The sequence below is a fragment of the Salvelinus alpinus genome, chromosome 37 (genome assembly GCF_045679555.1).
Source record: "Salvelinus alpinus chromosome 37, SLU_Salpinus.1, whole genome shotgun sequence".
Taxonomy (NCBI): domain Eukaryota; kingdom Metazoa; phylum Chordata; class Actinopteri; order Salmoniformes; family Salmonidae; genus Salvelinus; species Salvelinus alpinus.
In genome coordinates, this window is record NC_092122.1 from 12600241 (window position 1) to 12661188 (window position 60948).

At 42.1% G+C, this 60948-nt stretch overlaps 4 protein-coding genes across 4 annotated transcripts; all 4 read left to right on the forward strand.

Moving 5' to 3' along the window:
- The first annotated feature begins 32850 nt into the window (after positions 1-32850).
- On the forward strand, positions 32851-36757 carry LOC139565712 (mucin-2-like). The gene is made up of 4 exons (XM_071386216.1): positions 32851-33205; positions 33425-35194; positions 35372-35746; positions 36150-36757. The coding sequence occupies exons 1-4, from the start codon at positions 32851-32853 to the stop codon at positions 36158-36160; spliced, it is 2511 nt and encodes an 836-aa protein (XP_071242317.1). The 3' UTR covers positions 36161-36757.
- Positions 36758-36832: 75 nt separating this feature from the next.
- LOC139566136 (mitogen-activated protein kinase 11-like) lies at positions 36833-49378 on the forward strand. Its single transcript, XM_071387085.1, has 12 exons — positions 36833-37242; positions 42908-43037; positions 43147-43205; positions 43412-43523; positions 44033-44062; positions 44522-44569; positions 44686-44800; positions 45022-45093; positions 45559-45638; positions 45886-45964; positions 46163-46336; positions 46536-49378. Exons 1-12 carry the CDS (start codon positions 37130-37132, stop codon positions 46607-46609), a joined length of 1086 nt encoding a protein of 361 aa, XP_071243186.1. The 5' UTR covers positions 36833-37129; the 3' UTR covers positions 46610-49378.
- A 524-nt stretch (positions 49379-49902) lies between these two features.
- mapk12b (mitogen-activated protein kinase 12b) lies at positions 49903-55713 on the forward strand. Its single transcript, XM_071386295.1, has 12 exons — positions 49903-50280; positions 50989-51118; positions 52495-52553; positions 52652-52763; positions 53002-53031; positions 53204-53251; positions 53588-53702; positions 53982-54053; positions 54272-54351; positions 54477-54555; positions 54730-54903; positions 55504-55713. The coding sequence occupies exons 1-12, from the start codon at positions 50162-50164 to the stop codon at positions 55578-55580; spliced, it is 1095 nt and encodes a 364-aa protein (XP_071242396.1). The 5' UTR covers positions 49903-50161; the 3' UTR covers positions 55581-55713.
- An 803-nt stretch (positions 55714-56516) lies between these two features.
- LOC139565760 (hemagglutinin/amebocyte aggregation factor-like) lies at positions 56517-58173 on the forward strand. The gene is made up of 5 exons (XM_071386297.1): positions 56517-56615; positions 56800-56878; positions 57237-57425; positions 57690-57842; positions 58037-58173. Exons 1-5 carry the CDS (start codon positions 56558-56560, stop codon positions 58080-58082), a joined length of 525 nt encoding a protein of 174 aa, XP_071242398.1. The 5' UTR covers positions 56517-56557; the 3' UTR covers positions 58083-58173.
- The last annotated feature ends 2775 nt before the right edge of the window (positions 58174-60948 follow it).

Sequence of the window (60948 nt, forward strand, 5' to 3'; positions counted from 1 at the left end):
GAGACAAGGGTGTGTTCAAAGAAGGAGGAGAGCAGATCCTCTTTATAAACACTCCGGCTACAGTACAGTTCTCCACCTGTCTGCTCATCAAAACCAAACAAGCCTTGGAGAGAGAGAGACAGAGAGAGGAGGAGCCATAAAGGTACGTTTCATTTTACTTTTACTAATGGGATATTACAAGCACTTCATCACTGTATAACATCTTACATCATGACCGATATTTTGGTGTCAAAAAGCATTATTTTAAAGTTGTTATCTAGTAAATATGCCTAGTTTGGATCACAGTGACTCGCATAATGTAATATTTATCAAGCAGAGAATTAGTCAGAAAATTTGTTTTGTTTTAAAGTGATTATGTAATGGCATGTAATACTGCAACAGCATGCCAGCTATAATTTTTATCATATCACTTAAAACTTGATCAATGACATACGGTACTGTTTGTTTGTAATCTATATAGGTCAAGTTAAAAAAAAAGGGATTCTGTCCGCAAAATGTATTGTTTTCCTTAAATAGTTAACAGAGAATTAATTTATGATCCCTAGCCAGCTTGGGTGGAATTGAACTCATATATCAGCACTTAGTCCTACATACATTTTGGCTCACACAGTCTGCAGCTAAACCCACTACAATGACACACAAGATTGTGTGTCACTTTGTCAAATATTGGCATTAATAGATTGATGCCTCATTACAATTTGAGCAGAATTTGAGCAAAAAACATGTTTTCCTGTTAAAGGTGAAAGACAAAGGTACAGTTACTCCTGATTTCACTCCAAATCGTCCAAAACAGTTTATTTTATGTCATAATAAGAATATTTAAAAGCATCACAACACCACAAACGTTTCATATTTCTTGAGGACAGAAGGGGGAGGAGAAAGGTTGAATCAAGCCGCTTCAGTCACTCTTTCCCTGTCAAATTAGTCAGAGTATCATACTCTATTTGCATAGTTAAATCCACTGGCTATTTTACATACTGTAGTTTTTACATTCATCTCGTTCATCCAGAAACAAATCAGCTGCTCAATGTTAAGGCTGTCACGAGAGACTTCTTTTCCATAACAGTTTGCATTCAATATCTCTTTCCTCAATCATAAAATCCTAATATCATCTTGTTTCTTATACATCTTTATAAAATATTTTCTAAAACAGACAAACACCTTTTTGCCCCTTCTACATCTTTTCAGTGGCTATGTGGCTCCCAACAGTGTTGGCACTGTTTCTGGGTAAGAATTGTATTCCCTTTTCCCCAACATCTTTAAACTAAAAACAGCCCATCAATTAGACCTTGTATACTGACCACACAGTATGCTGATATAGTTACCTTATTTGCTCTACTGTAACACATATCCATGTTTTTAGATCTCACTATCTATGTACAAGTTATACATATGCAACATATACAACATACACATTACGTTTTGTGATCTTTCTTTTTACAGGATGAGAATGTTTAGACTGTTTTCTTTGCCCAGGTACAGCCCCTGACCTCTTCTTTACCCAGCAGTCCTTGGATGAGTCCTTCAGTGATACCAGAGCAGGTGAACCATGTGAGTGTACATGCTAATATGCTATATAAGACGTATCCTTCATGGTTTAGTGTAAATCAATCTAAATTGTAATATTGAGCATGGACAAGGCCATTTCTGTCACTTTTGTGCTAGTCTTTTAAATAATGTACTTGTAATCTAATTGAGAACCACATTTGCCCCTATTCAACAGCTCACTGCTCACAGGGATTCCTGGTTGACAAAGACTTTGCTGGGAACGACATTCTGACGGTGTATGAACGGGACCACCATCATTGCCAGCTTGCCTGCACTCAGAACCCTCAGTGTTCCTACTTCAGCTAGGTGGTTAAAGAGTATAATCTACTTGAGTACTTGGGTTGCCTGTTTGGGTGGTGGTCGCACCACTTCTTTCTGTAAATAGTTGAAGGATGTGGCTAGAGAAATGTCACCTCTCTCATGGACTGACTGTGCATGAGATCAAAATGATAAACAGTATTTGTTTACAATTACATTGATTACAATTTTTTTCATGTAAAATAGAAATGACTGGGAAGTGCATCAGTATTGTCTTGTACTTTCAAAACAGATTCCATTGCTATCAAAAGCATACCTTTGGTCAACCAACTATGACAAACTATCCAGGAATCATATCTGGTTACACTAGGAAGGGCTGCAGTGAAGGTATGGACCAATATAACAAACTGCACACATATTACTTACAATTGTTAAACATGTTTTCAGCGTTCACAGTGTCAAGGAGTTGTAAATGAGCTCTAAATTGAGATGATGGAGTGATCTAGCACAACAACATTAGCATGAAAGGAGGTTTATTGAGCTTCAAATAACTTCAGCTCCTTTTTAATCCAAAGTAGTTTTATATTAACATTGATGTCAGGTCGTGGGTGATTCCTACCAAAACCCAAACTAAAATTTCATCCATAGAGGTGTCCTTTGGAGGAAGGATTGTTGAAATAAACAGTATTTGGCATTTGTACCTTGAAGCATAATTGAGAAATATCTTACTGAAGTTTGAATATTTGTGACATGTTGGCCTTAATCTGGCTTCCTTTAAGACTCCAAGTGGAATCATGTTTATCGAAATTTTTACATATTAATCAAAAATGAAAAGCTGAAATGTATTGAGTCAATAAGTATTCAAACACTTTGTTATGGCAAGCCTGAATAAGTTTAGAAGCAAAAATATCCTTAACAAGTCAGATAATAAGTTACATGGACTCACTCTTTGTGCAATAATATTGTTTAACATGATTTCTGAATCCCATAACGCTAAAAGTAGCAGAGATCCCAGTCTGGAACTTTGATATGGACGTAGAGTATATTATGAGTTGCACCCCCTTTTCCCCTTAGAACAGCCTCAATTCGTTGGGGACTCTACAAGGTGTCGAAAGCTTTCCACAGGGATGCTGGCCCATGTTAACTCCAATGCTTCCCATAGTTGTGTCAGGTTGGCTGGATGTCCTTTGGGTGATAAACATTGTTGATACACATGGAAACTGTTGAGCTTGAAAAACCCAGCAGCTTTGCTGTTCTTGACATACTCAAACAGGTGTGCCTGGCACCTACTACCATACCCCGTTCAAAGGCACTTAAATATTTTGTTTTGCCCATTCACCCTCTAAATGGCACACATAAACAATGTTTCAATTGTCTCAAGGCTTAAACATCCTTCTTTAACTTGTCTCCTCCCCTTCATCTACACTGATTGAAGTGGACTTAACAGGTGATATCAATGAGGGATCATAGCTTCACCTGAATTCACCTGGTCAGTCTATGTCATGGAAAGAGCATGTTTTGTACACTGAGGTTATGTCAACAATCCTTCCTCTAACGGATCATTCTATGGATTATATTTAGTGAAAATCCCCAAAAGTTCTGTATTTATTTGGTTCTAGTTTCATGAGGAATCACCCCGTGCTTTGTCTGTCCACACAGGTCCAGCAGTAGAGATACCAGTGTTTACTCTGTTTAGTGAGGGGAGGAGCATGGCGGAAGCCCAGAAGTTCTGCAGGGAGTACTATAAGGAACTGGCCACCATCTTCAATGCTGAGGACCAGATAGCAGCTCTGAGAACAGTGTCAGCACAAAGCCTCACTGACGCTGTCTGGGTCCACTCCCAATACAATGCTTTTTGTCCCAGAGTGGGCTATTGGAATCCACCAAATGCAAAGTGTGTTGTTCATAGACAAAGAGAAAAAGTATGGGGTTTGAGAGATTGCATAAATCCATGTCAATTTGTGTGCCAGAAAAGTAAGTTGATTTTGCATCCATTCTCTCCTTTGTCTGATATTTGTAAACTATTACTTCAAAGTAATGAAAACACTTTACTTGAAGGGGGTTAATCATTCTTAACACCTTGGACAGTACATAGTACATTTCAAATCATGTCACCTTTATGAAGTACAGTATCCTTTGACAACCGTTTAGGTACATTTATTTAACATCAATGTCTGTCTATCAGGACATTTTTAGGACAATTGTTTATCTTCTGTCCTTAGGCACACAATCAAACAATTCCTCAGAGCTTAAATATTACATGGGTCGAGGTTTATTGACGTGGAAGAGGGCACAGACGGCTTGCCGAGCCAATGGAGATGATTTAGCAAGCATCCTCACCCAAGAGGAATACACAGCATTCCAAAGCATAACAAAGACACAGTGGTATGATATGTGGATCGGACTCTACTGGAACACTTCTACCAGAATGTGGCAGTGGTCCAATGGGGACCTCTTTCCATACTGTGTGTCTGAGCCTCAACTGGGTGCTAGTAACTGCTGCTCCCTGACCCGTAAGGGCCATGGACAGACAGAACACACCTCCCTGGACAAGATAGACTGCTCTCTGAAGAGACCGTTCCTTTGCACTGGAAGTAAGACTGCCATCTTTTATTGAACAGACAGAGAGAGGAAAATATAGGCAGAGGTTGCATCAAAGGCACTAGGCTGGACTAAAACCTTTTCTGACACTATAGACATGTGTTCCAGAGGCTGTGTCATTACCGCTAGACCAGCCAGGCCACAAGACTGCCATCTCATTGGGGATATTGGGGGATGTAATACAGGGACAGGGACTGTCACATGGGACATTGAGATGCTACATGTACCCTATTCCGGCCACCTCTCTCTCCCCAATCTCACTAGGAACAAATGAAAATGTTTGTTCATGTGGTTTCTAATATGATATAATAGTTCCATACTGGTAAACATAGAACACAGAGGCTTGCTGCTACACAGTTACAAAGTAATTTATAGTCTTTAAAGGACATTGGAAGAAAAGTGAATTATTTTTAGACAAATAAGCTGAATATCATTTGAGTGGCTGTCTGATCTTACCATTCCTGTGTCCTTCTAGAAAAGAGAATGAAGCAGACCATTGTAAGGATGTCTCTGAAATCTATCTCAGGAGCTGACCTCAATGACCCAGTGGTAAAGGAACAGATGTTGGAGCAGGTACAGTAGTCCTACATCTCCCACATCAGAAATCAACGTCATGCTCACTCATTTCACTCTTCTCATGATTATGAATAAAACTTGACATCACAAAGAATTACATTTAGGATACTCAATTAAAATGAGGGCTGCTGACATTATCTAGTTTGATCATATCTCATAGATCAGAAAGGAGTTTGCTAAGAACGGGAACTTCATCAAAGACCTGCGCTGGAGAGAAGGGGAGTGTGGCGAAGCCGGGTTGGATACCTGAGCCAACTCCCCGGGCTTACCGTGGAGTGAGAGGGCGTCGTACTGGTCAGACACCGTGTTATGCGGTGTCCCCAGTACGCGTGCTTAGCCCAGTGCGGGCTATTCCACTTTGCCGCACTGGTAGGGCTAGGTTGGGCATCGAGCCGGGTGCCATGAAGCCGGCCCAACATATCTGGCCTCCAGTACGTCTCCTCGGGCCGGCGTACATGGCACCAGCCTTACAGGTGGTGTCCCCGGTTCGCCTGCATAGCCCAGTGCGGGCTATTCCACCTCGCCGCACTGGCAGGGCTACGGGGACCATTCAACCTGGTAAGGTTGGAGAGGCTCGGTGCTCAAGAGCGCGTGTCCTCCTTCACGGTCCGGTATATCCGGCGCCACCTTCCCGCCCCAGCCCAGTACCACCAGTGCCTACACCACGCACCAGGCTTCCAGTGCATCTCCAGAGCCCTGTTCCTCCTCCACGCACTCTCCCTATGGTGCGTGTCTCCAGCCCAGTGCCTCCAGTTCCGGCACCACGCACCAAGCCTCCTGTGCGTCTCCAGAGCCCTGTACGCACTGTTCCTTCTCCCCGCACTCGCCCTGAGGTGCGTGCCCTCAGCCCGGTACCTCCAGTTCCGGCACCACGCATCAGGCCTATAGTGCGTCTCAGCCGGCCAGAGTCTGCCGTCTGCCCAACGCCGTCTGAACTGCCCGTCTGCCCAACGCCGTCTGAACTGCCCGTCTGCCCAACGCCGTCTGAACTGTCCGTCTGCCCAACGCCGTCTGAGCTGGCCGTCTGCCAAGCGCCATCGGAGCCATCCGTCTCCCCAGCGCCATCTGAGCCATCCGTCTCCCCAGCGCCGTCTGAGCCATCCGTCTGTCCCGAGCCGTTAGAGCCGCCCATCTGTCCCGAGCCGTCAGAGCCGTTCGTCAGTCAGGAGCCGCTAGAGCCATTCGTCAGTCAGGATCTGCCAGGGCCGCCAACCAGACAGGATCTGCCAGGGCCGCCAACCAGACAGGATCTGCCAGAGCCGCCAACCAGACAGGATCTGCCAGAGCCGCCAACCAGACAGGATCTGCCAGAGCCGCCAACCAGACAGGATCTGCCAGAGCCGCCAACCAGACAGGATCTGCCGGAGCCGTCAGCAAGCCATGAGCGTCCAGAGCCGCCAGCCAGTCATGAGCCGCCAGCCAGTCATGAGCTGCCCTACAGTCATGAGCTGCCCTACAGTCATGAGCTGCCCTACAGTCATGAGCTGCCCGTTAGTCATGAGCTGCCCGTTAGTCATGAGCTGCCCGTTAGTCATGAGCTGCCCGTCAGTCATGAGCTGCCCGTCAGTCATGAGCTGCCCGTCAGTCATGAGCTGCCCGTCAGTCATGAGCTGCCCGCCCGTCAGTCATGAGCTGCCAGTCAGTCATGAGCTGCCAGTCAGTCCGGAGCTGCCAGTCAGTCCGGAGCTGCCAGTCAGTCCGGAGCTGCCAGTCAGTCCGGAGCTACCTCTCTGTCCTGAGCTACCTCTCTGTCCTGAGCTACCTCTCTGTCCTGAGCTACCTCCAAAATCATGTGGGGGCCTTGGGGAGGATTCTTAGGCCAAGGTCGTGGGCGAGGGTCGCCACTCAAAGGACGCTAAGGAGGGGGACAAAGACAGTGGTGGAGTGGTGTCCTCGTCCACCGCCGGAGCCGCCACCGCGGACAGATGCCCACCCAGACCCTCCTCTTGAGTTGTAGGGGTGCGTTCGGAGTCCGCACCTCAGGAGGGGGGTACTGTAACGTCCTGACCAGAGTTATTATGTGTTTTGCTTGTTTAGTGTTGGTCAGGACGTGAGCTGGGTGGGAATTCTATGTTGTGTGTCTAGTTTGTCTGTTTCTATGTCCAGCCTAATATGGTTCTCAATCAGAGGCAGATGGTAATCGTTGTCCCTGATTGAGAATCATATATAGGAGGCTTGTTTTGTGTTGGGATTTTGTGGGTGTTTGTTTCCTGTCTCTGTGATTGTCTCCACCAGATAGGTCTGTCTCGGTTTTTGCACATTTGTTATTTTGTATTGTTTGTAGTGTTCTTTATTAAACATGTTTAACACTAGCCGCGCTGCACTTTGGTCCTCTCCTTCACCCCTGGAAGAAAACCGTTACACATAGTAACATGTTTTAGTGAGGGATCTGCATTGTATAATTCTTCATAATGATGTTACACACTCAATTATTGTTGACATTCTTACATAAAATATGTTTGATTAGTGCCTACAGTATTACCATTATTTTCACCCTACGGCAAGAATGGTGAGATGGGGGCACAAATCACAACAATGTAGAATTATGTGCCCACTTCCAGGTGGCATGGTTCAGAGAACTAAAGATGGAGACAGACAGATTGTTGTGGGTGTGACAGAATGACACTATCCATGTTATCAAGTTAATCAACGTTTGTATATCATTAGAGTTTTCCCTGGTGTCATGGTTTGTTGACTGTCAGTTATTACAGTCATAAACACAGACTCATGGATAGCAGGGGAGAGGTGTGGGGTTCTTGCACTTATTCATGTAGTTGATGGCTGTTATACATGAATCACCTTGATAAACCAAGTCATCACAGATCAGTTAGTGAAGGTTCAAAGATTTGACAGACTCATTTTATTTATGTTATTTAGCATTTATCTAAATTGACATAAAGACAGGGAAGTAAAAGCACATCCTAACTACTTATGACACTAAACTCCAACTAAATAAGATATCAGGAACTATAGTCTTTTGTATGTCCAGAATGACATTTCACTTTGTTAACACAATTGGGTATTAGGCTGCCATAGCCCTGCAGGTACCATATATAAGACAGGACTTAATATACAATCACTGGAAGGTCTATGATACTCATATATTCAAACAGCATGTTTCTAGCCAAATGCATAGACATGGGTAATTGTAATTATACTGCAGTATGCTGTGCAGCATGCTCTTATTGTACTATGTACAGGCTACTGCTGTCTAATTTTGAAATATCTTGATTAACTGACCTCTGATCTTGAACTCCCTCTAGTTTATATTCAAAATAATGGTAAATATTTTTCAGACCGAAAATAACTACTCTGATTGATTGCTCTGGCTGGGGCCGCTATGCTTCACCTCACCTAGCTTCTCTGAGCACTGAGGTTTGAGTTATAATTGTAATGCAATATGTGGATTGTTCAATATGAGTGTCCATGGTCTTAAAAGGCAAATGACAATGGTTATGCATGCTTGCTAAGTTATTCAATAGAGTCACCAAAGGAAAATTAGCCAAGAGGGCCCACAAACAGTATACCTCTCCCAGAAATACAGATTTAGGGTTAATTCCATTACAAGGGGAGAACTGGCATGAAAATTGTCAATTGAGATTTACCTATCATTTCCCTGAGCCAAAGCCTTGATTTACCAATCAAATGAGGAGCAGGACATATCAGGTTGTCTACACTGAGTGCACATAACACTAGAAACAACTTTCTAATATTCAGTTCCAATCCCCCTTTTCCCCTCAGAACAGCCTCAATTCGTTGTGCCATGGACTCTACAAGGTGCTGAAAGCAGGGGATGCTGGCCCATGTTGACTCCAATGCTTCCCACAGTTGTGCCAGGTTGGCTGGATGTCCTCTGGGTGGTGGACCATTCTTGATACACACAGAAAACTGTTGAGCATGAAAAACCCAGCAGCGTGACAATTAATGACACAAAACGGCACGCCTCGCACCTACTGTTCAAAGATCCTTAAATGTTTTGTGCTGCATATTTACCCTCTGAATGCACACACATACAATCCATGTCTCAATTGTCTCAAGGCTTAAAAATCCTTCTGTAACCTGTCTTCTCTCCTTTATTTACACTGAAGTGGATTTAACAAGTGAGATCGATAAGGGCACATAGAATTCACCTGGATTCACCGCGTCAGTCTACTGTATGTCATGGAAAGAGCAGGTGTTCCTAATGTTTTGTACACTCAGTGTATATCACCACAGTGATTTGAACTCTAGTCTTGGTCAGATTCCAACCAAAGAATAGCAAATTGTAATTTGATGATTCCAAGCATAAGTTGTTATGTTTATGTACAGTATTTGGGAAATGTTGATCTTAGGTTATGTTGATCCTACATGATCTTAACAATTATTTTATAAGATATTAAACCACCTAGAGCACTGGTGCATGAAGTTAAGCAACATAATAAAAAAATCACCATCAAAATATGTCAGTTTAATTTAGAGATGTCTGTTTATTTGTGTCACACACGCCTATGTCACACTTCCATATCTGTGGTGGAAAGTGGCAGAGCTACAGCACTATTTGTCAGTCCAGGAGACATCCTGAAAATCGGTCTTCTCATGAAAAATTTCTGTAGTATCTGAACGGTTAGGCCTACAACTAATATGACCGCAGATACGGAAGTGTGACACAGGCGGATGAGGTGGATTGAGATGCAGTACGTGTAAATAAACAGATATCTCTAGCTGAAACGGACATATTTGATGGGGATTTTTTTTATTATGTAGCTTAACTTGACGCACCTGTGCTCTAGGGGTATAATATATTATAAAATAATTGTTAAGATCATATAGGATCAAAACGTCCTAAGATCAACATTTCCCAAATACTGTACATAAACATAACAACTTATGCTTGGAATCATCAAATTACAATTTGCTACATCCTCTATTTTCCTAGTTATATCCACCGGCTATTTAAAAAAAAAGAAGGTTTTATGTATTTATTGCATATTCGAAACATACAAAATACTTGCAGTGAAGCCGCTCAACAACTACATCATACCAGTCATCCAACAGACTCCCATTCAGAGCGACACACAGAAGCATCCAGGGTCAATGCCCTGCTCAAGGGCATGTTAACCGATCTACCACCAGGCCAAAAAACGTGAACCCGAACCCTCCAAGATCCCCCCCCCCACAGTTCCCCAATAGATGTCCCTCAACCATTCGAGACCCCTCCCACAAAATAAGAAATAAAAAATAAAATTTATTCCATTCTCCACCCCCAAGAACCCCCCCAATGCACCAACAACCAAGAGAATCAACTAAAGAGAAAAAAGGAAAAGACAGAAGAAAACAACAAACAACAACGCAATTTTTTTAATATATATATTTAAAATACCGGCTATTTTACATACTGTAGCTTTTACATGAATCTCGGCACCCAGAACTAAATCAGCTACTCAATGTTAAGGGTGTCACGAGAGACTTCTTTTACATACCAGTTTGCATTCAGTATCTCTTTTCTCTATCACAAATTCCTAATATCATCTTATTACTTATACATCTTCATAAAATATTTTTAAGTTCTAAGTCTTTAGAAATTGTAGAAAACATTTTGAAAATGAAATCAGAAATATTTCATTTACATAGGAATTCACACCCTTGAGTCAATACTTTGTAGTAGCACCTATGGCAGCGATTACAACTGTGAGTCTTTCTGGGTAAGTCTCTAAGAGCTTTCCACACCTGGATTGTGCAACTCTTGCCCATTAATATTTTCAAAATTCTTCAAGCTCTGTCACATTTCTTGTTGATCATTGTTAGAAAAACCAAGCAAACTGAACCAGGTTTTCCTATAGGATTTTGCCCATGCTTAGCTCTATTCCGTTTATTTTTTATTTGTAAAAACTCCTTAGTCTTTAATGATTACAAGCACACTCATAACATGAGGAAGCCACCACTATGCTTGAAAATATGCATAGTGCTTCTCAGGAATGTGTTGTATTGGATTTGCCCCAAACATAACACTTTGTATTCAGGACCAAAAGTTAATTGCTTGCCACATTTCTTGCAGTTAACGCCTTGTTGCAAACTGGATGCTTGTTTTGGAATATGTTTTATTCTGTGCAGGCATTCTTCTTTCACTCTGCCAATTAGGTTAGTATTGTGGAGTAACTAGAATGTTGTTGAGCCATCCTCAGTTTTCTCCGATCACAGCCATTAAACTCTGTAACTGCTTTAAAGTCACCATTGGCTTAATGGTGAAATCCCTGAGCGGTTTACTCTCCAAGAATATGCATGTCCTTGCTTCAGATCCTGAGCAACAGGCAGTACGATTTGGGTATGTCATTTTAGGCAAACATTTTTAAAAACTGGCGGATCTTCAAGAGCCATTGATGTCAGTCCATGGGTGATTGATCACAAAACTAAAGCAAGACATTTCCTCCATGGAAGGGTCCTTTGGAGGAAGGATTGTTGACATCTATTTGACATTTGTACCTTAAAGCATACTTGAGAAACTGAAGTTGGAATATTTGTGACATTTTGGCTTTACCCAGGGCTCCTTTAGGACTCCATACTTTCATCTGTAGGTACTACAAAGTCAAAGTTTGTGTCATATGAAGCTTTAACGCTATGAGTAGTATTTTGATTTCAATTGCACATTTCTTACATACATTAATGCATATTGAAAAATATGACCATGTTTAAAAATATATATATTTTTAGATTTGGCACATTTTTCTGCATGATCCCTTCATCCATCCCATAAAGCTAATAGTAGCAGAGATCCCACTCTGGAAATGTGATACGGACGTGGAATACAGTGGCTTCAGAAACTATTCACACCACTTGACTTTTTCCAAATGTTGTTTTACAGCCTGAATTTTAAAAAATACGTCACTGGGCTACACAGAATAACCTATAATGTCAAAGTGGAATTATGTTTCTAGAAATGTTTTTGTCTTGAGTCACTTTGTTATGGCAAACCTAAATAAGTTCAGCAGTAAAAATGTCCTTAACAAGTCACATAATTGTCAGGATTTGGCCAGGATTGTTCAGGTTTTGGTCACTAGATGCCCCCATTGCCCCTTTTTTGAACCTTTTGTTTTTCCCTTGTTCTAATTATTATTTGCACCTGTGTGTCATTTCCTTGTTGGTATTTAAACCCTGTGTGTTCCTCAGTTCTTTGCTCAGTGTTTGTAAGTTAGCACCCAGCCCCAGCCATGCTGTGAACTTATATTTCTCTTTTTGGATTTTCCAGAGGTACTCTGGTTTTGTTCTTGTTTATTTTTGATTAGTCTTTTGAAATTAGTTTTTTCCCTGCTGTTCTTACCACTTTGTGGATTTTCTTTGTATTTTGGAGGATATCCATTTTTTCTCTTGGCTTTACTTTTGACGTTGTGGATTTATATTTTTTGCCTGAAGATCTTTTACCTTGATTAAACCACCGTCTCTAGTACTGCTGTGTCTGCCTCATCTTCTGGGTTCTGCCGACTATTAGTGACTGTTTCTCACACCGGGTCCTGACAATAATAAGTTGCATGGACTCTTTGGGAAAAAATATTGTTTAACATGATTTTTGAATCCTATAATGCTAAAAGTAGCAGAGATCCCAGTCTGGAACTTTGGTATGGGTGTAGGGTATATTATGAGTTGCACCCCTTTTTGCCCTTAGAACAGCCTCAATTTGTTTGGGCATGGACTATACAAGGTATCGAAAGCGTTCCATAGAATGCTGGCCCATGTTGACTCCAATGCTTCCCACAATTGTGTCAAATGGTCTGGATGTCCTTTGGGTGGTGGACCATTCTTGAAACACACAGGAAACTGTTGAGCTTGAAAAACCGAGCAGTGGTGTAGTTCTTGACACAATCAAACAGATGTACCTGGCCCCTACTACCATACCCTGTTCAAAGGCACTTAAATATTTTATCTTGACCATTCACCCTCTAAACGGCACACATACACAATCCATGTCTCAATTGTCTCAAGGCTTAAAAATCCTTCTTTAACCTGTCTCCTCCCCTTCATCTACACTGATTGAAGTGGATTTAACAGGTGACATCAATAAGGGATCTTATTTTTCACCTGGATTCACCTGGTCTGTCATGGAAAAGGTAACTAATGTTTTGTATATTCAGTGCATTTCAACAATCCTTCCTCCAAACGACCATTCTATGGATTATATTTTGTGAAAATCCGAGTTCTGAACCTTTTTGGTTCTAGTTTGATAAGGAATCACCCTTGTGCTTGGTCTGTCCACACAAGCCCAGCAGTAGAGATACCAGTGTTTACTCTGGGTAGTGAGGGGAGGAGCCACCATCTTCAATGCTGAGGACCAGATAGCAGCTCTGAAAACAGTGTCAGCACAGAGTCTCACTGACGCTGTCTGGGTCCACTGCCAATGCCATGCCTTTTGGCCCAAACTGGGCTATTTGAATACACCAAATGCAAAGTATGTTGTTATAGACAAAGTGCAAAAGTATGGGTTTTGAGAGATTGCACAAGTTCATGGCACTTTGTGTGCAAGAAAAGTAAGTTGATTTTGCATCCCTTCTCTCCCTTGTCTGATATTTGTAAACTATTACTTCAAAGTAATGAAAACACTTTACTTGAAGAGGATTAGTCATTCTTAACACCTTGGTACAGTACATAGTACATTTCAAATAATGTCACCTTTATCAGTTACAGTATCCTTTGACAACCGTACATGTATTTAACATCAATGTCCGTGTCTTTCAGGACATTTTTAAGACAATTGTGTATTTTCTGTCCTTAGGCACCAATCAAGCTCAGAGCTTAAATATTACATGGGTTGGGGTTCATTGACATGGGATGGGGCACTGGGAGCTTGCTGAGCCAATGGCGATGACTTAAAGAGCATCCTCACCCAAGAGGATTACACAGCATTCCAAAGCATAACAAAGACACAGTGGTATGATATGTGGATCGGACACTACTGGAACACTTCTACCAGAATGCGGCAGTGGTCCAATGGGGACCCCTTTCCATACTGTGTGTCTGAGCCTCAACTGGGTGCTAGTAACTGCTGCTCCCTGAACCGTAAGGGCCATGGACAGACAGAACACGCCTCCCTGGACAAGATAGACTGCTCTCTGACCCGTAAGGGCCATGGACAGACAGAACACTCCTCCCTGGACAAGATAGACTGCTCTCTGAAGAGTTTCTTTCCACTGGAAGTAAGAATGCCAGCTTTTATAACAGATAGAGAGAGGAGAAGACAGGCAGAGGTCGTGTCAAAGGGCACTAGACTGGATTCAAACCTATTCTGACACTATAGACATCTGTTCCAGAAGCTGTGGCATTACCACTAGACCAGACAGGCCACAAGATTGACATGTTATTGGGGTTATTGTGGGTAAGACAGGGACAGAGATGGCATTTTAGCCCCAATAGGGTCCCATTGCAGCAAGAACTGTCACGTCGGACACAGAGATGCTACAGTTAGCCTACTCCAGCCACATTTCTCTCCCCACCTTCCAAATAAATAGTTCCCTCGGAAATGATTCAGATACGTTTACTTTATCCACATTTTGTTAGGTTACAGCCTTATTCTAAAATTGATTATTTTGTTTTTTCCCCTCATCAATCGCCACACAGTACCCCATAATGACAAAGGAAAACAGGATTATATAAATGTTAGCAAATGTATAAAAAAAACTGAAATATCACATTTACATAAGTATTCGGACCTTTACTCAATACTTTGTTGAAGAACATTTGGCAGCGATTACAGCCTCGAGGCTTCTTGGGTTTGACGCTGCAAGCTTGGCACACCTGTATTTGGGGAGATTCTCCCATTCTTCTCTGCAGATCCTCTCAAGGTCTGTCAGATTGGATGGGGAGTGATGCTGCACAGCTATTATCAGGTCTCTCCAGAGATGTTCGATCAGGTTCAAGTCCGGGCTCTGGCTGGGCCACTCAAGAACATTCAGAGACTTGTCCAGAAGCCACTCCTGTATTGTCTTGGCTGTGTGCTTAGGGTCGTTGTCCTGTTGGAAGGTAAACCTTTGCCCCATGTCCGAGGTCCTGAGCGCTCTGGAACAGGTTTTCATCAGGGATCTCACTGTACTTTGCTCCGTTCATCTTTGCCTCAATCCTGACTAGTCTCCCAGTCCCTGCCGCTGAAAAACATCCCCACTACCAATTACTTTCAGTTAGTGTTCAGTGTGTCAAATCGGAGGGCCTTTTGTCCGGACCTCTGGCAGTCTTTATGGGGGTGCCACAGGGTTCAATTCTCGGGCCGACTCTTTTCTCTGTATATATCAATGATGTCGCTCTTGCTGCTGGTGATTCTCTGATCCACCTCTACGCAGACGACACCATTCTGTATACATCTGGCTCTTCTTTGGAAACTGTGCCAACAAACCTCCAAACGAGCTTCAACGCCATACAACACTCCTTCAATGGCCTCCAACTGCTTTTAAATGATAGTAAAACTAAGTGCATGCTCTTTAACCGATTGCTGCCCGCACCCTCCCGCCCGACTAGCATCACTTCTCTGGACGGTTTTGACCTAGAATATGTGGACAACTACAAATACCTAGGTGTCTGGTTAGACTGTAACCTCTCCTTCCAGACTCACATTAAGCATCTCCAATCCAAAATTAAATATAGAATTGGCTTCCTATTTCGCAACATAGCCTCCTTCAACTCATGCCGCCAACCATACCCTCGTAAAACTGACCATCCTACCGATCCTTGACTTCAGCGATATCATTTACAAAATAGCCCCCAACACTCTACTCAGCAAACTGGATGTAGTCTATCACAGTGCCAACTGTTTTATCACCAAAGCCCCATATACTACCCACCACTGCGACCTGTATGCTCTCGTTGGCTGGCCCTCACTACATATCCATCGCCAAACCCACTGGCTCCAGGTCATCTATAAGTCTTTGCTTGGCAAAGCCCCGCCTTATCTCAGCTCACTGGTCACCATAGCAACACCCACCTGAAGCACACGCTCCAGCAGGTATATTGCACTGGTCATCCCCAAAGCCAACACTTCCTTTGGCTGCCTTTCCTTCCAGTTCTCTGCTGCCAATGATGAATGATTTGCAAAAATCTCTGAAGCTGGAGTTTTATATCTCCCTCTCTAACTTTAAGCATCAGCTGTCAGAGCAGCTTACCGATCACTGTACCTGTACACCGCCAATCTGTAAATAGCACACCCGACTACCTCATCCCCATATTATTACTTACCCTCTTGCTCTTTTGCACATCAGTATTTCTACTTGCACATCATCATCTGCACATCTATCACTCCAGTATTAATGCTAAATTGTAATTATTTTCGCCTCTATGGCCTATTTATTGCCTTACCTCCCTATAAGGCCTATTTATTAGGGCCTCCCTACTCTTCTACATTTGCACACACTGTACATGATTTTTTTCTATATTTCTTTTCTTTTGTGTTATTGACTGTACGTTTGTTTATGTGTAACTCTGTGTTGTTTTTGTCGCACTGCTTTGCTTTATCTTTATCTTATCTTTATCAGATCATGTTTCCATACTGGTAAATAAAGAAAACGGAGGCTTGCTACTACACAGTTCCAAAGAAATGTTGAGCCTTTAAAGTACATTGGAAGAAAGGGGATATATATTTATTGTAAATACGCTGAATATCATTTGAGTGGCTGTCTCATCTTATCATTCCTGTGTCCCTCTAGAAAAGAGAATGAAGCAGACCATTGTAAGGATGTCTCTGAAATCTATCTCAGGAGCTGACCTCAATGACCCAGTGGTAAAGGAACAGATGTTGGAGCAGGTACAGTAGTCCTACATCTCCCACCTCAGAAATCAACGTCATGCTCACTCATTTCACTCTTCTCATGATTAGGAATAGGAACTTGACATCACATAGTATTACATTTAGGATGCTCAATTAAAATGGGTGTTGCTGTCTTTATATAGTGTGATCATATCTCATAGATCAGAAATGAGCTGGCCAAGAACGGGAACTTCATCCTAGACCTATGCTGGAGAGAACTGCCTAATGGAGACGTTTTTTGCAAAACAGTTGAACTTGAAAGCCCTGACGAATGTACACACTTTGTGTCACAGTTATGAAAATGACCCTCCTTATGTTTAGTCTGTTTTTCAGAATCCTTTGTATAGTGTGTTAGGTTTTGCATCCCATTGACAGTATGGAAATGAAGTAAGGTGTTCATGAACTAATTCCAGTGAGAGTCTTTGTACTGTTGTGTTTGTTTTCTTTGGTCAGTGTGAGTCTGGATGAAGAGGACCAGCCATGATGATGCAACAGGAGAGGCATGGAACGTCAAAGAAAACTAAAATAGTCCATTATAAATAATATATTAAATAAGATTATTAAATTATTTTTAGTTTACGTTATTCACGTTGTGAAAGTTAGCTTTCTCTTATGAAATACAAAAGAAAAATATAAAGTATATTTATGTTAGGCTAGATTTAGATTTGACTATATTTCACTAATGCAACATACAATTATAATCTAGATGTTTTGTTGGTGTTTGAACGTATTGTGATTAAAAAAAAGCTTGTTGGGCAATTTGATTAGTGAAGAGAAGTGGATTTTAAAGTTTGTAGTTAAAACATGTATGGTGACAGTGAGGGATTTTCATAGTGTAACTTTCTTCATAATGATGTTACACTCTCACTTATGGATGTAACTGTTGACATTCTTACATAAAATATGTTTGATTTGTGACATCAGTATTATCATTATTTTCACCCTCCAGCAGGAATGGTGAGATGGGGACACAAATCACAACAATGTAGAATTACGTGCCCACTTCCAGGTGGCATTGTTCAGAGAACTGTAAAGAAGGAGACAGACAAACTCTTGTAGGTGTAACAGAATAACAGAATCCATGTTATCAAGCTAATCAACGTTTGGATATCATTAGAGTTTTCCCTGGTGTCATGGTTTGTTGACTGTGTCAGCTATTACAGTCATAAACACAGACTCATGGATAGCAGGGGAGAGGTGTGGGGTTCTTGCCCTTATTCATGTAGTTGATGGCTGTTATACATTAATCAACTTGATAAACCAAACACCATGAATCAGTTAGTGAAGGTTCAAAATATTTGACATCCTACATTTTTTGAATGATGTAGTCATTTAGCATTTATCCAAATTGACAAAAAGACAGGGAAGTAAAACCACATACTAACTACTTGTAACACTAAACTCCATCTAAATAATCTATCAGGAACTATGCTTTGGTAAATACAGAATTACATTGCACTTTGTTAACACAAATGGGTATTAGGCTGCCATAGCCTTGCAGGTAACACATATAAAACAGGACTTAATATACAATCACTGGAAGGTCTATGATACTCATATATTCAAACAGCAGGTTTCTAGCCAAAGGCATAGACAGGGGTAATTGTAATTATACTGCAGTATGCTCTTATTGTACTATGTACAGGCTACCGCTGTCTAATTTTGATCAACTGACCTCTGATCTTGAACTTCCTCTAGTGGAGATTTAAAATACTGGTAAATAAAACTGATTGATTGGTCTTGCTGGGGCCCCTATGCTTTCCCTCACCTAGATGCTCTGAACACTGAGGTGTGCCTTATTATTGTAATGTGATATGTGTGTCCATGACCTTAAAAGACAAATGGCAATGGCCATGCTTGCTTGATATGTTATTTAAAGTTACCAAAGGAAACCTAACCTAGTCAAGAGGGCCCCAAAAAATAGTATACCTCTTCCAGAAAGACAGATTTAGGGTTAATACCATTACAGGGGAAGAACTGACATGAACATTTTCAACAGAGATTTACCCATCATTTCCCTAAGCGCAAAGTCTTGATTTACCAATCAAATGAAGAGCAGGTCATATCAGGTTCTCTGAACTGAGTGGACAAATTATTAGGAACACCTTCCTAATATTGAGTTGCAGTTCTCAAACAGGTGTGCCTGGCACCTATTACCATACCCCGTTCAAAGGCACTTAAATATTTTGTTTTGCCCATTCACCCTCTAAATGGCACACATAAACAATCCATGTTTCAATTGTCTCAAGGCTTAAACATCCTTCTTTAACTTGTCCCCTCCCCTTCATCTACACTGATTGAAGTGGACTTAACAGGTGATATCAATGAGGGATCATAGCTTCACCTGAATTCACCTGGTCAGTCTATGTCATGGAAAGAGCATGTTTTGTACACTCAGGTTATGTCAACAATCCTTGCAAACGTTCCTTTGCACTGGAAGTAAGAATGCCATCTTTTATTGAACAGATAGAGAGAGAGAAATACAGGCAGAGGTTGAGTCAAAGGGCACTAGACTGAATTCAAAGCTTTTCTGACACCATAGACGTGTTCCAGAGGTTGTGGCATTACCACTAGACCAGACAGGCCACAAGACTGCCATCTTATTGGGGTTATTGTGGGATGTAATACAGGGACAGGGATGGCATTTTAGCCCCGACAGCGTCCCACAGCAGCAAACACTGTCACATGTCAGACACAGAGATGTAGCCTACTCCAGCCACCCTTCTCTCCCCACCTTTCAGATATATACAGTTGAAGTCGGAAATGTACATACACTTAGGTTGGAGTCATTAAAACACGTTTTTCAACCACTCCACAAATTTCTTCTTAAACTATAGTTCTGGCAAGTCGTTTAGGACATCTACTTTGTGCATGACATGTAATTTTCCAACAATTGTTTACAGACAGATTATTTCACTTTATCACAATTCCAGTTGGTCCGATGTTTACTTACACTAAGTTGACTGTGCCTTTCAACAGCTCTGAAAATTCCCGAAAATGATGTCATGGCTTTAGAAGTTTCTGATAGGCTAATTGACATAATTTGAGTCAATTGGAGGTGTACCTGTGGATGTATTTCAAGGCCTACCTTCAAACTCAGTGCCTCTTTGCTTGACATCCTGGGAAAATCAAAAGAAATCAGCCAAGACCTCAGAAAACAATTGTAGACCTCCACAAGTCTGGTTCATCCTTGGGAGCAATTTCCAAACACCTGAAGGTACCACGTTTATCTGTACAAACAATAATACGCAAGTATAAACACCATGGGACCACGCAGCCATCATACCGCTCAGGAAGGAGACGCGTTCTGTCTCCTAGAGATGAACGTAGTTTGGTGCGAAAAGTGCAAATCAATCCCAGAACAACAGCAATGGACCTTGTGAAGACGCTGGAGGAAACAGGTACAAAAGTATCTATATCCACAGTAAAACAACGAGTCCTATATCGACATAACCTGAAAGTCCGCTCAGCAAGGAAGAAGCCACTGCTCCAAAACCTCCTTAAAAAAGCCAGACTACGGTTTGCAATTGCACATGGGGACAAAGATCGCACTTTTTGGAGAAATGTCCTCTGGTCTGATGAAACAAAAATAGAACTGTTTGGTCATAATGACCATCGGTATGTTTGGAGGAAAAAGGGGGAGGCTTGCAAGCCGAAGAACACCATCCCAACCATGAAGCACGGGGGTGGCAGCAAGATGTTGTGGGGGTGCTTTGCTGCAGGAGGGACTGGTGCACTTCACAAAATAGAAGGCATCATGAGGAAGGAAAATGATGTGGATATATTGAAGCAACATCTCAAGACATCAGTCAGGAAGTTAAAGCTTGGTCGCAAATGGGTGTTCCAAATGGGGCTGCAGCGTAGCCAAGTGGTTAGAGCGGTGGACTTGTAACCGAAAGGTTGCAAGTTAAAATCCCTGGGTTAACTGAACAAGGCAGTCTCTCTGACCCACTGGGAATGTGATGAAAGAAATTAAAGCTGAAATAAATAATTCTCTCTTCGATAATTCTGACATTTCAAATTTTTACAATGAAGTGGTGACCTAAGACAAGGATTAAATGTCAGGAATTGTGAAAAACTGGGTTTAAATGTATTTGGCTGAGGTGTATGTAATCCTCCGACTTCAACTGTATGTGCTCATGTAGTTTCCATTATGACATAATAGTTCCACACTGGTTAACATAGAACATAGAGTCTTGCTACTACACAGTTCCAAAGTTATTTACAGCCTTTAAAGTACAGTGGAAGAAAAGTTACTTATTTATTGTAAATAAGTTGAATCTCATTTGAGTGGCTGTCTCATCTTATCATTCCTATGTCCCTCTAGAAAAGAGAATCAAGCAGACCATTGTAAGGATGTCTCTGAAATCTAACTCAGGAGCTGACCTCAATGACCCAGTGGTAAAGGAACAGATGTTGGAGCAGGTACAGTAGTCCTACATCTCCCACATCTGAAATCAACGTCATGCTCACTCATTTCACTCTTCTCATATGATCTCAAGTTTATATTCCTATTGATCATATTATTAAACTCTGATGCTTGGTTAAAATAGGAGGGCTGCTGGCTTTATCTGGTTTGATCACATCTCATAGATCAGAAAGGAGTTTACGAAGAATGTTAACTTAATCCAAGCCCTACGCTGGAAAGACCTGCCGAATGGAGACGTTTAATGCAAAACAGTTGAACTTGGAAGCCCTCTAAGCACTTTTTTGTGTTAGAGTTATGAAAATGACCCTCCTTATGTTTAGTCTGTTGTTCAGATTCCCTTGTATATTGTGTTTGATATATTATATACCTTATAATACAATATTATTTTAGTTAATGTTATTCAAGTTATGATAGTTTGATGTGTATGAAGTAAATTCTTCATAATGAGAAATATATGTTAAGAATTTCATTAATTCTTTGATGTGAATACAATATCAAATTGCATTTCTTGAACCAAGATGGCCTCTGGTCAGGTGACTGACACTATAAAGATGGCTGCCGAGCCCACCAAACATTATTTGGTTTGGTAGACATCAGAGGACTCTCATCCAGTATGAGTTCATGACAAAAACATACTTTTGCCTGTTCTCTATGAATGTGTTTTTCTCTCTGCGCTGGGATGGTTTTTGGTGCTACAATAAATTGGATTCTTATGCACCTCACTCTCTAGCCGGAGCCCAATTGGCTGTTAGCATCCAACAACAACTAGTCTTTATTCTTGGTGCACTACAAATCTACTCTAACCTGGTCTTACAAGCCACTTCATCAGTTTATTTCATTCACACTCACTTATGGATGTTACTGTTGACATTCTTAAATAAAATATGGTTGATTAGTGACAACAGTATTACCATTATTTTCACCCTCTTGCATGAATGGTGAGATGGAGGCACTAATTGAAACAATGTAGAACTATGTGCCCACATCATGGTGTTATGGTTCAGAGAACTGTTAAGATGAAGACTGTTGTAACATCATTATAATAATTAGGTGGGTGTGTACATTTGTCCCATTTCATACATGAATTGGAAATGTGTTGTTTTTGCATATCCCACTCCCCTTGAGACACCCTCAGAGAGTGAGGTCACAGCCGGAGATCAGCTATTATTGACAGCGACCCTGGTGTGCAATTAGGGTTAAGTACCTTGCTCAAGGGCACATTGACAGATTTTCACCAAGTTGGATTGGGGTTTCAAACCAGCAACCTTTCCGTTACTGGCCCAACACTCTTAACCACTAGTATACCTGCCGTTATGGGTGTGACCGTATAACAGATATGCATGTCATGAACCTAATCAAGATTTGGATATTATAATTGTCCCTGGTGTCATGGTTTGTTGACTGTGTCAGTTATTACAGTCATAAACACTGGCTCATGGATAGCAGGGGAGAGGTGTGGGGTTCTTGCCCTTATTCATGTAGTTGATGGCTGTTATACATTAATCACCTTGATAAACCAAGTCATCATGTAGGCCTAGTTATTTAGCAAATGCTTTTATCCAAATCGACATAGAGACCAGGAAGTAAAACCACATCCTAACTACTTGTTCTGTAGCACTGAACTCCAACCAAATAAGCTATCAGTATGGACTACAATGTGTCCAATATCAGGAACTATGGCCTCTTGTACATCCAGAATTACATTGCACTTTGTTTACACCATTTGAGATTAGGCTGCTATTGCCCTACAGTTACCACATAGAAAACAAGACTTTATTTAATTTGTGTTGGGTTGTAGGATGGCGACCTGCTTTGCATGAAGCTGCGAGAATGCACTGACACAGGTTACAATTATATTTTTTAAGTTTTGTTTTTTAACCACATATCTTCATATCTCATATATCAGAGGTCAGTGGATATTGTTCTGTACCAGGCTCTTTAGTGAAGCACATGTCCAATGCAAATACAATAAAGTTTGCTGGTTACCAAATGTACTGCAAATTATTGAGACAAATGTGAACTTGATACACTAACCAAAATGTACATTCGATCAAGCAATGTAGATGTACTGTATTTCTAAAAAACAATGTAAACTAATGTAATAACGTAGTAACTGCTGCTCTCTGACCTGTAAGGGCCATGGACAGACTGAACACTCCTCCCTGGACAATATAGACTGCTCTCTGACCCATAAGGGCCATGGACAGACTGAACACTCCTCCCTGGACAAGATAGACTGCTCTCTGAAGAGACCGTTCCTTTGCACTGGAAGTAAGATTGCCATATTTTTTCCTTTTACATTTATATTTTCTATAAACAGATAGAAAGAGAGGATGACAGTAGGGGAAGATAGACAGAGGTTGCATTAAAGGTCACTAGGCCAGATTCAAACCTATTCTGACACTATAGACATGTGTTCCAGAGGCTGTGTCATTACCACTAGACCAGCCAGGCCATAAGACTTTCATCTTATTGGGGTTATTATGGTGTATACCTGTAAGATAGGTGCAGGGATGGCATTTTAGCACCAATAGGGTCCCACTTTAAAAAGCACTGTCAGATGCCGGACAGGAATGCTTCATGTAGCCTAATCCACTGTCAGATGCCACCTCTCTCTCCCCATTCTCACTAGGGGTTAAATAAAAAATATATGTGTGCATGTGGTTTCTATTATGATATAATATTTCCATACTGGTAAACATAGAACACAGCTACACAGTTACACAGTTCAATATGAGGAATATAAGCATGCAACATTTGGATATCATTAGAATTTTCGCTGGTGTCGTGGTTTGCTGACTGTAGCAGCTATTACAGTCATAAACAAAGGCTCGTGGATAGCAGGGACACAAGGGGGAGGTTTTTGCCCTTGTTCATGTAGATGACTGCTGTTATACATGAAACAACTTGATGAATCGACCTTGACACGTTTAGCAAAGGTTCAGTGTATATGACATCATACATTGTATTTACTGTTGTTATCAAAGGAAATGCATGTATCCAAATCAACGTAGGACAGGGAAGTGGGCTACAATCACATCACAACTCCTGGTGTAGTATCATCTAAAATAGGGAGGCTTGACAACAAGTTTCTAGCTTCAGCATGTTTACTAGCCTAGTCTGCGCATGTAATACATAGGTACGGATACCCACAAGGGTCATCCTACTACATCTTCCCCTCCGATGAACAAGAATTCAACATTCAGAACCACTGAAGCATAACTGAAATGCAATTTGGAAACCAGCATTATTCTCTTTAACATCCTACTTCACATCCTGAACCAGTATTGTTCTCTTTAAAATGCTACTTCACATCCTGAACCAGTATCGTTCTCTTTAAAATGCTACTTCACATCCTCAAACCAGTATTATTCTCACAGAGCTTGTGGCTCTGTGAGAATGCTTTTTGGGCAAGCTTGTGGCTCTGTGAGCATTCTTTCTCCTTCTTGCTCTTTTTGTGCGTCGTCTTTGGCCTCCTCAGCCTGTGTGGCTGGTAGATCTGGAAGAGCTCTGGAGGTGTGTTATGTTCCTCCGTGTCTCCTCTGCCTGAGCCCGTTTCCCCCACATAGGAGCGTGGAGCATCCACTTTCCTCAGCACTACTATTGTTGTCGTTGAGTTTGTAATCCACACACATTGACCTTCTGTCAGCTCTGGCCTCTCCGTAGCACGATGTCTCCGATTAAAGTCTCCGGTTTGTGTTTGTCTCAGCCGTTTGTCCCTCTCAGCGAAGGCCTTCCTGTTAGGCCATCGGGGTTTAAGCTGAGCCGGCGAGACAGGCAATGGGGAACGCAGCCTCCTGCCCATCAGGAGCTCGGCAGGCGACGGCCCATGATGAAGTGGTGTGACTCTGTAAGCTAACAGAGACCTGTATGGATCCTTGTTATTTTTCAGCAGTCCCTTGACTGTTTTTACAGCTCTCTCTGCCTCACCGTTGCTCTGTGCAGTGTAGGGGCTTCTGGTCACATGTAAAGTCATATTCTGCGGCAAAAGCAGAAAAACTGATTAGTGAGAACTGGGGAGCAGCTTGCTGAGAATCTGTAACCAGGACCTCAGCGACCCCTTACCTGGAAAAAATGTACTTTAATCCATTGATAACACCAGCTTATGTGATTATGGGTGTCTTTGCTATTTCAATGTATCTTGAATAGTAATCTACCACGAGCAGATAAGTGTAATTTTTCCAATAGAATATATCTGCCCCTACCTTTTGCCATGGCCGTTTTGGCAGCTCCGTTGCCATCATTGTTTCAGGATTGTAATAGTGCCTGTGTGTAGCTGGTGTAGAGGAGTCAGGCGCAGGACAGCAGATATGAGAAATGAACGATATTTACTCAAGTAATCACAAATACAACACAATAATACGAGCCAACAATAACGGACCATATTACAACCAAACAATCACTCACAAACAAACAGAGGGTTAAATAATGAACAAGTAATTGGGGGACTGAAACCAGGTGTGTAAGACAAAGACAAAACAAATGGAAAATGAAAAGTGTATCGGGGATGGCTAGAAGGCCGGTGACGTCGACCGCCGAACGTCGCCCGAACAAGGAGAGGGACCGACTTCGGCGGAAGTCGTGACAAGGACGACAAGGTTGACATTTTGCACACACCTCACACTGGGCCACCAGCTTGGCAATCTGAGTACTCAGACCAAGACACCACACCGACTGTTGAGCCCTCAGTCTGCATTTGGTTATCCCCATGTGTCCCTCATGCAGTCTGTCTAGCATTTCTGGTTGTAGAGTCTCTGGGATCACTATCTGTTGTCCTTTCATGAGAAGGTCTCCATTACAGTGGAAGTCACTTTGGTGCACCCAATAGGGTTTCAGCAGCTGAGGCAGTTCCTGCCTGGGCCATCCCTTTTTGCACTGCTGTACTATCTGTCGGCAGATGGGGTCGCGCTGTTGCTCCTCTGGAATCTGCTGCAGTTTGGTCTGAGATGCAGGTAGGCTGTCTCTTACTGCATTAATGGACACCTGTACCTCACCCTCTAGACATTGCTCCTCCTCTGTTAATGGACATTTAATTGGAGCCCTGTAGAGTGTGTCTGCTGTGATCAGTGCCTTCCCTGGCACATACACCATCTTGTAGGTGAACTTCAGCAATCTGAGGCGGAAGCGCAGAACTCTGGGAGGCAAGTGATCCTGTGCTTTTGTCCCTGAGCCAACAGTGGTTTGTGGTCAGTCTCTGCTGTAAACTGCTGGCCAATAGGTTATTGGCTGAGCCTTTCACATGCCCATAAGATAGTAAACGACTCCATCTCCACTTGTGCATACCTTTGCTACGTGTCGGATAAGCTTTGTAAGATGTATGCTATTGGACGCCACTCCATGTTGTCCTGCATCTGTGTGAGGACCAAAAGGATGATGCACCTGTTGTTACCTTTGTCTTAGCGTGGGGACGGTACTGGGCCAGCACTCTCTGTGAGGCCAGGTCTCCTTTGATTTTGTCAAACGCCACCTGTTGCATTGTCACGCCCTGACCATAGTTTGCTTTGTATGTTTTATGTTTTGTTTGGTCAGGGTGTGATCTGAGTGGGCATTCTATGTTGTTTGTCTGGTTTGTCTATTTCTATGTGTTTGGCCTGATATGGTTCTCAATCAGAGACAGGTGTTTTGCGTTGTCTCTGATTGGGAACCATATCTAGGTAGCCTGTTTTGTATTGTGGGTTGTGGGTTATTGTCTATGTTATGTTGCATGTTTGCACAGTGTTTATATAGCGGTCACGTTCGTCTTGTTCGTTTTGTTGTTTTTGTTTAAGTGTTCTTCATTAAACTTAGAAGAATGTATTCAAACCACGCTGCGCTTTGGTCCGCTTCTTACGACGATCGTGACATGCATGTGACCCCATGACCAGTCATTCTCTTTGGCTAGTAAGTCTCTCAGGGGTTTGGTTGTATCTGAAAACTGTGGGAGGAACTTACCAAAATATGTGGTCATGCCTAAGAAGGTCCTGACTTCAGCCACGTTCTGGGGGATGGGCATATCATGTTCTGCTCTGTCCCATCCGCACACGAGCACGTCGTCTGCATTGACTATGACGCCACCCAGCCTATCCAAAAGTTGGGACATGCGTCTTTGGAAATGCTCAGGACCGGAAGCGATTCCAAATGGCAAAACATTAAAACAGTACTGGCCAAACGGTGTTATAAACGTTGTGAGTGACCTACTCTGGGGACAAGGGCATCTGCCAGAAGACTGAGCGGGCATCCAGCTTTGTGAAAACTTTTGAGCCATCCAACTGAGCCAGTGACTGCTCCACTGATGTGTCTCTCTCTGCAGATTGCCTCAAGTTAGTCATGTCCACACTGATCCTTATGTACCCATTAGCTTTTGGGACCACCACCATCCCTGCACACCAGTCAGTGGGACTCTCTATTTTAGACACAGACCCAATTTCTTCCATCCTGCCGAATTCTTCCTTTACTTTGGCCAATAAAGGGATAGGCACACGGCGGGGGGTGGTAAGGGCATAGGGGACCACATCCTCTTTCAGGTGGATTTTCTTGTCACTTTTTAGCCTTCCAAGGCCAGAAAACACTTTTGGGAATCTCTTTTTGAAAACCTCCCCTGGGTCCTCCAGTTCGCCCACTCTCTCTAGGAGTTGCAAAGCTTCAATTGCTGGCAGCCCCAGCAACGGTCTGGCTAGAGAGTCAATGATGAAGACAGGCTGGATGGCACTTTTGTCTTTACTCTCCAGTTTACTCACCAACTGCCCTACCACTGGTAATATCTTATTACTGGGCCCGTACAGTTTTTTGTTTGTAGAGAGCAAAGGGCCATCTCTGCTATAGCTATACAGCCTAGTTGGGATAGCTGTCACTGCTGCCCCAGTGTCTAGTTTAAATGACACAACCTCCCCATTGAGATTAATGTCTGAGTGCCAGCCAGCATTGTTTTCCCTTACTGCTCCCTGAAAGATGCTGTCCTGCCGTACCTGCTGTTCCTCCTCTGAGACCTCATGCATTTGCTTTGATCAACAGACAGCTGAAAAGTGTCCTCTCCTGTGATATTTCCTGCATTCCGCATCCTTTGCTGGGCAATCTTTCCAGCTGTGGAAAGGAGATTTCCCACATTTGCGACAAACACTTGAACTAGCTACTGGCGCTGTCTGTGATTGTTTTCTCCACGTTGGTCTCTGTTCTGTGTTCCCCTCCGTTTTTTTAGCTCGGTATGAAAACGCATTTGTTTCCTCACTTTTTTCACTCTGCAAGGAGCTGCTGTCGCGCAGCATCGTCTGCTGTCTTCTTACTGACTCACTCTTCCTAACCGGGTTTACAGCTTTGGACAAGGTAGGCTGGGAAACTAACTAACTTTTCAGAAAGTGAGATATTTCTTATTCCCACTTCAATCCGATCTCGGATCAGCATTTCCCTGAGTTCGCCAAACTGACAATGTTCTGCTGGCTTGTGAACAGCTGTGATAAAACTGTTGTTGTTTTCACCCTGCTCCTGTTTGCGCACATTAAACCTAGCTCTCTCAAATATAATGAGGACCCCATTATAAGCCAGATATAATTATCATTTTGTGCAAAAAAAACTAAGTTACACTGGGCTAAAAATGGACCAGCACATCTGGCATTTGCCCAGAATTCCATTGCACCATGTCTGGGGATTAGAATGCCATATAGCCATGCAGGTAACACATAACAGTAGCCCTTCTACATTTGATTTGCATTGGGTTTTCAGAAGGCTACCTGCTTTGCATGAAGCTTGGAGAACGCACAGACACAGGTTACAAAGATATCTTTGGTGGTTTTCTTAGTTTTTTAATCACATATATTTAATTTCTCATGAATCATACGTCAGTGGGTCATTTACTATAGCAGTCTCTTTAGTGAAGCTCATGTCCAGTGCAAATACAATGAACTGGGTACCAAATAAAATGTACTGCAAATTATTGTTACAAATGTGAACTTAATATGCAAACAGACATGTACATTCAATCAAGCAACTTAGATGTACTGTATTTCTAAACTACACTGTAGTAAGTCCACTGTAAAACATTTGGCCTATTGGTCATTGTTTTTTGATGTAGAGGGAGATGTTGGAACGGAAGTTTCAGCATCTCCTGGGGCTGTTCACCTGGTCAGCAGAGAGGGAGAGAAACTCTATAAACTCATCTCTCTTTCCCCTGTCTCCCCATCTCACAACCAAACTCTGGGGAGGGAGGAGGACAGCTAACTGGGTAGGTGTGCCATCATTTCAAGTTGCATTATAAAAAAAAATCCTGATATGTTGAAACACTGTGCTTTTCTTTGAAGAGGTAATAATTCAGATATGTTTAGCACCTTTGTAGGGTCAAGATGTTGTAGGGTCAAGATGTTGTAGGGTCAAGACTGTTCAAGATGGTATTTTGAAAACATGAAATTATTTTGCACTCTTCTTTTCTTTGATGAGGTACTTTTTCACACATTATTAGCAACCCTTTGTAACTTTTTTAAATGATTTGGATGGTGCTGTGTATTTTAATCAAGTTGAGACTTAAGAGGTCAAATCTAATATTAGATGAAAATGTGTGAGTTGTTTATATGATACCTCTTAAGCATATCATAGACAATGTGGAAACCAATAGATTGGGATACTCTGAGACATTTGTGTTGATCTCCATCAGATCATTTACTATAGAATAACTAGGTTGATTTCCTATTTATGTTACATTTTTAAATTGCATGTTTGGTTAATCAAAGTGTATGCCATGTAGCTGTTCCATAGAGTAACTGCAATGCTAATTTGGTAGTCAAATAATCATAACTTCCTTGTCGTTGTTTTGTTTACCTGAGAAGTTACTCTCGGAAGGAAATTGTGTACATTAGTTCAGACTTGAAATGAACCTCCAAGACACAGACAATACTTTCTTAGTCATTTTCTTCTACATGAAATCTCTGAAATGTGTGAATTGGCAAATTGTTGTGCTTTTAAAAAATATATATGTTTCTTTCTAAATAATGCTATAAAAAAATCTTAACTTGAATGGTTAAGAGCACTGATGGCTTGTGTTTTAAACCATTTAATATGTTGTCCACAGTGGCAATGATACAGGAAATACTTCTACTCCTGCTGCTGGGTAAGAGATCAGATGGGATGAATATTCCTCTCTTGGTGTTATCAAGTAGCCCCTCCATTGTTATGACTTTTGACAAAATAGTCGTTTGTCACTACTGTTAACATCCACTTACACACATGAGTCACATGAGTATGGAGTATGTACATACTGACATGGCAATGAAACCTATAAGGCATTTTTTTTTTTTATCTTCATGTCACAGTATAATGTCTTGGTCAACACATAAACAAATGCAATAGAATTTCAATCCAAATGCTACAGTATCTTCCAGTGTCTAAAAACAGAATCAGTGACTTTGATCAAACATAGCAGTCTCCTTGTACTGTATGTGGACAACTCTGTGTCAGTGACACAATCTAAATGAAAACAGAGCCTTAATATCCAAGTAACAACATTTTCCTGATGTGACCTTTGACCCCACAGCAGTCAGGGCCTCACCAGTGTTGATGACTGAGGTGTCAGTACTGGAGGGAACCTCTGTGACCCTTCTCTGCGGATACTCTGTGAAGGATCACGGGTATGACACATGTTGGGGCAGAAACTGTTATTACAATTTCTGGAGGGAATGTGGATGTTCTGAACCCATAGGGATCAAGAAAGCTACCATCAACCCTAATGACCCAAGAAAATACAGCCTCAGCAGGGAAAACCTCACCATTTCCAACCTTCAGATGAAGGACTGCGGGAGTTACTGCTGTTGTGTAGATATCACAAGTGTATTTTCCCGAGACTATACAGAATATTACAGTCTAAAGGTAGTAAAAGGCAAGTGTTCATGATTCATTGTCGTTGCTTGGTGCATGTATTCTAATTGTGAGCAAAATTGAGGTTTATTTACATTAAATACTGTAAACTACACTGCAACATGCTGCATTGTTGATTGGACATTGGCATCCATTGTCCAGGTAGAATACCTGAATATACCACTTGATACCTTTCGTCTCTCTAGTCTAGTGTTGTTTATTCTGCATTCTGTCCTTCTAGAGACTACTGTAGTGCTGATCCCATATTTTTGGTTGCCTAGTTGACTTGAGTTGTTTCAACAAAACAAAAAAATCAAGCTGTGTCAAATGTAAAATGTCTCTGTTACACAGGTTGTGAGAGGAACCTAATGAAAGGAGTGGATTTTGGGATAAATAATATGGATACACATCAATTGTCGCCATTCGTAACTAATGCAAGTCAGTGCAGGCAGAAATGCACCGAACATTACAATTGCCAGTACTTCACATTTGTTGGGAAAAAAGCAGGAATAAAAGACCAAAATAACAGGTAGCCTACATGCTCAAAAAAGCTTCTCTTTTTCTTCAATTTATGCTCGAGGCAGCTATAGAATATTCAGATCAGCACCATTCATGCAGTTCATTTCTGATAACTACTACGAGATTCTGTGTGATATTTATCCCACAGAGACTTATGTTTTCTGATGACCTCAACTGGTGATATGCCTGTCACAATACAATACCTTGAACATGCAACCTCAGGTTACTCCCTGAAAAACTGCAGTGGTATCAGTGAGTACACACGTTTTTCGATTCATATAGTATGTCTAACGAACAGAGGTAGATTTTGTTAATAGGCCCTAATAAACAGGATAGCGTAGACATTGGGACCAAACTCTGCTACACTGTGTTTCTGTTAATTCCATTATCTCTGTTGAAGGTGTAATTTAAGGCATATCGCCAAGCAAGCATCAGAGCTCTCTTTATGAGGGACTGACCCAGGCTACAGACTAACGATGTGTGAATTAGTGCAGTCTATAAAGAATATATAGTTGAGTCTGTAGCCTATGTGTTTATGATTTTACAAAACACATCCACATTCATAAAACATTTTTAGAATGAGTTTGCAAATGTTTTAATTTCTCCATGCCCTTGACACATGCTCTGTTGCTTTCATCAATTACATCTATATCTCCATATTACTCTGCTATCAACCAGTATGTGTTGCCTATATTTTAGAATAGATAGCGGAAGCTAAAGATGGTAATGTTTGCCACTCAACACAACTAACAGTATGAAAATCATTTTCCTCTGTCTTTCAAACAGTCACCTACTCAGCCAAATATTACAGCCTTGTCCTTGAGGAGAAAAACTGGACCGAAGCACAAGAGTACTGCAGACAACACTACACAAACCTGTCCATCATACACACAGAAGAGGATTGGAAGGCAATTCAGTCCTCTTTGGGTAATTTCAGTGGTGATGTGTGGATTGGGCTCCATAGGTCTGGTTCAACTGAAAAATGGAAGTGGTCTGATGGAGAGGACTTCATGTTTTTTAACTGGGAAAAAGGTTTTGGTGTCCACACTGAGGGTCATGACTGTGTCTTGTCTATTTCATCTCACTGGCAACCAGTGGCTTGTGCAGCTAAAAGACAGTATATGTGTCAACGAGGTAAGGACTGACTCACTCACTCTCTCTTTTTATCAATGGAAAATCCAACTAGTCTTTTAACAAATGGGATTGATTGATTGATTGCACAACACCTACTCAAAACCTGTATTCCTCATCTAATCAGATCTCAAGCACTTTATTAATTAGGTTATCACCTGTAACTTCCAGGTTTGTTTCTTATTGTGCGAAGTCATTAACTGTCTCATGAAATCTGATGTGTCAGTTTTCACCTTCCCTCCTAGAAGTTCATCATGGTAATGGAACAACAGAGAAGGTGTATGAGCTGATTCCTGGGGCAAAGACGCAGCAGGATGCTCTGAAAGACTGCAAGAGCAAAGGCAGAGATCTGGCAAATATCCTTAACCAGAAAGAACAGGATGCCTTTGATGAGGTGACTACAGCGGCCGCCTGGATTGGACTTGAGCACAACAACACACAATGGGAATGGTCAAACGGAGAACCATTTCAGCAATGGGAAAACACCAGGGTAGATGGAAACTGTGTACAGCTGAACAGAAAATGGACACCAAAAGATTGCTCTCGTCAAAGTGCTTTCCTTTGCTATGGAGGTAAGTTGAACCTTGTGAGATTGTTATCAAACTAAACGGTTTTCAGTCAGTCATCATCTATGAATACGTTGTATGGAATCTACACAAAGAAAATCCTAGTTTTAATGTGATTAAATATTTTATAAAGATTAGGCCTGCTTTGTTTTTGTATCAATGATAAAAATGACAGTAAACTTCAAATGTACTTAAATGTATATGTATTCTACTTCATTCTGACAGATGAACGTCCACTTAACACCACTGGGGATTTGACCACTCCTGTTACCCCTGAAACCACCAGCCCTACTTCAACTGGACCTCCCTCTATCAAGACGTCCACCACAACACCTACCACCTCACCAACTACCACTACTAAGGGACAGACCACCACCTCACCACCTACCACTACTAATGGACAGTCCACCACCTCACCAACTACCACTACTAAGGGACAGTCCACCACCTCACCAACTACCACTACTAAGCGACAGTCCACCACCTCACCAACTACCACTACTAATGGACAGTCCACCACCTCACCAACTACCACTACTAAGGGACAGTCCACCACCTCACCAACTACCACTACTAATGGACAGTCCACCACCTCACCAACTACCACTACTAAGGGACAGTCCACCACCTCACCAACTACCACTACTAAGGGACAGTCCACCACCTCACCACCTACCACTTCTAATGGACAGTCCACCACCTCACCAACGACCACCACTAATGGACAGTCCACCACCTCACCAACTACCACTACTAAGGGACAGTCCACCACCTCACCAACTACCACTATTAAGGGACAGTCCACCACCTCACCAACTACCACTACTAATGGACAGTCCACCACCTCACCAACTACCACTTCTAATGGACAGTCCACCACCTCACCAACGACCACCACTAATGGACAGTCCACCACCTCACCAACTACCACTATTAATGGACAGTCCACCACCTCACCAACTACCACTACTAATGGACAGTCCACCACCTCACCAACTACCACCACTAATGGACAGTCCACCACCTCACCAACTACCACTATTAATGGACAGTCCACCACCTCACCAACTACCACTACTAATGGACAGTCCACCACCTCACCACCTACCACCACTAATGGACAGTCCACCACCTCACCAACTACCACTTCTAATGGACAGTCCACCTCCTCACCAACTACCACCACTAATGGACAGTCCACCACCTCACCAACTACCACTATTAATGGACAGTCCACCACCTCACCAACTACCACTACTAATGGACAGTCCACCACCTCACCAACTACCACCACTAATGGACAGTCCACCACCTCACCAACTACCACTATTAATGGACAGTCCACCACCTCACCAACTACCACTACTAATGGACAGTCCCCCACCTCACCACCTACCACCACTAATGGACAGTCCACCACCTCACCAACTACCACTTCTAATGGACAGTCCACCTCCTCACCAACTACCACTACTAATGGACAGTCCACCACCTCACCAACTACCACTACTAATGGACAGTCCACCACCTCACCAACTACCACCACTAATGGACAGTCCACCACCTCACCAACTATCACTACTAATGGACAGTCCACCTCCTCACCAACTACCACTACTAATGGACAGTCCACCACCTCACCAACTACCACTACTAATGGACAGTCCACCACCTCACCAACTACCACTATTAATGGACAGTCCACCACCTCACCAACTACCACTACTAATGGACAGTCCACCACCTCACCACCTACCACCACTAATGGACAGTCCACCACCTCACCAACTACCACCACTAATGGACAGTCCACCACCTCACCAACTACCACTACTAATGGACAGTCCACCACCTCACCAACTACCACTACTAATGGACAGTCCACCACACCACCAACCTCAACTTCCAGTGGACAACTGACCTCATCAGGTTCCACCTCCCCAAACAGTCAGCCAACTTCCTCCCCCAGTAGTACAACTTCTCCACTCCATCCTAGTGAGTGTCAGACATGGAGCTACATTCTGTACCAATCTGTACAAAGGTGCACAAGTGACAATTGTGAGGGTTTTAATAGCAGATAAGACCGTAAGTGTATGTGTATTTGTGGTTTTGTGTTTATTAACTTACATTAACGTGTGCAGTTTCATGTGTGTTTGTGTCTTGTACATGCAGATTACCTGCACTACTTCAACGAGTCCAAGAGCTGGATCAATGCCATGGAGTTCTGCAGAAGTCGTGGCTCCAAGTCCAACCTGGTGCACATCACCAACCAGACCGTGCATGCTGACGTGACCCAGCTCCTGGCCAACGTGGAGCTGCAATGTGGGGAAATGTGGATTGGTCTGGAGAGGTCCATCTTTGAGTGGAGCGCTCCCTGGCTGTGGACCAGTAGTGATGTTGATAAGGTGGTGAAGTACAGCGAGTGGCATAGCTGCTTCCCCCTCAACCCCATCAATTACCACTGTGGTAAGATGGTCTGGGTTGGTAATGGAGAACTGAAGTGGCTGGATGCCTCCTGTCATCAGGAATTACCCTTCATATGTCAAGGTACATTGCTCAACGTTTAAGCTCCTGTTTTGGGCTTGTTCAGAGAGGTGGAACATTCAGAATGTTGCAGATAGACAAATATTACATACAACTGTCATGGTTTACTGCAGAATAGAGATGTACTGTCTTGACTGTCATGTAATCTCTATGCAATGTATTACTTTATGCAATGCTTTGATTATACCTCCCTATTGAATAAGGCTCAACCTACATCCCAGAAACCCCCTCTCTACAATTGGCTACTATCTGCATTGCTCTTTTCTGCCTTTTACTGTAGCCAATAGTATACTGTAGTTTAATAGTCTTGAATAATCAAAAAACAAAATAGCAAGGTCTAGTCATTAAAGATACATAGATGTCATCTCATCCATGTCCTCTCATCCTGTATATGATGTTTTAACAGATCTCCACTAGAGGGCTCTCCATGGCAGCCTGGACAGTCCGCAGACAGACACCACACTCAGGGTCTGGAAAGGGCCTGCATTTCAATTCATTATATTATTAAACCACTATTATTATAATTATTATTACTACTTTTACTTATCATTTTTACTATCACATTATATTACTTAATGATACTGTATGTTTACTCATAACCATGGCTGTGACTGTTATTAACTGTACTAATTTGTTTGTTTAAAAATAGAGTAGATAAAAGTAAAGAAAATATTATTGAAATGAAAATGTAGTATTTCACTTTTGTGTGATCACTGTAGCCTATTGTAGGAGAGACAGCTACATAGTTATAATGACAATATTGGTATTTTGTTATGATGTATGCATTTCATGCGATAACTGTGACTTCTGTGAAATTGACACGTCTGCACTGATGGGCCATATTGATGCAACAAGGTGCCATAAACTCAAATCAATTGAACCATTGAGCTTGGCAAAAACATGCATTTTGGAGACATAATCCCATTTATTTAAAAAAAAAAATATATATATACATATATATATATACATAGACTATGGGTAACAATATTATTTGCAGTAGCCTATCCTAATAGATTAATGATATGAATCACTCCCCTATCTCATCCGCCCTTCCACTTAGCACCCCCCATGTCTGAGACATCGTGCTCAGAATCTATTACCAGCTCGATCTCTCTACTTACAATACCCCCTTCTCAGAAATATCGAGAGAGAGAGAAATATAGATACTTTTGTTTATTTTCTACTTCACTTGCTTTGGCAATTTTTAAATATGTTTCCCATGCCAATAAAGCCCTTGAATTGAGAGAGAGAGAGAGAGAGAGAGAGAGAGAGAGGGAGAGAGAGCCAGCAGCTCCCCTCTGTGCACGCAGTCGGAGACAGTTACCACGGATTGTGCAGACAGAGCAATCAGTCCAGTACTGAGAGCTCGTTTTATTTACGGTAAAAATGTCTGCCAGACCAGGCTACTATCGGCAGGAGCTGAACAAGACTGTATGGGAGGTTCCCGAGCGGTACCAGAACCTGACTCCCGTGGGCTCGGGGGCCTACGGTTCGGTATGGTGAGTAGGCTATATGAAAGAGGGAGGGGCGAGGCTGCAAAGAGGTCCAGAAACACAATACAATGCAGAGGAAAACATAATTTAGTCTTATGATTTGTATTATGAATATGCATTATTGGATCATATTGGAATTACCAGTCTATTGTTATTATTGAGGTTATTGAGTTATTAGGCTGATTTAATATAATTAATGTTAATGTAGGCCAGTTAGTTGTTATGCACGAGAAAGTCATCAATGTTATTTTCATGTTTGTTCAATGTGGATTCACTAGACTACTCTATTTGTATCAATATGATGCTGTCATAAAGGCTTCGTTTTCCATTTGATTGATTTATCTGTCGTTGACACCATTCCCAAATACTGGGCGTCATCACTCCAACCGCAGACTGTCTGCAGTTGTTGCCTCTCGGTGCGGAGGCTTTAAACACCTGAAGCTTCGCATGTACAGTAGCTGATTCAGTCTGCCCCATACGATTCCCATACCGAAAGAGGAAACAATTAGGAGTTATCGGCGCATCGCACCTGCAACCACGCGCTACGGGAGATCCTCTGAATCGTGACAGTTCTCAATAGGATACATTAGTTCCATAAGGCTTTTGTGGCTACTAATAACAGGGACGGCACTTCGGGGGGATCTGCACTGAACAACTGAAGGATGCATGACACATCTGTAAAGCCATGGGCATGTGTAGGGGCCACCTCAGTGTTTCTGACTGCAGATATCTTGAATTGTTTCGTTTTTTTCAGACATTTGTGCTGTTATGGACTTTTATCTTTGATATGCGTATGTTCACTTCAGACAGTGAAGAGGGACCTAGGGAATACATCTCAACATTGTATTCATGACTACCAGTCTGTTGACCGAATAACAGACTTCAATTTCAAAACGTGATCTCCTCCCCATACAGTAAATACTCTCTCTCTCTCACGCACACACCGCTGTCTAGCCCAACGAGGTGGTTCTTATAGTCTACATTTCCACATGAACAAGTTCCTTTTTCTCACAAGTGGGTTGGGCAATATTTCCTTGTTTTAATTTTGGATCACTCTTTGTCTGTTGCGGGAGAAGAGACACCGTTGCCATGGCGAGGTGTCATGGTGATGTGTGCACCTCGGCTTGAGTGTCATACACGCAATCCATATTGCATATCCATATTGCATGGGAAGGGAAAATAAGTGCTTGGCGGTTTCAATGGCTGCTTTTACTATAAAAGCACTGGTAGATAGATTAGATGTACATTGTGGGCACAACTCTCTTTGTTGTTTATATGCTGGTAAAACAGCCAACCATGGCGTGTCAATCCAATGCGTTTGCATCTCCTAGAACAGAGGGAAGTGAGGATGTGATCTTCTGAGGATCAGCCCAGGAGGACAGACAACAGACATCTGTGATGCAGCAGACCTGGAAGAGAAGGGAGGCACAGAAACTACATGTTAGCTCAAGCAATATCTAAGCCTTTATTGGTCAATTCGATTTCATGGAAGTTTAGCCTAGCTGATTGATGGGAAGAACTGCAGTGATTTACTACTCCGCTGAGTAATCATGGTGAAGTCGGCACAGTTACGTATGTTTGATTTGATGAAGACCTTGGAAGCTGAGTAGATAGACATGATAGCATAGCAACAATTCAAACAAAGACCATCCCTGTGTCTGCTTCTTTTGACTAATACAATTCTCTACAGTTAAAAACAAAACTCTTTATTTATGTGGATTCACAAACACATCTAATACACCATCAACCAAGATGCAGAGCAATGCAGTCATGTGATCTGCTACACCTACAAAATGGCACCACTGCTCATAGTACCAGTCTAGCCAGCAAGGACACTCACATTCTTGCACACAATCTCCCTCTCTCTTTCTCTCTCTCTCTGAGCCCTGCATTGTTCAGGCTGTGCTCCAGTCATTGTCACCGTCTTCTCCATGGCAGAGCTGATTGATTAGCAGAGGGGTGGGGGTTTGGGAGTCGGGAAGGTATTTTATAGGGGGTTGGGACGGGGAGAGCCTTGGGGGTCCAGGGACATTACTTCGGAGGATACAGAGGAAAATTGGAGTCATTATATTAATCGTTGGTGCTCCTCAATCTCCCTGCAAAGCTTCCTGAGATTGTTTGCCTGTCAAGGATCTGATCAGAAAGGCCCATATAATGCATATCATCAGATCAAATCAAAATGAAATATTTGTCACATGTGCCCAATACAACAGATGTAGACTTTACCATGAAATGCTTACTTACGAGCCCTTTCCCAACAATGCAGAGTTAAAAAGTAAGAAAAATATATACAAGGAGCACCGGTACGGAGTCAATGTGCAGGGGTACGAGGTAGTTGAGGTAATACAGTATGTACATGTAGGTAGGGGTAAAGGTGACTAGGCAATCAGGATAGGTGATAAACAAAGTAGCAGCAGCATATGTGATGAGTGTGAAAGTGTGTCTATCTGTGAGTGTATGTGTGTTTTGTGTGTGTGAGCGTACGCAGTGCGTATGTGTGTAGGAGTGTCAGTGTAGTATATGTGAGTGTGTGGGTAGAGTCCAGTGAGTGTGCATAGAGCCAGTGCAACAGAGTCAGTGCATAGAGCCAGTGCAACAGAGTCAGTGCATAGAGCCAGTGCAACAGAGTCAGTGCAAATAAAAAAGGGGTCAATTCAAATAGCAGTGGTGGGAAAAAAAGTACCCAATTGTCATACTTTGATTAAAAGTAAAGATACATTAATAGAAAATGACTGAAGTAAACGTGAAAGTCATCCCGTAAAATACTACTTGAGTAAAAGTCTAAATGTATTTGGTTTTAAATATACTTAAGTATCAAAAGTAAATGTAGTTGCTAAAATATACTTAAGTATCAAAAGTAAAATTCATTATATTAAGCAAACCAGATGACACAAAATGTAATATTTACGGCTAGCCAGAGTCACACTCCAACAGACATAATTTACAAACAAAGCATTTGTGTTTAGTAGGAATGACCAGAGAGGTTCTCTTGATACGTGTGTGAATTGGACCATTTTCTGTCCTGCTTAGCATTCAAAATGTAATGAGTACTTTCGGGTGTCAGGGAAAATGTATGTAGTAAAGTAAAAGTTGTCAAATATAAACAGTAAAGTAAAGTACAGATACCCCCAAAAAAGACTTAAGTAGTACTTCAAAGTATTTTACACCCCTGGCAAATAGTCAGTGTAGCCATTTGATTAACTGTTCAGCAATCTTATGGCTTGGGGGTAGAAGCTGTTCAGGAGCTTTTTGGTCTTAGAATTTGGTGCTCCGGTACCGCTTGCCCTGTGGTAGCAGAGAGAACAGTCTATAACTTGGGTGGCAGGAGTCTTTGACAATTTTTAGGGCCTTCCTCCTACACCGCCTGGTATAGAGGTTCTGGATGGCAGGGAGCTTGGCCCCAGTGATGTACTGGGCCATACGCACTACTCTCTGTAGCGCCTTACGGTCGGATGCCAAGCAGCTGCCATACCAAGCGGTGATGCAGCCAGCCAAGCTGCTCTCAATGGTGTAGCCACCAGACAGAAGTATTATTGTACATGCACTAAAGCAGACCATGTCACACATTCACTGTATACCATGCAGAACATCACATAGACACATGTATTAGTTTTCCATCATTATACCAGCAGACATCAAAACTCATATCTGAATGAAAATGCACATTTAAAATACATTGGAATGTCTGAGATTTTCACAAATGTGGTTGCTACTTCAAATAGAATTTATTCCAATAACTGAAAAGCTTTTCATAGACTGCAAAACACCAGTCACACATAATGACAATAATTGTCATTCTTGAGACATCGTACTGGCACTTCCCTTCGCTTTCCCAAGTCGTATCATTTCTCATTTCCCACTCAGCATGCAGACTGTAAACCCCTAATTCAATTTCAATGGTTACTTTTCCTTCCATCGGTCTCCTGAAAGGAAGTTGGAACGTCTTGGCCAGTAATATAACTCTAATTCGTTCTGACTGATGGGTTTAGAACTTGTCCATGATACTGAACATATTCTTCACAATGGAACTGGGAAACTCTTTGTTGGTGTAACGTTATGTAACAGTCATATAGCGTTGTGCAAATGTTTGCGCTTGCATCATGAATGCTTCATGTAGTCAAAAGAACTCAATTCCATGTGCCCATTTCAACTGTTGCAGCAACACTATGCAAATCATGGCTACTGTGAGTGTGTGGTATTTGTAGGGGCTTGGCTGCTTAAAGAGCTATTATCATGTCGCTTCGGTGCCATTTAGCCGACGCTGTTGTGCAGAGTTTGTTTACAACGTGAGAGGACAAGCTCTAGGATGAAAGCACACATGAAATAGAATCTCAAGTACATGGAACTGTCTATCAGTGTTAACATGCAAGCTGCTGTAGGTAGCAAGATGCTGGAGAATAAAAGCAAGCATCCTTCATTTTTTATTCTAGGTGCAAACAAGATGCTCTGGCAGATGCTTTCATGTATGCCCCACTATTTCCTTTGAATGATTGCATATGCTTAAGTCTAAAGTCAATATAGATAGCTAGATGAAGAGAGAGAGAGTGAGATAGAGAGAAAGCCAAATTACTTTGCATCAGATATTGCGCTGCATTACTGTAACGGCTGATAAAACATTCTGAGATGGAAGACAGTCAGTTGCAGAAATCGATGCATAGCCTGCCTGTGGAGTTGTGGGCAGTGAGGTGGACAGCCATGTATTGAAGATGAGATGGCAGAGGACTTGTGTGTGTGTGTGTGTGTGTGTGTGTGTGTGTGTGTGTGTGTGTGTGTGTGTGTGTGTGTGTGTGTGTGTGTGTGTGTGTGTGTGTGTGTGTGTGTGTGTGTGTGTGTGTGTGTGTGTGTGTGTGTGTGTGTGTGTGTGTGTGTGTGTGAGAGACGGAGAGGTCTGGCTTGTGTCATGGAAAGATGATGGTATGCTAGCTGCCTGTTTGGCTAACATTTAACAGGGGCATCTGGGGTAGCAGCAGGTGCTTCTGTGGCTGTGAATGAAATTAATGCACTTGGCCTTGTCTGAAGGCGATGCCTTCAGATATGTGCATGCATGGCCTTGTGTTGTACACATGGCAGGCTGCAGGTAACATCGTAGTAATGGTGTAGTGCTCCTCGCAGGCTGGTTAAAGGGGTTAAAGGTCAGGTTGATAACGACAGTGATTTACGTGGTTGTTTTAACTTCTCGTGCCGTTGTGGCTCTGTGCTGCCTCTCCTTCCTCTTTTCTTCACACTTCCTCTTATCTCCTTTACTGCTTCTTCTTTCCTTCTGTCCAGTTTCTTTCGATTTCTCAAACACTTTTATTTCCTGTCTGGTACTTCCTGTCCCCTCCCTCATCTCTTGCTCTCCCTCGATCTCTCTCTGACCTTCTCTACTCCTTCTACAGTACACTCCTTTGTCTCTTCATTCCTCTATAATGTTATTGCCTAGTCTCTTTTTCATTTCCCATAACACTCCTCCTCTCTGTGCAACATCAGAATTGAGTAAGATGTTGCACCAAATACTGCCTAAGTAGAAATAACACTGCAACAACGGAGACGGCAGCGCAGCACCAGTACACTACTCAGACATACATTTGCACTTCAAAGGAAACAATAATGAATCTAATAATGTAATGATCAACATGTTTAAAAGCAATGCATTTCATTGTGTAATCTGCTGTCGCTCACCCCCCCACAGCTCAGCATATGACGTGCGGCTACGACAGAAGGTGGCAGTGAAGAAGCTGTCTCGGCCTTTCCAGTCCCTTATCCACAGTAGGCGCTCGTACCGCGAGCTCCGGCTACTCAAGCACATGAAACATGAGAACGTGAGTAAAGAGTGGTTGAAGACCTCCCGTGTTGACTAGATGACCTAAATTGCCTTGATAATGCACAATAGAGTTGTAACTCTTTGGCATCAACATTCTCCCTGAACAGGTGATAGGACTACTGGATGTATTCTCCCCTGCTGCATCGCTAGAGGACTTCCATGAAGTGTGAGTGGCTACTGAACGAGCACTAGGATGTCCAACATACCCCATACAGTGATTATACTGTCATGATTATTCTGATGATGACATATTGCATATAAATAGAGCTTTTCACCAGGATTCAAGGCATGTACTGTCTAACTGAATTGGAACATCACCACGCACTGTTACAAAAGTCCCCTCCTCCTTCCTCCTCCTCCTCCTCTTTCCAGCTACCTGGTAACCAACTTGATGGGGGCAGACCTGAACAACATAGTCAAATTCCAGCGTCTCTCTGATGAGCATGTGCAGTTTCTTATTTACCAGCTGCTCAGAGGCCTCAAGGTAGTTAACCCCCCAATGTATCATGGTTAGACATGTTTTTTTTTTTACATACTATACACTGACAGTACAAAGCAACCTTCCCTGATAATAATTGTTTTAACTCAAAGGCAACTGTTTAATTTCAATGTGCCACAACTGAACCTCAAACACCATGATGATCCTTTTTATACTATAAAACAACTGGCTATAATTTACTAGAATATCCCTTAACATCCTCTGAAATGGTATATATACTGTACCTTCACATTTGATTATAAACTCGGATATACTGCTAAGTTTGAAAGCTACATTATGCCTGGCTCACTAGGCAACACAGTTAACAGGGGACTGACCAGCCCCTAGCAAACCTAGTTACCAAGGAATTAACAAAAAATGTAGACCCTTTTAGACAGGGACAATGTTAGAATACACTGTTGACCTCTCTCTCTCTCTCTCCTTTCTTTCCTCTCTCCCCCCACTCCTCCCCCCCACCCCGCTGCCATGTCCCTTTTCCGTCTCCCCCTGAACAGTACATCCATTCAGCAGGACTGATCCACAGAGTGAGTGGTGGCTTTCCTCTTCTCTTCTCTTCTCTACTTGCCCACTCTTTTCCTTTTTCCTCATCCCCTCTTTTCATAAAGGCAGTCTCCTGGATAGCAATTGCCTCTCCTGAGTGCTTTGTTGGCTTTAAAAGGCAATTCTGTATTTAGAATGTACCGGTATGTGTGTAAGTAGATCATATCATATTGTGTGAGTGTGTTAGAGAGAGATTGTGTGTTGAGAGCTTCTTGTTGCATGTGCTTGTAGGCCTTACACCCAGCTTGTAAAACCCAGTATATGTTTCAACCTGTCTGTCTATCTGTCTGCCCTATCCATACATCACTTTGTCTGTCTGTCTGTCTGTCTGGCTGCCTGCTTTTCGGTCTGTCTGTGTACATGGCTTTCTCCCTTTCTTTCCCCCTGTCCTTCAGACAGTCTTTGTGTTGACCGGTCTGTCTTTTCATGTGTCTGTCTCACAGGACCTGAAACCAAGTAACGTGGCAGTGAACGAGGACTGCGAGCTGAGGGTAAGACCAGTGACCCAGCCACCCAACTCCTCAACACCTCAGACAATCACAACATAACCTTTCCCCCACTCGGTAATGGCTATCACCATGACAACCTGTGTCTCTCTCTCCCCCAGATCCTTGACTTTGGATTGGCCAGACAGACGGATGATGAGATGACTGGGTACGTGGCGACTCGCTGGTATCGAGCGCCAGAGATCATGCTTAACTGGATGCACTACAATCAGACAGGTACAGATCCACACTCACACAACCCAAAAATGATCATAAAACCAAGATTCTCATTTCACACCACATATTACCAGACACCTTCTAATATAACAACCAAACACATACTCTATCATCATGCAGTTCTATCCAGAAAGAAAAATTTGCTAGCAATATCTGTGCTGTTATGGCTAATCGTAAAATCCTGTTGTTATGACGACTGAATGTTAATGCCTCTGTTACAGTGGATATCTGGTCAGTGGGATGCATCATGGGAGAGCTGCTGAAGGGGAAGGTCCTGTTTCCAGGCAACGACTGTATCCTTCACTAACACGGACATGGCTTGAGACTGAGTGCACTACACTCTACAACCACTCTCCAGCGCTGTTACCACCAATACTGCTCTATGGACACACATCAGCTCCTCCCAGATTTGCATCACAATCCCATCTAGAGATATAGCCTTTCTGTCTGAAGGGGAGGTGTATTGAGAGTGACTGAAAGGAAAGGAAGTTCACAATGGACTGAATTGTATTGGCTGTCACTGTAAAGAGTCTAAAGACTGAAACAAATAGGAATGTGATTTACTGCTTTGTATGTCTGTATTGGGTCCTCAAATGTTGGAGTATGCTGTCCTGGATAAAACTAACACTAGAACACTGTTCTAGCAAAGTCAAGTATGCCTAACTTCAGTCAGCTGTTCTACCTAAAGAGTTGGTCCTGCCAACCAAATTACTTTTTCACGATCATGATGGCCCTTAATTAACCCCTCCTGATCTAAGATATCGACCAGCTGAAGAGGATTATGGAGGTGGTGGGCACCCCGACCCCTGACCTTCTACAGAAGATCTCCTCTGAACATGTGAGAAGATGGAGAAATAGAGGGAGAGATGGGAAAGTTGAATGGATCATTAGCTATAGCAATGGTTTGATGATACTGTTGATCCCCTGACATCCTTGATCGGTGTAATTGATTGACTAATTTGATGATCGATTATTCAATATTTTGCTTGTAGCATGATTGATTTCTCAATTGATGGATCAATTGGCCCTGCAATGTACTGTACACATTGTCACGTGTGTCGTTGTACATTGCTTCCCATTCACAGGCTCAGAAATATATCCAGTCTCTACCCTTCATGCCCCAGCAGGACTTAGAGAAGATATTCAGAGGAGCCAACCCAATGGGTGAGACTGAGTCATACCCGATAACTGAATTTGCTGGAGGCAAATTTTAACCCAAGGCTATAGTCACCCAAGGCTATGGATTACATAAGGCAGCTTTGTTAGTATTTTTCCCTTTGTGCCTGCATCTTAATCTCGGTCTCCATCTTTCTCTCTGCATCTCCATTCTTCTCTCTCCCTCCCTCTCCCTCTCTCCCTCAGCTGTGGATCTACTGAAGCGCATGCTGGTTCTGGACTGTGATGGGCGTATCTCTGCCAGTGAGGCTCTCTCCCACCCTTATTTCTCTCAGTACCACGACCCGGACGACGAACCAGAGGCCCTGCCCTACGACCAGACGCTGGAGAGCAAGGACCGCACGCTAGAGGAGTGGAAAGGTGAGAGAGCTAGAGAGAGAGAGATGGAGGGTGGCTGGAGTGGAGAAGGTTAAGAGGGATTCTCTTTTTTAAAGATTCAACAGTTATTTTCTGCTATGTTCTTGACCAGAACTAAACGTTCTCTCTTCCTCCTCACCTTTTGTTCATCCCTCTTTCTTCACCTCATCTTCTTTCTCTCTCTCTCCATCCCCCTATACAGAGCTGGTGTTCGAGGAGATGAATGGAATCAAAGCGCCTGTCAGCGAGACGAGTAGTCTACAGGTGGAACAGTGAAAGACAAACCCTACCTCCTTCTGCTCGGTCTGTCCCGTCAGCTGAGGAAGGACCGCCGTCTTGTCTCCGTCTGTCTGCCGGCGTTGGGGAGGCGGGAGGATCCGAGAGAAAGAGAGACCGCGGGCCAAGCAGAAACAACGCTGTGTCCCCTAGAGGCATGACACCCCTCCCCTTGCTCACTGTGACTGGCTATTTGACTGCCTGTCAGGAGTTTTGTAAAAGGGGAGCAGGGAGAGGGGAGGTCTGGTTGAACTGAAAGTGATAAGAATACGCACATTACGATGATTACAGGGAGCATGTTTTGATAGGTATATGTTTACAGTCTGTTGAAGAGAGGTAGGAGAGAGAGACAGAGACAGAGAGAGAAAGTAGCACTAGGGTTTTCAAACCTACCTAAGGGTCCAACTGGTAAATGGTCATTGGCTATAGGTTACTGGAAATCTTTCGTCATGAAGACATTTTATAAGCAGTCATAACGGATGTCAGTTTAAGTCTGCTTATAACACCTGTTATGTCATGGTAATGACAGTTTTATGACAGAGGGTTCTAGTGAATTGTTGTGAAGAATTTTCCACACATTTTATCATATTTCTATTTTAGTTGTAGCAAATATCTGTTATTTCACAGAAACTTACATAAGATGGTTCCTCCCTTGAAATAGACCAATGAATGCCCTTTGTGCTGTTACTGCACAACATCCCCCAACACCCACCAATATGCCACTGAATGACCAATGACAGAGATATACTGTACATGGACAGGATTAGTGGCTGTACACCGGTGGTAGTGTTTTGTTTACGGAGACATAACTGCATTGCTGCAAATGCTATGTAGATATGTCCCAATGTACAGGTAACTGCCAACATAAAGAATACATCAACATAAAGTGTTTTAATAGGGCATTGGGCCAACACAAGCCAGAGCAGATTCAATGCACCTTGGCAAAGTTTCTGGAACTCTATTAGACGGATGCGACACCATTCTTCCATGGGAAATGCCATAATTTGGTGTTTTGTTGAGGGTGGTGGAAAACACTGTCTCAGGTGCCGTTCCAGAATCTCCCATAAGTGTTCAATTGGGTTGAGATCTGGTGACTGAGACGGCCATGGCATATGGTTTACATCGTTTTCATGCACATCGAACCATTCAGTAACCATTCGTCCCCTGTCGATGGGGGCATTGTCATCCTATGGGGGCATAGCCATGGTGGCCAAAATAATGGCCTGCCCAGAATTGTTATACATGACCCTAAACATGATGGGATGTTAATTGATTAATTAACTCAGAAACCACACCTATGTGGAAGCACCTGCTTTCAATGTGCTCTTTGTATCTCTTATTAACTCAAGTGTTTCCATTATTTTGGCAGTTACCTGTATGTAGGCTATGCATTTGTTGCTGGTATCACCCATTTCAGATTCCACTTGGCTCCAGTCCAACAGGTTTTACTAGTCCCTGGCTCTGTTGAGAAACTAAAACTTATAGCTGAAGTTTACATCTGAACATTCAGCAGATACTATTACCCACAGTGACTCCCACAGATACCATTACTCACAGTGACTCCCACAGATACCATTACTCACAGTGACTCCCACAGATACCATTACCCACAGTGAATCCCACAGATACCATTACCCACAGTGACTCCCACAGATACCATTACCCACAGTGATTCCCAGATGCATTATGCCGATTCAATTGAATTTACAATAGGTCTGAATGTTGTAGTTTCAGAGGTCTAATATTCAGCATGTTTTAAAGGGGCGTACTGAGGTGAACGAATTACAGGGGAGTAAAATAATTCAATTTTCAGTAAAAAAACATGTTCTGGAACTGCAACATATACTACCCCAAGAACTACAACAACAATCATATACACAATGCCTCAATTACAGTAGATATAATCCAAAATACTCTCTCGGTTGATGTTTGACTATTTACGGTCCTGTATGTGTCATGTACAAATGTTGGTGGATTTAAATAGAACTGCAAAAAAGATGAATGTATACAAAACTGTATGTTTAAAAAAACAAGTGTCTTTTCATTCTATGGTGGCATGAAGTTTAACTGTAAAATTTCTGCCATATGCATTTCCAATCAATAACCGAATGTCAACTCTGTGTCATAATGCCATGACAATTGATGTCAACCAACTCAACTCTATTACAACAGTTATAACACCACTATGCAGCATGAACAAGTAAACATTTGGTTACACATATTCAGAATAAATCAAATCGATCTATTCCCTGTCTTGTTAACGTCATGAATGTGTGCATCAATCCAGTCTTGTTTTCTCCCAAAAATGATTAAGTCTGTTGTTGTATGGACAAATTCCTTTACGTTTTCAAGTATCACGCAGCAGCCTATCAGCACTATGTCAGTGGTGAGAATCTGTCATGTGCATAGCATGTTGTGGCATTATGAAAGACCACTTTACTCCAGAGTTACGGCCTACTCATTCCTCCTCCACATGGCCAAAGTTCCATCAATACTCCCAGCCCACACACAGTAGCTTTCCAGTGCTTTATGGGTTCCAAGTCTGAGTATACATGGCCTTTTCTGTGTGTGTTTGTGTGTGTGTGTCAATTTGCCTTCAAGGTCCATTCTTGTATGTTTCCAGCAAACATGCCTGCAGGCATCGAACTATGTCGTAATCTCTCAGCTACAGAACAGAGGCAGTATTATGAGAGACCACCCTTCTGATCATCATGACGACACATGTATCCTCTTCTTCCTCGTCATCAATAAAAGCTAAATTCATCACCAGTTATCTTACTGTGTGTGTGTGTGTGTGTGTGTGTGTGTGTGTGTGTGTGTGTGTGTGTGTGTGGCCTACATGTACATTTATTTACTTCTGAGCCTGTATATAAACAGCAACAACACTATCAGCAAAGCAGAAAGGAAGGCTGACCAAGGGAGGCCAGGGAAATACTAAAATAACTTTCATCCCTATCTTCAGGCTAGGCTAGCTCTCTTCGCTATCTCATGGCAACAGACAGCATTTTGGCAACATTCCTTATAACTTGATTGTAAGACAATAAGGAGCCAGGGCGGCAGGTAGCCTAGCTGTTAAGAGTGTTGCTGGTTCGAATCCCTGAGTCGACTAGGTGAAAAATATGCCCATGTGCCCTTCAGCAAGGCTCATAACCTTAATCTGGATAAAGAGCATCTGATAAATTACTAAAATGTTAAAATTAGTCTGGACACAGACACACCCATCAATAGCACAGGGAGTGTGTTCTATTGTTTACCTTTTTCTGACAAAATCCAGAGAGGTCATGCCACCAGGCGATGGTGTGTTCACCAGTGATACCGTTGACGTTTTAGAAACGAGTGAGACCAGTCACTGATTACGGTTCTTTAGTCGTGTCACTGGAGACCACTGTCGGTCAACGGATTGCATTGCGCATTTGCCGAGTGCTAGAGAGTGTGTAGGTGGTGGCGGCTACATGAGAGCAAGTGAACGAAGTGTCTCATGCACAACAACGGGTCATTATCCCTGAATTAAGAGTTAGCTGGGGATACATTGACCCCCAAATCGATTTGGATATGTCGGTCCGCACGCGGACAGGATTTTACCGACAGGAGGTAAACAAAACGGCATGGGAGGTTCCAGAACGATACCGCGAGCTAAAGCAGGTGGGGACTGGCGCGTATGGGACAGTATGGTGAGTTTTATACGAGTTTAATCATCAAACATGGATAGGCTACTCTTCGTAAATGTCGAATTTGGAGTTAACAATAGCCTATGTGAAGGCAACACAAACCAAGCCACAACTAGACGTGACTTGTTCCTAAAATAAGCATCGTGTTATTTTTTTGTTGAACTGTTCATCTCATGCATTCTTCATGTGGTTCTATCAAAAGGAAGTTTTTGTGCAGTGGAGCGCTGGATTGTGTCCGAATTAAATCATCATCATCATCATCTGTGCTATTTGATGAATAATGAAGACACAACCTTTACATTATGCGGTTTCTGTTTCATTCCTAAGCATAGCTTACACGGCAGGGACTTTTTTGGCTTTGTGAAGTCGGGAAAAGCATAACAAAGAACCCCCATTGGCCTCATTGTTTGTTGGATTTTAGTGAGCAGAAGATTTAGATTTAAGTGCATCGGCCTACATCTGTTCTGGGTCTTTGCGCAATGTTTCTTGGGATATGCCGACCAAATGTTTCTACTTGAATTCCAGAAATACCCAAGAATATCTTTGTGAACATATGATTATAAAACCTGATCTTTGGATGTAAATTATTTTAAAGAAATAATTAATCAAGCATTCAATGAAAAAATAAGAGTTGGGTCCTTCAGTAGGCTACCACCAATGGCCAACATTGCTAAAATGTTTTCTTCCCTGTACCTACATTTCTTGCTGCAGTTCCGCCCAGGACCACAGGACTGGGGTGAGGGTGGCCATCAAGAAGCTCCACAGACCCTTCCAGTCAAAGCTCTTCGCCAAGAGGGCCTACAGAGAGCTCCGGCTCCTCAAGCACATGAAGCACGAAAATGTGAGGGCCTTTCCTGAAATACGCACCTCATCATTTTTTCTCATAAATAGAAAAGGTGTCTGTTTCACACCACTAATTAGGCCTTGTCTAAAAATGAAATGGCGCAACTCTACAGTACTGCATTTAAAACTCACTTTTATCCATAGCTACCTGTCCCAGACCTGCTGTTTTCAACTCTCTAGAGACAGCAGGAGTGGTAGAGATACTCTTAATGATCGGCTATGAAAAGCCAACTGACATTTACTCCTGAGGTGCTGACTTGCTGCACCCTCGACAACTACTGTGATTATTATTATTTGACCATGCTGGTCATTTATGAACATTTGAACATCTTGGCCATGTTCTGTTATAATCTCCACCCGGCACAGCCAGAAGAGGACTGGCCACCCCTCATAGTCTGGTTCCTCTCTAGGTTTCTTCCTAGGTTTTGGCCTTTCTAGGGAGTTTTTCCTAGCCACCGTGCTTCTACACCTGCATTGCTTGCTGTTTGGGGTTTTAGGCTGGGTTTCTGTACAGCACTTTGAGATATCAGCTGATGTAAGAAGGGCTATATAAATACATTTGATTTGATTTATGGCCTAGGCTGCGTGCAGAGAGCAGTGACGGTTTCTTTTTTGCACAGAGTGAGACAAACACAGCTGTTCCTTATGATTGGCAATTAGTCAGTAGCAGAGTAGTCAGAAAGATCACATTGGTAATATTCACATCACAACCCATAATACTAAACAGAAACACATCATATCAAGATTATAGAGCTGTTCATTTGAGGCAGGCACAGGTTCTGAGTCTTGATTTGAGAAGTTGAATCAGGCATTCAACTTGGGGCGGCAGGTAGCCTTGTGGTTAGAGCGTTGGGCCAGTAACCGAAAGGTTGCTGGATTGAATCCCCGAGCTGACAAGGTACAAATCAGTCATTCTGCCCCTGAACAAGGCAGTTAACCCACTGTTCCCCCGTAGGCTGGCATTGTAAATAAGCATTTGTTCTTAATTGACTTGCCTAGTCAAATAAAGGTTAAATTACATGTTGTAGCTCTCCTGGACCAGGGTTGGACTTGGTGACCACTGATTTCAGAGGTCTACTGGGTATACAGGGAGTAGGTAGAGTTTAATAATGGTACACAAGGAAAGGCTGAGAAGGAAGCCAATACATGTTGTGGAAAAAATGCCTCATAGCAACATCTACTTTAGTCAGTGGCTCACTCTAGAACGACAGAGACACACCCCATATCACAATTGTGTGTGTGTGTAACTTCAAGTGGGAATCATTTCCTGATGCTGTAATTGAGATACATGATGCACAAAACAAAATTCTCCAGTTAATCTATAATTGAGCTATTCTATTTATTTTCTGGTATTCTTTGATTGGCTTGGATTAGGTGATTGGACTGCTGGATGTGTTCACTTCTGAGATCTCATTGGACAGGTTTCATGACTTGTAAGTACCTCTTTGTCCAATACCCTTCCTGTTCATATATTGAATGTTTATATTCACAATAAAGTATATATTTTTTCCTTTTCTCCTGTGATTCGCAGTTACCTGGTAATGCCATTTATGGGTACTGATCTGGGGAAACTGATGAAGATGGAGAGATTGTCACAGGAGAGGGTGCAATTCCTGGTCTATCAAATGCTGAAAGGACTCAAGGTTAGATTTGCATACATACACATGCACTCAAAAGAACAATATATATATATATACGATTCTAAGCAGTTTAAAATATATACCTACAAATGCTCATTTTATCCCCAACATTCAAATATGATACAAAATAAAGGCAGTTTATACAGAAGGTTTAAATGTTTCCCAGAATATACTTGAATACCACCTTCTTTTTCTAATTTTAAGGCTTTCTCTTTTCCTGGTCTTTTGTGTCTCCCCACAGTATATCCACTCTGCAGGGATCATCCACAGGGTGCGTAACCTCTGACCTTTCAACTATGTGCATTGGGGTTGGGGCCCTTGCTCTTTTTCACGCCCACTGCTATTCATGCCGTTTTCCACATCATAAGCTCTTTGTGTGTGTGCTTGCGTGTGTTTGCGTCAATCTGGCAGCATGATAATGTCATTTTTCTAAATATCAACAGGATCTCAAACCTGGAAATTTGTCTGTCAACGAAGACTGTGAGCTGAAGGTACTACATATATATATATATATATATTGCTACCAGACCTGTGATAAGCACTGTGCTCTCCCTGTTCAGTCTCGCTCTCTTTCGATTGAACTGAAATACACTTTATTGAAGTGGAGGCTGCTGAGGGGAGTACAGATCATACTAATGGCTGGAATGGAGCAAATGGAATGGCATCAAACACCTGGAAACCATGTATTTGATACCGTTGTACTATTCCACTCATGCCATTACCACGAGCCCGTCCTCCCCAATTAAGGTGTCACCAACCTCCTGTGCTTTATTGTCATGAAAGGGACAATCCAATGTAGCCAAACCAATTCTCTCTGTCTGTCTCAGATCCTTGACTTCGGGCTGGCTCGGCAGACGGACACAGAGATGACTGGGTACGTCGTCACTCGCTGGTACAGAGCCCCCGAGGTAATCCTCAATTGGATGCACTATACCCAGACTGGTGAGTCTCTCTCATATACTTATTCGTGGCTGCCTTCTTTGTCCACAAGATGGCAGTACTTTCTAATGTCAAAAACAAAAACATGATTAATCATGCTATTGTATACAGAATAATATCCTAAAGTATGAGGTCCTGGAGATCTATCTCTTTGTACAATTTGTGTACAATATCTTTGTAACTGAACTCACTGGTATGGTAGCAGTTTGGTAGCAACGTGGTACTGAAAGACCATTCAATCCTATGGCAATCCTATGTATGTCTGTCATCCTCTATCATCAGTGGATATCTGGTCGGTGGGCTGCATCATGGCGGAGATGCTGCTGGGGAAGCCGCTGTTCAAAGGAAATGACCGTATCCTTTTTCAGTGTTTACTACTCTCTGTCTTCACCCCACACAACTATTGCAGAATAATGATCCTGCCAGGCAAATTAGCATAATTATATGTTATCAACCTGTCAAAGACTAGTTCTGTAAGCTTATTATGGCTAAGCATATATAGTATGAGCAGCATGTGAATGTGACTTCCTGTACCACATGAGCTATGACACTTGACCCCTGGGTGAGCACAGACCTGGACCAACTGAAAGAGATCATGAAGATCACTGGTACACCCACTGCAGACTTTGTTACAAAGCTACAAAGCCAAGATGTAAGTCATGGGGGCGCTCAAAATACATTCAGATAGTACACATTCAAAGCAAACACAGCCTACTAGAGTACATAGGAATAGAATACCACATACACTCCCAGGTAAATCTGCTCCTCTTCCAACAGGCCAAAAACTACATACGGAGCCTTCCCAAAGTACCAAAGAAAGATTTGCACTTTCTTTTTTCCAAAGCTAGCTCAGACGGTGAGCAGACATTCAATACTATGATGTGAACGCGCAGTTAGTTGAATTTGACAGTCTATTACTAAAGGATCAAAAACAGTGGTTTACAAAACAGCAACTGTTTCTAACTAGTGTCAGGAGTGTCCTTCTGACCATAACACCACTAAAGACAATGTATACCTCTGTGTGTGGCAGCGGTGTGTGTGCTGGAGCGCATGCTGTTGCTGGACCCTGAGAGGCGTGTGAGTGCGTCGGAGGCACTGGCCATGCCCTTTTTCAGCGAGTTCAGAGAACCAGAGGAGGAGACTGAGGCCCAGTCCTACGATCACTCCATGGACAACACAGACCTGCTCCTGGAGCAGTGGAAACGTGAGAGATGGATGGAGGGAAGCTGAAGAAAGAGATGGAGGGGAGGGGGAGGAAGATATGGGAGAGAGAGAGAGAGAGAGATGCTGGGGAGGAGGGAGGGAGGGAGAGAGAAGGAGATACAGGCAGAGGAAAAAAGGGGGAGCGATGGAGGCTGAGGTGGCTGGTAGCCTAGAGGTTAAGACCGTTGGGCAGGTAACTGAAAGGTCATTGGTTCGAATCCCCAAGCTGGCAAGGTAGAAAATTATGCAATTCTGCCCATGTGCAAGGCAACAACTGCCCCCTGGGTGCTGATGACGTGGATGTTAATTAAGGCAGCCCCCTGCCCTGCTCTGATTAAGAGGGGTTGGGTTAAATACAGAAGACGCTTTTCGGTTGAACGCATTCAGCAACTGATTAGGTATCTCTTTCCCTAGGAAAAGGGCTTAAGGAAAAACATTCCTTTGGTCATTCCACATGATAGGAGAGAAAGATGATAAGGAAGAGATGAGGGAGATGGATGTGTGATAACACATTCAGCTTGAGAGAAAGAAAGAGGAAGAAAAAGCTATAGAGTCTACAGAGTAACTCATTAGTAATTTCTTGTGATAATATCTCCTACAGGTCACACATTCACAGAGATTCTGTCCTTCAGGCCTGCAGCAACAGAGACCAAGGACCCCAAAGAGACATCGCTCTGAGAGTACACCCATACCTGTCAATGGTTATTGTAAGGCGTTGTTGTATTGTACAGATGTAATGCGAATGCAATGTACAGAATGTAGTTTATTGATTATAAATAGATTTTCTGCCAAATAAACATTTTCAAAGATATTGTCAATCTTGTGTAATTGTGGAACTACTGTAACAGCCAACCAATGAACCCCTGGGAAAGAAATTATTACTTGCTTCCCCGTAAACCATGAGAATGACTGTAAACTGAGACTTTAGAGGGATAGTTCATCAAATGTTCATCAATAAAAGACCACTCTAAAATGAGCAGTTTTGTCACTTAACATTGCCACAGATGTCTCAAGCTTTGAGGGAAAGTGCAATTGGCATGCTGACTGCAGGAATGTCCACCAGAGCTGTTGCCAGAGAATTTAATGTTAATTTCTCTACCATAAGCTGCTTCCAATGTCGTTTTAGGGAATTTAGCAGTATGTCCAACCGGCCTCACAACCGCAGACCACATGTAAGCACGCCAGCCCAGGACCTCCGGATCCTTCACCTGCCAGATAGTCTGACACCAGCCACCCGAACAGCTGATGAAACTGAGTATTTCTGTCTGTAATAAAGCCCTTTTGTTGGGAAAAACAAATTCTGCTTGGCCTGGCTCCCAAGTGGATGGGCCTACGCCCTCCCAAGCCCACCCATGGCTGAGCCCCCCGCCCAATCATGTGAAATCCATAGATTAGGGCCTAATGAATTTTTTTAAATAGACTGATTTCCTTATATGAACTGTAACTCAGTAAAATCGTTGAAATTGTTGCATGTTGTGTTTATATGTTTTTTCAGTATAACATAAATTGACTGCAATATTTTTTAGACTGCAATACACCTGCTCAAACATTGAGATTACCCACGGTCCAGCAAGGACACAGATCGCGTCTGTCTATAAATGGAGCACCAACCTTGCTGATTTTAGTTTGGGCCCCTCAAAAGCCTCTGAAAAGCCATGAAGAGAGTCGACGTCTTTATTCTGCTTCTTACTGGTGTGTTGGTCAACGGAAAAGGTATGCTTTATGTCATGTGTGAGGTTGAGGATTAAAGCCTGAGCATATGTGTAGCAGAGTAACTCAAAATGTGGACTTAATATTTTAATCAAAAAGCGTGTGGTCAGAAATCTTTAAAAAAGGAGGTGCTGATTTCTCCAGTAATCAATTAAGTTTTTATTGTGCCCTTGTTTGTGTGTTGCAGACCTCCGCTGGCAGAACAGCTATGACCAGCCGTTAGATTTTAATTGCCCCTCAGGACAATCCATCTCTCGCATAGTGAGGTGATTCCTTATATTCCATACAACCAATCTTCTCCAAAACCTGAATTCTGCACTGACTCACAAGCACAGGTTTCCAAATCAGAGTGTGCTTTTTACTGCTGCAGTGCTGAGTTGACCCTAACCCTTTCTCAAACCCTAGCAAGCTGTTGCATATCAACAGAGTTGCTGTTGATTCAGATTTGCAATTTTCCATTTTGAGAAATTAAACTGGTTTAACTCTGTATTTTGGATTTAGGTTATTGCAATTGCATTCCGGCCAAAATATGTTGGGCAACAATAAAACCTTCAACCTGCATAAATGTTTTCGTATAAATTAAACTATTAATTTGTGCATTGTAATGTATTTATCCAATTTTAGTGAGCATAACAACAAACATGAAGACCGTCTGTGGGACTTTGGGTGCAAAGCCACGTTGGACTCAGCAACTAACTGCTTCACATCTTCCTACGTAAATGACTTCGACAAACCTTTCAGCTACCAATGCCCAAGCCACCAGGTCATCACAGGGATGAACAGCTATCATGAGAACAAGCATGAGGACAGAAGGTGAGATGTAAATGAATCACTATTCACATGAAATAAATACAAATCTTCAAGAAATGACTTTGTCAAATCAAACAAAATAACTAGGGCTTTACAATGATAGTGAAATTAGAAGACATTTGGGGATTAAATGGTGTAAAATCCTAGAAGTGACACAGGGTTGACGGAGGCACTGTTTTTGTTGAACAACCCTACTATAATCTGAATTACAAGGTCGATACAAAAAATATATCATAATTCAAACCTAATTTTTACCATTGTACAGAGATGGAAGTTCACCTGCTGTGGAGCCAGCAACTTCTGTACTGACATCTGCCAGTGGACCAACTACTTAAACTGCTTTGATGAGGCCTTCACTTTTAATGTCCCACCAAATTCCTACCTCATTGCAGTTGAAAGCTTCCATGAAAACAAGCATGAGTGAGTATGATTATTCATTGGTACTGTATGCTAATGTAATGGATTCCAAGCATTTTCTCTCTCTCTGTGTGTGTGTGTATCTACAGTATCTGTGTGTCATATTCTTGCTGTTGGATTAAACAAGCTTCAGGAAATGATGAATTGACTACAAAACTAACAGGAACAAAATGTTTGTTTGTCTTGTGTACTTTCAGAGATCTTCGCTGGAAATACCAATACTGGACCGAAAGATCATGCTGAATCTATAACTGATTCTACCTACAATCAGATTATTTCATCCATTGTTGCCTTTTGATAATCTTGAAAGAAATTCATGATTAAAGATACTTGCATCAAATTATTGTGTTTCATTTCACTGCACTGACATTTAAATGACTGATTATGCTTGTTTCTGGTCAAGATATAAACTCTATACAGTACTGTAATGGACGGCAAATGGTTATCTCAGACAATAATTACTAAAACATTGGGTCACACTTTGTTTGGATAGTCCCCTATAGAGGATCTATAGCGGCTCAAACCATCAACAGACTATCAACTGCAACTCTGTTGATATGCAACAGCTTGCTATGGTTAGGTTTAGGGTTAGAGTTAGTCAAATCAAATCAAATTTTATTTGTCACATGCGCTGAATACAACAATACAGTGAAATGCTTACTTACAAACCCTTAACCAACAATGCAGTTTTAAGAAAATACACCAAAAAAAGGGTTGGGGTTAAAGGGAAAGTTCAGTATTTTACAACTTGTTTTTAGATGGTTCCTGCCCCTGAAAGTAATCTATGGATCAGGAAAAACTGTAATACATGGTTTGGTTTTTCTTCTAATAGCCACTACAAACTTCAGCTAACTTCAGCCTCTGCTGGTTTAAAATCAATGGGAGTGATGTGGGCATGCAGTGACCGTTAAAAAAGCCATAGACAAATTAACTGAATTATTTGCTTTGACGTAACTTTAAATGATTAGGCTTCTTCAATTCTTAAACATCTTAACCATGGATTACAGTTTCTCCTGGCCCATAGACAACCTTCAGGGGGAGGATCCATCTAACATGAAGGTGTAAAATAATGAACTTCCCCTTTAAGGCATTTACTGAGATACTGCTGTCAGGCTTCTACCCATTGAGAAAAGTGTATGCTGTTCTAGTCTGCCTAGTGTCTGTGTCCTCTCGAGCCTGCCTAACGGTCCTAAACTGACCTGGTAACGTTTCCCCCCAATGTAAAAATGTATAATATAAAATGTATATCTGAACCCTTTCAGGTTGTTAGGAAAACATCTAATTCTGTTGATTCTTTTCACACAATCATATTTGGACAGATCTTGTGGGACTCTACTCCACATCAGTGGAGAGAATGTGATGTACATAATGTCATTTATTGGTTTATTCATTATGAAGTTAACCTATTTAAACCTTTTCATTTTCAAATATCTTCCCAATGGTGTCTGTGTCTTTTCAAACTAGCAGCCAAGTAACCCCTGACCCATTTACACTTGACCCATGGTTCTCACTGTAACACAGAGGTCAATTAAAAATAGTTGACACATTTCTAGCACACAAAAACCATCCTGTTATGCAATTCCTGACAGGTTATACTGTTATTTAGTGTATTTATGTTGAACTTTTCCCTTTCAGCACACCTGTTCAAACACTGAGATTACCCATGTACATGGCTGAAAAACCAACAAGGTCTTTAGCTCAGTCATCCTATCGGTTTCTATGAATATATATTTAGCCCTGCTTGTTGTGCTTTGGTCAGATCCCACACCTCTGTGAAGCTACAGCGCCCTCAGAAAAGAATTCACCCCCCTTTACTTTTTCCAAAATGTGTTGTGTTTCAGCCTGAATTTAAAACTGATTCAATTGAGATTTGTGTCACGGGCCTGCACACAATACCCCATAATGTCAAACTGGAATTATGTTTTTAGACATTTTTGCAAATTCATAAAAAATGAAAAGCTAAAATGTCTTAAGTCAATAAGTATTCAACCTCTTTGTTATGGCAAGCCTAAATAAGTTCAGGAGTAAAAATGTGCTTAACAAGTCACATAATAAATTGCATGGACACACTATTTATGCAATAATAGTGTTTAACATTGAATGACTTCCTCATCTCTGTACCCCACATATTCAATTATCTGTAAGGTCCCTCAGTCGAACAGTGAATTTCAAACACAGATTCAACCACAAAGACCAGGGAGTGTTTCCAATGCCTCGCAAAGAAGGGCACCTATTGGTAGATGGGTAAACATTATGTAAAGCAGACATTGAATGTCCCTTTGAGCATGGTGAAGTTATTAATTACACTTTGGATGGTGTATCAATACACCCAGTCACTACAAAAATACAAGAGTCCTTCCTAACTCAATTGCCAGAGAGGAAGGAAACCACTCAGGGATTTCACCATGAGGCCAATAGTGACTTTAAACATTTAATGGCTGTGATAGGAGAAAACTGAGGATGGTTCAACAACATTGTAGTTACTCCACAATACTAACCTAATTGAGAGAAAAGAAGGAAGCTTCCAAAAACATGCATCTTGTTTGCAACAAGGCACTAAAGTATACAGTGTTATGTTTGGAGCAAATCCAATTCAACACATTACTGAGCACTACTCTCCATATTTTCAAGCATAGTGGTGGCTGCATCATGTTATGGGTACGCTTGTAATCATTAAGGACTGGGGAATTTTTCAGGAGAAAAAATACATGTAATAGAGCTTAAGCACAGACAAAACCTGGTTCCAACAGACACCGGGAGTCAAATTTACCTTTCAGCAGGACAATAACCTAAAACACAAGGCCAAATATACAAATATCTTGCTTACCAAGATGACATTAAATGTTCCTGAGTGGCCTAGTTACAGTTTTAACTTTTATCGGCTTGAAAATCTATGGCAAGACTTGAAAATGGCTTGAGGAAAATTAAAAAGAACGATGTGCAAATATTGTACAATCCAGGTGTGCAAAGCTCCCAGAAAGGCTCACAGCTGTAATCTTTACCAAAGGTGATTCTAACATGTATTGACTTAGGGGGTTGAATATTTATGTAATCAAGATATATTAGTGTTTTATATTTCATTAATAATTTACAAATGTTCGAAGAAAAA

Bases quoted from the DNA above. Each gene is read 5' to 3' on its own strand.
- mapk12b (XM_071386295.1), top strand. From the start codon at position 50,162: ATGTCGGTCCGCACGCGGACAGGATTTTACCGACAGGAGGTAAACAAA. The intron at 51,119-52,494 runs GTGAGGGCCTTT...GGCTTGGATTAG, and splicing joins AGCACATGAAGCACGAAAAT to GTGATTGGACTGCTGGATGT. The intron at 54,904-55,503 runs GTGAGAGATGGA...TATCTCCTACAG, and splicing joins GCTCCTGGAGCAGTGGAAAC to GTCACACATTCACAGAGATT.
- LOC139565712 (XM_071386216.1), top strand. From the start codon at position 32,851: ATGTGTCAGTTTTCACCTTCCCTCCTAGAAGTTCATCATGGTAATGGA. The intron at 33,206-33,424 runs GTAAGTTGAACC...TCATTCTGACAG, and splicing joins TGCTTTCCTTTGCTATGGAG to ATGAACGTCCACTTAACACC. The intron at 35,195-35,371 runs GTGAGTGTCAGA...TTGTACATGCAG, and splicing joins AACTTCTCCACTCCATCCTA to ATTACCTGCACTACTTCAAC.
- LOC139565760 (XM_071386297.1), top strand. From the start codon at position 56,558: ATGAAGAGAGTCGACGTCTTTATTCTGCTTCTTACTGGTGTGTTGGTC. The intron at 57,426-57,689 runs GTGAGATGTAAA...CATTGTACAGAG, and splicing joins AACAAGCATGAGGACAGAAG to ATGGAAGTTCACCTGCTGTG. The intron at 57,843-58,036 runs GTGAGTATGATT...GTGTACTTTCAG, and splicing joins TTCCATGAAAACAAGCATGA to AGATCTTCGCTGGAAATACC.
- LOC139566136 (XM_071387085.1), top strand. From the start codon at position 37,130: ATGTCTGCCAGACCAGGCTACTATCGGCAGGAGCTGAACAAGACTGTA. The intron at 37,243-42,907 runs GTGAGTAGGCTA...ACCCCCCCACAG, and splicing joins GGGGCCTACGGTTCGGTATG to CTCAGCATATGACGTGCGGC. The intron at 44,801-45,021 runs GTACAGATCCAC...CCTCTGTTACAG, and splicing joins GATGCACTACAATCAGACAG to TGGATATCTGGTCAGTGGGA.